The sequence below is a fragment of the Equus przewalskii genome, chromosome 30, assembly GCF_037783145.1.
Source record: "Equus przewalskii isolate Varuska chromosome 30, EquPr2, whole genome shotgun sequence".
In the NCBI taxonomy this organism is placed as follows: Eukaryota; Metazoa; Chordata; class Mammalia; order Perissodactyla; family Equidae; genus Equus; species Equus przewalskii.
This window is the reverse complement of record NC_091860.1, coordinates 27,900,855-27,972,943: the sequence shown is the minus strand read 5'-3', so window position 1 is coordinate 27,972,943 and position 72,089 is coordinate 27,900,855. Positions and strand designations below refer to the sequence as shown.

Genomic DNA, 72,089 nt, shown 5'->3' with positions numbered 1-72,089 from the left:
AAAACATCTCCACCATCCTCTACAACCTAGTGCTATGGAACCATGTTCTGAATTGATAAGATTTGACCTCTTCTCAACTAATTCTTCCTTCCTATGGTTATTCAGAGCCTAATACTAAGAATGCAATGTGAACTGGACAAAGGTTAGAACAAGGAATGGTCTGACAACAGCCCACTGTAACAGGGAATTTTAAAATGAGAAGCAGGGAGTGCCTTATAAAACGTGCCTAGTAGGTATTATTGAACATTTCCAAAGGAAAACCACAAACTACTCAAAGTCTTTAAAAAGGACTTCCGAAATATCAGTCTACAAAATAGCTACAGTCGGCCCACCTCTGAAGCTCTCATAAAAGTTTTGATTCCTGTGCCCACCTAGGATTTTGGGGAAATAACCAGGGAGTTGATCCCGGCTACCGGTAGGTAACAAGATCTGTGTGTGGATATGGCTCCAGTATGGGCTAGGACTGTACAAGCTACAGGTTTAGGAAGATACCAGGAGAACCAGGTTCACCACCACTGAGGACAGCTTGAGCAAGACAGGAGCTGGTCTGGAGCCACAGCCTCTGGTTTGTCTCCAATATGGAAGATTTCGTTGCAAACAATATGACTGTGGCTGTCAGGCACTAATGTCACCCCCTCCACATTGGGCTGATCCTACTTGTTCAGACAAAGAACATGCAGGGACTGCTAAGACTTTGAGAAGTTGCATGGGTTCTGTGAAGGACAAGTATCTTCTGGAGACTGGAAGCAGGAGGAAAAGCCTGGGTCATTTAGTTAGTTCTGCCTTCACCAGACCCAGACACTAGGATGGAGGGTTGAAAAGGGCCTGAGCCCTGAGGTGCTGCTCCCCTGGGGACATTAGGGCAGGCTTTGACTTGTAAGATAGACTTTGTATCGCAGAGGGCCCATGCTGGACATTCTCCTATTCATCCAATGACATGTTAGAGTCCTCCAGCCTCCCAAGGTTCACTGGAGAAATTGACTGGTCCAATGGGGATTGTGCTTGACCAGTCTGGGTTAATGGACTTGGTGGGGATTCAAACATTCCCAAGTTTATAAAATCAAATTAAACAAGAAAACTGTATGTCAAGAGACCTCAGGATTTCTCAGTTATGTAACAGAGGGAGAAGAAGAGAGCATCCAGTAATTATAAATAAGCAATGCTCATGTTCACCAGTCAATAATCATTTTATTTTCTCCTCACTCAATCTACACAAGAGAACTGTCAGTGTTCAGAGAACAGGAAATATTTGCTCAGCAAAGGATATACTGATATGGTTGAAACCTCAAATAAAACTATGTTCCAGCAGTACTTATCCCTAGGAAGTGAACAGTTTTATTTAATGATTTCTTATGTGGGGAGATCGGGGTCATGTGCTGTCTTGTTTGAACAAAAATAGAGCTCACTTGAGCTTGACAGAGGCTTATGGGTGTGGGGTGGTGGACTGAGGTGCTATGCAGGACAAATGTGAAACCATATCACTTTGGAAAAGGTAGGAGAGAGTAGAGGCTGTTTGGGAGGAGAGATGAAAGAGAGGGAAGGTGGAGAGAGTACATGAGGCTCAGTTGTTGCCCTCAAGGAATTTTGGGGAAAAAACAGAGATATTTAAGGAGACATTTATGAAATTTAAAGAATGGTGTTTGATGAAATTCATGACCTATGGTATTTGAAGTAAAATACACTTCACTCACTATTGTGTCTGAAGACTTCTGTCTGAATAAATAAATGAGCCTCAAATGTGGCCTCAAGATGAGTGAAGGAAAAGCTGAGACTCTTTGGAAATCACTCCCTCTCCTGCATCATTTATTTTAAAATCACCTGATTCTATTGTCAAACTTTTAGTATCACGTGAGGCTCCTGGTCTCAGAGGAATGACTCAGTAATTTCCACAGATTGTGAAACTCTTGCCTAGATGCGTAGTGCAGGGAGTTGTAAAGAGAAAATTATTAACTTATATGGCTGATTTGTTTAGGATACACCCTATTGCAAATTGGGTGAAGTCTCACAGAAATGTATTACCCATAACAAAAAGTCAAGAGGAAGGACCAGCTCTGGGTCCATCATGGGAGGTCCAGATCTTCTCCAATATTCTCTCGGCTCTCCCTTCTTCTGTACGGGCATCGTCCTTGGGTTGGGTGAAGACAGTGCAACAATTTCAGACATCACATACACCACATCTCAAAAGGACACATTCAGTAAGGGAGAGGGGCCACTAGTTTTGAAAAAGTGAAGGGAACTCTCTTAGAAGCCCCCCAGCACAGTTATTCTCATGTGTCACTGGCCAGGACTGGTTCACGGTTTTTTTCCTAAGCTGATTACATGTCAATGGCGATGGAGTTAACATGAGTGACCTAATAAAACCATTTGGAGTACAGTGGACACTGGGTAGGCAAAATCCTTGACCTCCAAAATCATAGTGAGAAACTGATGGTCTTTAGATTAGATTTTTCAGATTTTGGCTATGCTTAGAATTGCTTGGCGAGCCTTTAAAACATAGGGATATCTAGGCTTTACTATAGTCAAACAAATAAGAATCTCCAATGGGTGTAGGTCTCAGCTTCTGATAAGAGGTTCCACATTAGTAAAAGCAGTGCCATTGGGTTTGTTTTAGAAACATTTGCCCTGCATGATTGGTACAAGGACAGACTAAGAGGTGTAAACTCCAGGTTGCCTCACCCAGCAGCATATCTGTTTAAAGGAGAAATGTAGAGAGAATGAGTGGTTTCTGAATTAATTTAAATTTAATTTGTTACTTAACCTAATTTGTATATGTGAATTTATATGGGAACTGAAAGGATGAAAAGGGGAATGTAGACTCAGTGACCACATTTCATGATGAACCAACAAATGATGTATTGAGGTGTAGTAGAAAACACAGAGTAAGAGAAGAGATGGGAGTGGAATATGTTAAAGTTAAGATTTCAGAGATGAAGCAGTTCTAAGAAGTAAACATGGGGGTACTTACCTCGTGTAGTGTAGGTAAAAGTAGAAACTCTCAGGAGTTGAGGACATCAAAACACTGAGAAGCTTGAGCTTCCTGTGAGAACAAGGACAATGTCAACATATTCTGGGAAGGAATTATAAACAAAGTCCATGCAGAGAGTGTACTGAGAAGTGGGTAAGATAATAGGGTCAAGATGGTATCAGCCTTAAAAGAACAATTACCTACTTCTTTCGTTCGAAGAAATTTAACATTCCCAATGCAAAGGGCTGTTCTCTAACCATTCCCTGTTCTAAACTTTGCTCTAGTCACTTTGCATTCTGAGTATTAGATTTTGATCCAATGATCAAATTTTTGTCCTCATATTTGTTGTCCTGTTAGTAGCATTTAACTCTTTGAAACAACTCCTTCAAGTGCCTTCCAAGACAAAACCATCGCCTGCTTTCTCTCTTACCTCACTACTAATACTTCTCAGCCTCCTATGCTGGTTCCTCTACTTTTTTAACATCTTAATGAGGAGATCCCTCATGACTGTTCTCTTCTTTCTCCACACTCACACATCTAATCTAATCTCAGATCATCCACCTGTGTGGCTTTAAAATGATAACTATATTCTGACAAATCCCACATATGTATCTTTGGTCTAAACCTCTTGTCTATCTCTAGACTTGTATGCCTCACTGTTTTCACAGCATCTTAACCAGGATACCTAACAGGCATCTCAAATGTACATGTCTAAAGTTAAACTCATCTTTTTCCCACAAGAATTTACTTCTGCACATCATCTCCATCTCAGCAAATGACAACTCCTTCATTCTAGTTTCTTATCTCTAAAAGTCTGGAGACAACTTTGAGTCCTTTGTTTTCCTTTTACCTTATAGCCAATATTTTGGAAAGGCTTCTTGACTCTTCTTTTAAAATAAATCCATATTCAACAACTTCTGACCAGCTTGACCTCTCATACCATTGTCCATCCAACGACACCTCTCATCTGAACTTTTGTAAAGAGGCCTAACACATGAGTCCTTTTCATTTTATCTTCTCAGTCGGGCATCCAGAGTGATCCGTTTAAAACATATCAGCCCATCTAGCTACTCTGCAATCATTCTCCTTTTTTCTCAGATAAAAAGGTAAAGCCCTTTTGAAAGCCTACATGACATAAACTCCTATTGCAGCTCTGGACCTTATCTTCTACTACCATCTAACTAGCTCACTAAATGTCACCTTTAGCCTGCTTGCTGTCACTTACATATTGTAGGAACACTTTTTCTTCTTGGCTTAGCATTTTCAGTTCCATGTCCAAGAGTACTCTCCCACACATCCAAATAGCTCACTCTCTTGTCTCATTCAAATTTTTGCTCAAGAGCTATCTTCTCAGAGAAGTCTTTTGTGACCATCCTATTTAAAATAGTACCTAACACTCCCAATGCCCAATACTACTGCTTTACCTGCCTGCTTAATTTTTCTCGTATCTCCGCCAAGCCTGCACCAACTAAGCAATAAGCAATGCATCCCCGCCTACCTCCTATGGCACAATGCTACAGACCATGTTCTAAATGAGTAAGATTCAGAATTCATCCCAACCTGTTCTCTTCCCATGTTTATTCAGAACCTAATACACAGGTTGGAATGCGACTGAGGCAAAGTTTAGAAGAGGGAATGGTTAGACAATAGCGCGCTGCATCAGGGAAGTTAAATTCCTTAGAAAGAGAGAAGCACGTGACTGTTCTTTTAATGCTGACCTCATCTTGATCCTACTATCTCATCCACTTCTCCATACACTCACTTCATTGTCTTTATAGTTTTTATATGTTTATAAAGTTTACAGTTCCATCCCAAGTTAGCTTGACATCATCTTTGTTCATGCAGGCAATTCTAGCTTCTCAGTGTTCTGAAGTACTCCACTCCTGAGAGTGTATATTGGTACCTGCACTATATGCGGTAACTACTCCCATATTTACTTCTTAGAACTCCTTCATCTATAAAATCTTAAATATGACACATTCACTCAGATCTGTTCTCTTACTCTGTGATCTCTACTATACCTCAATCCATCAGGATTGTGGTATGGAAAAAGGTGTATTAGCTAAAGATAAACAGATGAGGAAATGGGAGATAAAACTCAAAATCTCCTCCTCAAAGGCAAAAAAATATAGAGGATTTAAACCCGGAGTTTTAGGTAAAGGATAGAGAGCATGTGTTCTTGCTGATTGGTGCCTTCCCAACAGCATGTGTTTGGCCTTGAATTACTGAATTACTTTTCCCTTGACCTTCTGGATTTTTCTGGTTGGTTCTCATCTTCAGACTGTGTTTGGCTTGTGATGCTAAATCTTGACATTTGGGCCTTGACCTCCTGGAACAAACAGCTTGCTAATATGCCAAAGAGAGACAGAAGTACCTTGTTAGTTTTAAACAACACTTGAGTATACTGAGTATGCCCAGCTGCATTTAGCAAAGCTTCTTTCAAAGTTTACTCTAGAGAAGATTTTTACTCCTTCATTCTTTGTTTCAATCTCCATTGTCTTATGATTATTCCTCAATCTTGGAGACTGGGGGCAAAGACCACTCTAGATACTTCCTGCTGTAAAAGGGCAAAGATCAGGGTCAGAGGAATGAAACTACTTTACCTTTATTTTAAAATATTTTTGTGGGGCTGGCCACGTGGCCTAGTGTTTAAGTTCAATGCACTCCACTTTGGTGGCACAGGTTCTGTTTCCAGATATGGACCTACACCACTCATTAGCGGCCATGCTGTGGTGATAACTCACATTCAAAACAGAGGAAGATTGGCACAAACGTTAGCTCAGGGTGAATCTTCCTCAAACAGAAAGAGGTTTATTGGCAACAGATGTTAACTCATTGTGAAACTTCCTCAGCAAAAAAATAAATAAAAATATTTTTGCATACCAGGTGGGGAGAGTGAGATATACTTTGCCTGACTAACATTTTAGTAGTCTGATCAGTGACTTTGGAACAATAATTAAGACTGCATTTTATCCTTATATAGACGACCACACAGATTAGCAATACAGACAGCCCAAATTTTAATATCCCCTCCACAGCAAAACTCAGTCTTTGGGGAATCTAGGAGAAGAGGCCTGTAAATCAAAAAGGTTATTGCCTAGAACCTCAGGTGAAATCTAATGTAGTCAGTAAGTCTGCTGTCTCATAGTCCAACGAGTAAGGTGAGAACCTAGGAGTCAGTCATTACTTATCTTTAGGAGACCATCTTCTGAACAGAAATGTGTGGTCTGTTAGGGGTTCATTTGTCTATTTGGAGTTCCCAGAAGGCCTTTTGGATCATTGTTAGAACATAGGAAGGGTCTCCTAAAGTTAGATCTATATTGTGTAAGCCAGTAACTGGGTATCTAATGAGAAGCATTTACAGCAACAGGCGTGAAGATTGTCCAAACACGGGTTATCATGATGCTATCTCTTCAGTTTATACTGAGATGTCCAGCTTCAGTTTGCAGAGCTTCAGGAAAAACGGTGGTCCCACTTGTCAATGACTACAAATGAAGAGTATGGAGAATTTTTAAAACATTGGTTTAGATAGATATTTGAAGAAAATAGGGGAATTTAAGATCCAGTCCAGTCTATAGATAGAAAACAATAACATCAAAGACAATTAACAGAACCAGCCTCCAACATCCACAAATGTGCATTATAGTTTCTATTGAAACATAATTTTTCTCTCTAAAATCACCCTCATTTTTGCCAAAGATAGTCAAATTAAGACTAATTAGTTTGCAAAGTGTCTAGCTTCAAAAAACTTGGCCCAATTATGTACATAAGTACAGCAAGAATAGCAATTGATTATAGTTAGTCCTCTCTTAGTGAGATTTCTAGTCCTTTTGACAAAATCAAGATATGCCCCCCAACCATACTCCAGGAACCTGGAGCAAAACCCCTGAAACAGAGGCAAACAAATTACACATTCAGAAACTATACACATAAGTATCAAAACAAATGAAGCCTGGAGTTAGTCCTCTCTGAGTGAGGTCTCCAGTCCTTTCAACAAAATACCAGCCTAACCCAATTCCAGCAACCCAGAACAAAACCCCTAGAGCAGAGGCAAACGAATGAAAAGAAAAATAACTCTCTGTCAGTTCTAATGAAGAAACTCACCAAAAGTACATCCATTCCACACTAGAAGCAAAGACAAACAAAAATCTAAAGCCCGTTTCCTTGCCAGAAGAAAAATGCTCTTAGGGCCAGTGGTGCTGAGTCAGATGGAAAGTACCAGGCACAGTCCCCAAACCAAATTATCTAGGCAGCCTGTTGCACTGCTTCCCAGGAAATCACCGTAAGCTCTGGGCTGCAGAGCCACAGGCAAAGAATCTCCAGCCTGGCCCGCCAAATTTTTACCAAATACGGACACAGGTTTGTTTACCCAACACACAGGTGGGCCAATAACTGGAACCCCAGGCTTGTGGCAAGGGAAGAGGTTTATTAATAAAAGGGAGCCAAATGAAAGGTAAAGGTCTTTATTTGGGATTTTGCATAAGGGATGGGGTGCATGTGGCCTTGCTGGTTGGTGCCTTCTCACAAGTCCACATTTGGCCTTGAAGATTGAATTTCTTTTCCCTTGACTCTCTGCACTTTTCTGGTTATTTTTCATCTTCAGCCTGTGTTTGGCCTTGTGTTGCTGAATCTTGATGTCTGGACTTTGATTTCCTGAGAAAGACAGCTCACTCATAGAGTAAGGAGGGACAGAATGACCTGGTTAGTTTTAAACAACAGTTTATTATGCTGGGCATGCATAGCTGAAGTTAGCAAAGCTTATCTCAAAGTTTTGACTCTGCAGAAGATCTTAAGGACTTTGTTCTCAGTTTCAATAGTGTCACTCCTGCTGTCCAAAGCGCTCCTCATTTTGCCAAAGGGGCAGGCAGACAGGGCACCTCCACCTCCCCCATGGTCGCAGGTGAGGGGTGAGCTTGGGGGAAGTCATCCTCCTGGAGTTTGGCCCTGTCCTGAAGGAGCTATTGCCATTTAACCAAGGAAGTTCCATGTCTGGACCCAGCTTCTCATGTGAAGGGTCTCTTCCCCGTGGCAGAGAGGAATTGAAGTCTTCAGGCCACTGATTGGAGCCTAGGACTTCAGTTTCCAAGACAGACCAGTAGGCTCAAGTATCTGTTTTTCTAAGGTGTCTCCTGCAATGTGCCTTGTGTCAGCCATTTGACCCAAACTCCATTGGTGACATGAGGACCATACTTTGTCCATAAACTCCAAGAGGCATACTGTTTGATAGCCAGGACCTCACTGGATATTCGGAACTTGGAACCAAGAACCAGGCTTACCAGACAGTGCGTGTTAATCCTAAGACCCACTGCTGAAATCCCCTACTAGAAGGAAGCAGTCTCTCTAATAATTTGAGAAATTGGTGTGGTAAATCGACAAGAGGGATATGTGCTGTCTGTGAATGTGAACAAGCCCTAGTGTCTGTTTTCAGGTTATAGGTGGCTAAGCAACAAATGTTTCTTGCTGGTTTCAGGAACTGTTTGCCATTTGGAGGAGAATATAATGTTAACCAAGGAATCTGGCCAATTTGGTAAGCCCATGAATCTTCTGAGGGGCTGAGACTATTTTTTTGTAAATGACTTGTAAGAGACTTAAGATCTTGGGTCACCTGTTCTAAAGCAGGGTCACATATAAATATATCATCCATGTATATGCCAAAATGTGGCATATCTAATTGTTTCAGTCCTCATTGCAGAGGTTGTGTAACATGGTAGAGCTACTGAGATACGCACAGGATGCTGGGAGAACATCAATGGAGTTCCCTCAAATATGAGGGCAAACCAGATGTAGATATCGAGAAAACATCATAGGCAAATTGATACCAGCAGGGCAGTCACCTGGAGTCCTTTGGATGTCCCAGATGACTTTAATAATATTTGGCATAACAACTACATTTAACTTAACGATAGTCAGCTGAGACACCACTCAATTTTGTCTGCCTTTAAAACTGGCAATAGGGAGCTTATAAATGGAGAATTATTGTTTGAATTTTAAAATTTCCAGCAAGATCTTTAATAATGGAATATTCTTCCTCCATAACTTGGCTCAGATCTCAATGGAGTGGATTAACAATTTTTCTAATGGGTGAAATCCCACAGGCCTCCATTTTGAGTGTCCTATCAACAGTGTTAGGGATTTGATCTTATTCCAGCTGAGAACATGACATGTGAAAGTCACCACGGGTTCCGAGGGGAACACATAAGTGATCTGTGAGAAAAAAACAGAACCTGTGGACTGCCATTAAATTCTGGTCAGAACAAGAGAGCCAGCAAAAGAAGGAGTGAGGGAGTATGAAGTTGACCCCAAATATATTTGTTAATGGGAAGTTCCTGAAAGACAAATTTCAAGCCTGAAGTGACTGACTTTGCTGATTAAGTCTCTCTTGGCCTGATTCAGTTTTCCACTATGGAGCAGAAGTGGAGGCTCATGAAAGAGAGTCAGGAAGAAGAGGGATCTAAAATTGGTAGCCATGGGTAAAAGACATGGAATCGAAGCTTTAAAGTAGTTAGGTAAAGATTGAAGCCTAAATATTTGTAAATAGGGTGTAACAATTGAATATAAACACCCAAAAACATTAGGGGAAAAATGTTTTCTACTGGAAAACAAGTGCTGATTAATCTCTTTTACATGGAAGTCATCTGAATATACTCATCAGTGGCTTTGGTAGATGAAGAAAATCAAGTAGGTTTTAAAAGCAATCACTAATTTGTAAAAATTCATAACTTTTGTGCCTAGTCTCCTGTTTTCTGCATCTGTTGAGGTTTTCCTTCTGTATGCAAATAGTTTATTTTTCATAAGATCACATTTCCCAGTTAGCTCTTTCTCCCATCCGCCTTTTCTTACTTAGTTTCCCTTTCCTTTCATAAATGTTTGTCCCTTCTTAATTCTTTTGAGTATGCCAAACCCAACTATTTTCACTTAGTGATTTTTTCCCTATTTGTTTGGTCTACTGGTTCTTTTTCATGATGATAGATTCCCTTGTTTGTTTAATTATTTTTGATTTGACAACCAGTCTTGTTCCTGTGCATCATGGGGCTGTGTGTCAACTCTCGTGGTTCTAGTTCTTAGGTTAGGATTCATGATGATGGCACTCTTCTTTCTGAATGTGAAATTTCCTGACGTTGTTTCAAAATCATCCAATATTAGTATAACTCTTTGGACTTTTACTTGGAGCATGTTTGCTGAATCTCTGTAAGGAATTCCATGATTTCTCAGCCCCTTGATATTTGAGACTGCAGTTTCCATGGGCTTTTATTGGCAAGGACTATTTTTGACAGCTTTGATACCACACAGTGTAATGCAGAATTTATTAATGAGCTGGAGATTTTGTCCAGTTGGCTCAGTTCTACAAATACAAGGCTTTTCTTGCAGTCTACTTTGGGCATAGGTTACTTCACAGACCGTGCCATCTCAGGCTTCATCTGTGAACTTTCATATGGGCCCAGGGGATATCTGCTCTTTACCTTTGTGGCACTGCAAACCAGTATGGAATGGAATCATTACTTTGCTTGGCAGATTATGAGAGAATTTTTGTATCTCTAAATGTTGTGCAGGCAAAAAATGTCTCACCTGGGAGAGCTTCCACAAACCTGCAGAGATAAGCAGGTCAACCCACAGAGGTGGATGGTCCCTTGAAATCTGATTCCAGTTTCCTTACAAAGGAACTACCCCATTGGAAACGAGTTTCCCCAAAATGACTCCGCATGATTGCATGTGATTATGCTTGGCAACCTGCTCAGCTGGTTTACCAAGAGGTATGTGATGACCAGAGAATGACCTCATCTCCTGCTCCAGTTCACCTTCACAGTCCTCAGAATTATCAGAAACAATGACATCTTGACTAGCTTCGTATCAGATCCTTTAATAGTTTTGTCATGAGACCGTCACAATATCTGACTCTAAGCAGGTGCTCAAAAACTTTTTTCATTAATGAGAATAACTGTTGGAAGGAATAAAAATTAGACCATACATTTTTTACTTTTATTGATGACTACTTTTTAGAGTAATTTTGGATTTACAAAAAATTTGTGCATAAAGTACAGAGAGTTCCCATACATTCTCTCCCCACACACCATCCCCCTGTTTTCCCTGTTATTAGCATCTTGTTTTACTGTGAGACATTTGTGACAACGGATGAGCAGATATTGACACATTATAATTAACCAAAACCTATGGTTTACATTATTGTTCCTCTGTGTTGTACAGCTCTATGAATATTGAAAAATACATAGCACACGCATCCAACATTACTGTCTATGTACAGAATAGTTTCATCATCTCTGAAATCCTCTGTGCTCCTCTTATCGTTCTTTCCCTTTGTCTCTTCCTCTAAACTCCTGGCAACCTTGCTCTTTTCACTGTCTCCATAGTTTTGCTTTTTCCATAATGTCCTACAGTTGAAATCATACAGTATGCAGCCTTTTAAGACTGGTTTTCTTCACTTAGTAATATGCATTTAAGTTTCCTCCACATATTTGAATGGATAAATAGTACATATTTTATTATAGGTAAATAATATTCTACTGTATGGATCCAATTATGTGTCTATATCCAAGGAACCTCTATACACAATTTGACAATTAATAAGAGCTATTGTAAATATTTGTGTAAAGGTTTTTGTGTGGACACAAGTCATTAATTCCTTTGGGTAAATACCAAAGAGCACAACTGATGGGTCGTGTAGTAAAATTAGGTTTCATTTTGTAAAACCTACCAAACTATCTTCCAAAGGGGCTATACCATTTTTCATTCCTACTCGCAATGCAGGAAATTTCCTGTTGCTCCACATCCTCATCAGCATTTGATGTTGTCACTGTTATGGATTTTTGCCATTCTAATAGATGTGTAATGGTATCTCTTTTTTTTTTAACTTGAAATTTCATAAAAACAAATGATGTTGAGCAACTTTTCATATGCTTATTTCACATCTATATATATTCTTTGGTTAAGTGTTTATTCAGGTCTTTTGCACATTTTTAAATTGAGTTATTTGTTTTCTTATTTTGGAGTTTTAAGAGTTCTTTGTATGTTTCGGCTACTGATCCTTTATTTGATAGAGTTTTGCAAGTATTTTCACATAGTCTGTGGCTTGTCTTTCGCTTCTCTTTGCAATGCCTTTGACAGAACACTTATTTTTGTTTTTAAAGTCTAGCAATATTTTCCTTACATGGATTGTGCTTATGGTGTTACGTTTAAAAAGTCGTAACTGTGTCCACGGTCATGTACATTTTCACCTATGTTGTCTTGTAGTTTTAGTTTTGCATTTTACACTTAGTTTATAATTCATTTTGAGTTGAGTTTTGTGAAAGTTGTGAGGTCTGAGTCTAGATTCATTTTTTGCCTGTGGATGTCTAGTTGTTCTAATATCATTTGTTGAAAAGACTATTCTTTCTCCATTGGATTTCTTTTGCTCTTTTGTCAAACATCACAACTCTATTTGTGTGGAGCTATTTCTAGGCACTGTATTTTGTCCCATTGATTGATTTGTCTGTACTTTCACAAATACCACACTGTCTAGATTGCTGTAGCTTTCTAATAAGCCTTGAAATTGAGTAATGTGAGTCAACTAACTTTGTTTTTCTCCTGTTCCCAGTAAGTCATGATTCTCTGGATCTACCTGTCTCTCTAATTTTTGGATATGCAATTTGCTGTGTGAGTTCAATTCTCTGATGGATCTAAGGAGAGATGTTGATTTTCAGTTTGTCTTTTTTCTTGTCATGAGGATGGAAATGTTGAATTCCAAGTTCTTTACCGGTAACAACTAACTAGAAAGAGAAAGAATCCTCCTCAAGATAGGCAAGTCAATATATGCAAAATTCACAAGTAAAATCATACTTGATGGTGAAAGACTGAAAGTATTTCCCATTAAGATCAATAATATGAAAAATTTGCCTGCTTTTGCCATTCATAGTAAGCATAGCATTGGAAGTTCCAGTTATAGTAATTAGACAATAAAAATAAGAAATACACATCCAAGATGGTAAGGAAGAAGTAAAATTATCTCTGTTCCAAGATTACATTGTCTGATATGTAGAAAACCCTAAAGGTAAAGCAGAAAACTGTTAGAACTAACAAATCATTTCAGCAAAGGTGTAAGATACAAAATCAACACAGAAAAATCAATTACTTTTATTTTTTTTTTAGGAAGATTAGCCCTGAGCTAACTGCTGCAAATTCTCTTCTTTTTGCTGAGGAAGACTGGTCCTGAGCTAGCATCCATGCCCATATTCCTCTACTTTATATGTGGGATGCCTACCACAGCATGGCATGCCAAGCAGTGCCATGTCTGCACCTGGGATCTGAATCAGCAAACCCCAAGTCGCTGAAGTGGAATGTGCGCACTTAACTGCTGCGCCACTGGGCCGGCCCCTCAATTACTTTTCTATACACTAGCAATGAACCATCTGAGGAGGAAACAAAGAATCCTAAAATTCATGTGGGGCAACAAAGGCCCCAAATCGCTAAAGCAATCCTGAGAAAAAAGAACAAAGCTGGAGGCACCACAATCCCTGACTTCAAAACATACTACAAAACTACAGTAATCAAAACAGCATGGTACTGGTACAAAAACAGGAGCACAGAACAATGGAACAGAACTGAAACCCAGAAATAAAACCACACATCTACAGACAGCTAATCTTTGACAAAGGAGATGAGAGCATACAATGGAGAAAAGAAAGTCTCTTCAACAAATGGTGCTGGGAAAACTGGACAACCACACGTAAAAGAATGAAAATTGACCATTCTTTTTCACCATTCACAAAAATAAACTCTAAATGGATCAAAGACCTAAAGGTAAGACCTGAAACATAAGGTTTCTAGAAGAAAGTATAGGCAGTACACTCTTTGGCATCAGTCTTAAAAGAATCTTTTTGGACACCATATCTTCTTAGACAACGGAAACAATAAAAGAATAAACAAATGGCACTTCATCAGATTAAAGAGCTTCTTCAAGACAAGGGAAAATGGGATTGAAACAAAAAAACAACACGCTAATTGGGAAAAAATATTTACAAGTCATATATCCAACAAAGGGTTAATCTCCATAATATATAAAGAACTCACACAACTCAAGAACAAAAAATCAAGTAACCCAATCAAAAAATCGGCAGGAGACATGAACAGACATTTCTCCAAAGAAGATAAACGGCACATGAAAAGATGTTCGTCATCACTGATCATCAGGGAAATGCAAATCTACACTACACTAAGATGTCACCTTACACCCATTAGAATGGCAAAATTAACCAAAACAAAATGTAACAAATGTTGCAGACGTTGTAGAGAAAAAGGAACCCTCATACACTGCTGGTAGGAATGCAAACTGGTGTAGCCACTATGGAAAACACTATGGAGATTTCTCAAAAAATTAAAAATAGAAATACTATATGACCCAGCCATCCCACTACTGGATATCTACCCAAAGAACTTGAAATCAGCAATTCCAAAAGTCCCATGCACCCCTATGTTCATTTCAACATTATGCACAATAGCCAAGATGTGGAAGCAACCTAAGCGCCCATCAACCAATGATTGGATAAAGAAGATGTGCTGTGTATATACACAATGGAATACTACTCAGCCATAAAAAAGGATAAAAGCATCCCATTCACAACAACATGGATGGACCTTGAGGGTATTATGTTAAGTGAAATAAGCCAGACAGAGAAAGACAACCTCTGTATGACTCTACTCATATGTGGAAGTTAAACATGTACACAAAGAGAACAGATTAGTGGCTACCAGGGGAAAAGGGGTTTGGGGGATGAGCACAAAGGGTGAAGAGCTGCACCTACAACACGACTGACAAACAATAATGTACAACTGAAATTTCACAAGATTGTAAACTATCATAATCTCAATAAAAAGTTTTAAAAAATAAATAAAAGGTCCTGAGCTTATACTACCAAAAAAAATTATTTATAGTACCTTGAAAACGAATAAAATACTTAGGCATAACTTAACTAAGAAAGCAAAAGTCTTGTACAACCAAAATTATAAAAAATTGTTTCAAGAAATTAAAGAAGACACAAAAGCATGGAAAGATAATCACGTTCATAAACCAAATATTAGGATTACAACACTAACCAAAGTGATTTACACATTCAATGGATTCCTCATATACTCCAACACCTGTGTGTAGATTGACTCCTCCCAGTGGATCTCCTGCACCCACATGTAAAGACCCTATGAGAGCCTTCAGTTTAAAAATTCCAAGGGTCATTCACCACCAGTGAAGAGGTTGTTCCAAAGTGGGGTGACCCAGTGACCACCTCAAATTGGGGATGTTCAAGATTTGCCCCATGGTCTCACTTATACAGACCACAAACTGATGAACCTGAGATCAAGAACATAGTAGTTGATAGTCCACAGCCTGTCCTGCCCTTGTGCCCGCTCTGATTGTGGATGTTATATGAATTTCACCTGCTGAGTTTTCTTCCTTAGTCAGCCCTCTGATGATTCGACTCCCCTTCCATCTGTCCCACTGAAGTCACTCATTAAAATGGCAGGTGTCTTGCCAGAATGCTGTTAGATTTTAATACCCAGACACGCTCAAGAGTAATTATAGTGCTGCTGGTAGCAGTTTGGGGTTACCTCTTTGTTATTTTTAGGGAATTCAACATTCCTCTGATGCGAAAGGCTTTTGTATGACCATAAAGCTCTTCCGACCTTTGCTCTGGTCACACTGCATTCTGAGTATAAGCTTCTGAATAAACATAGGAAGAAGGCACTGATTGGGATCATGTCCTAATTTGATGAATACTACACTTATTATAGTGTTGAAATATTTATTTTGAGTGTGCCTGGATTAATATTAAAATTATTTCTCTTTCTCCCTACTCCTCCACAGACCTGAGTCATGGTCCGTTTTCCAGGCTTTTGGAAGAGCTGATGATTGTTCTCTTAATTAATTTATGAAAAGAAAGAAGGATCAAAGTTCTTATGCTCTTTATTTTCTGTGGAATTATACTGTTGGTAGAGCAGATATGCTCCTAGTCAGTAATATCGATAAATGGAATGGGGTTGAAGCTTGAAAACTATATAACAAATTATATAAAGATTGAAGCCTAAATATTTGTAAATATGGCTTAAAATTGAAAGCAAACACCAAGACACATTAGAGGCAAAATGATTTTTACTGGGAAAATAGCAACGACCAACTTCTTTTACAAGGAGGACATTGGAATACACTGTTGTCATTAGCTTTGGTAGATAAAGGGAAATCAACTAAGTTGTAAAAGCAATCACTAATTTAAAAAAAATTCTTTGTGTTGTGTCTACTCTCCTCTTTATTGAATCCATTGAGGTTTCCCTTTTTGCATTCAAATAATTTATTTTTCTATATGACTTCCAATTAGTTCTTTATCCCATCTGTATTTTCTTACTTACCTTCTTTGTCCTTTCAAAATATTTTTTCCCTTCTTAATTCCTTTGAAAGTGCTAAGCCAATTATTTTCATGTCTTGTTCAAATGACTCTACTATTATATTTCTTGTGGGTTTTTTTCCTATTTGTTGGGTCTCTTGGTTCTTTTTCATGGCAGTCAATTTTATTGTTTGCTTCATTATTTTTGATTTGAGAAGCAGTCTTGTAACTGTGTGACTTGGGGTCTTGCGGTAACTCTTGTGGTTACAGTTCTTAGGATAGGATTCAGGATTATTGCACCCTTCCTTCTGAAAGTCAGATATCCTGACATTGATTCCAATAGACTAATATTAGTATAACTCTTTGGCCTTTGCTTGGAGTATCTTAGCTGAACCTATGTAATGGATCCCGTGAGTTTTCCACTCCCTTCGCGATTGAACCAGCAATTTTCCTGGGTTCTTACTGGCAGGGAAGATTTTTCACAGCTTCACTTCTACACAATGCAGAAATTATTAGTGAGCTTGGAATTTTGCCCAATTGGTTCAGTTCTACAACTACAGCTCTGTCTTGCAAGACTTGCAAGACTGTCTTGCAATCTCCCCTTGGTATATGTGACATTCGCAGAACATGCCCTCTCCAGTTTCATGTCTGAACTGGCCTACAATCCCAGAGAATATCTGCTCTTTACCTTTGTGCTACTGCAAGCCCGCATGAAATGAAATCTTTACTTTCTGGGAAGACTATGAAAGAATTTTGGCATCTCTAAATGTGGTGCAGGCAGAAAATGTCTAGCCTAGGAGAGTTGCCACTAATCTGCAGAGATAAGCAGGTCAACTCACAGAGGTGGAAGGTCCCTTGAGGTCTGATTCCACTTTCCTTATAAAGGAAATATGCCTCTGAAAACCAGTTCCCCAAAAATGTCTCCACACAATCTCATGTGATTAAGTCTGGAAATCTGCTAAGCTAGTTCATTAAGATGTAGGTGGTTATCAGAAAAGGAACTCATCTCTTGTCCAAGTTCACCTTCAAAGACCTCAGAACTATCAGAATTACCAACATTATGACTATGTGAGTATCAGATCCTTTAACAGTGGTATCATAAGACAGTTACAAAATCTGACATTTAGGTGCTCCAAAAAATTAGTTAAATTAACCGGAATAAACTAAAACTTACACCTAAAGTGCAGAGAGTTTCCCCACTGTTGCCCAAACCCCAGTTATCCCTATCATTAACATGATGCCTTTACTGTAAGACATTTATGACAACCAATGAGCCAATACTGATATATTATAATAAAATGATGGCCATGGATTACATTAGGGTGCACTCTGTGCTGTTAAGCTCCATGAAAATTGAAAAACACATATTGACTTGTATCCACCATTACTGTCTGCATTCAGAATAGTTTGATTACCTTAAAAGTCCTCTGTGCTCCATTTTTCCCTTTCTTCCTCCAAAACCCTGGAACCTTGATCTTTTTACTGTCTCCATAGTTTTCCTTTTCCAGAATGTCATACAGTTGGAATCATACACTCTTTTATGGCTGGCTTTTGCCACTGTGTAATATGCATTGAAATTTCCTCCATGTCTTTTCATGGCTAGCTAGTTCATTTCTTCTTACCGCTGAATAAGATTCTACTCTTTGGATACAGTATAGTATCTGCATCAAATGAACCACCCTACACAACTGGGCAATTATTAAAATCTCTTACAAACTCTGTGTGAAGTTTTTTGGTGGCCATAAATTTTCAACTTATTTAGGTATATGCCAAGGACTGCAATGGCTGGACTATATGGTAAAAGTACAACTCAATTGGAAAGAAACAGCCAAACTATCTTCCAATGTGGCTGTAACATTTTGCATTCCCAAAGGTAATGAGAGTTCCTATTGCTGCACATCCTCGCCAGCATTTGTGATTGTCACTGTTTTGGATTTCGGACATTCTAATACATATGTAGTGGCATCTCATTTTATTTTTGAGTTCATAATAGTCTACATCATTGTGAAATTTCAATTGTACATTTTTCTTGTCTTTCACCACATAGGTGCTACCCTTCACCCCCTGTGCCGCCCCCAACCCCCCTTTCCCTGGTAACCACTGAACTATTTTCTTTGTCCATGTGCTTGTTTATATTCCACATATGAGTGAAATCATCTGATGTTTGTCTTTCTCAGTCTGGCCAACTGCAATAAGCATAATTCCCTCCAGGACTTGCCATGTTGTTGCAAATGGGATGAATTTGCCTTTTTTCTGACTGAGTAGTATTCCATTGTATATATATATATACCACATCTTCTTTATCCAATCATCAGTCAATGGGCACTCGGGTAGTTTCCATGTCTTGGCTATTCTGATTAGAGCTGCAATGAACATAGTGGTACATATGTTACTTCAGATTGTTGATTTCAAGTTGTTTGGGTAGATACCCAGTAGTGGGATAGCTAAGTCGTATGGTAGTTCCATTTTTCATTTGTCAAGGAATCTCAATACTATTTTCCATAGTGGATGCACCAGTTTGAATTCTCACCAGCAGTGTATGAGGGTTACCTTCTCTCCATGCCCTTCACTCCAACATTTGTTATTTTTAGCCTTAGTGATTATAGCCATTTTAAGAGGCATAGGGTGATGTCTTAGTGTAGTTTTGATGTGCATTTCCCTGATGATTAGTGATGTTGAACATCTTTTCACGTGTTTCCTGGCCATATGTATGCTTTCTTTGGAAAAATGTCTGTTCATATCCTATGTCGATTTTTTGATCAGGCCGTTTGTTTTTGTGTTGTTCAGTTGTGTGAGTTCCTTATATATTATGGAGATTAACCCCTTATCAGATATGTGATTTGCAAAACTTGTCTCCCAGTTGGTGGGTTCACTTTTGGTTTTGATCTTAGTTTCTTTTGTCTTGCAGAAGCTCTTTAGTCTAATGAAATACCACTACTTTATTTTTTCTTTTCTTTCCCTTGTCTGAGAAGACATGATATTTGAAAAGATACTTTTAAGTTCAATGTCAAAGAGTGTACTATCTATGTTATCTTTCAGGACTTTTATGGTTTCAGGACTTATCTTCAAGTCTTTGATCCATTTTGAGTTTATTTTTGAGTATGACACGAGATAATGGTCTACTTTCATTATTTGTCATGTGGCTGTCCAGTTTTCCCAGCCCCATTTGTTGAAGAGACTTTTCTCCATTGTGTGGTCTTGGCAACTTTGTCAAAGATTAGCTGGCCGTAGATGTGTGTTTTTATTTCTTGGCCTTAAATTATGTTCCATTGATCTGTGTGCCTGTTTTTGTACCAGTACCATGCTCTTTTGATCACTATGGCTTTCTCATACATTTAGAAGTCAGGGATTGTGATGCCTCCAGCTTTCTTCTTTTTTCTCAGGATCAGCTTAGCAATTTGGGGTCTTTGGTTGCCCCATGTGAATTTTAGGATTCTTTGCTCTATTTCTGTGAAGACTGTCATTGGGAAACTGATTGGGATTGCAATAAAACTGCAGACTGCTTTGGGTAGTATGGATATTTTAACTGTTCATTTTTCCCATCCATATGCATGGAGGATCTTTCCATCTTTTTCTGTCATTATCTCTTTCCATAATGTCTTACAGTTTTCATCGTAGAAGTCCTTTGTCTCCTTAGTTAAATTCCTAGGTATTTTATGCTTTTTTTTTGCCATTCTAAATGGAATTGTATTCCTGAGTTGTCCTTCTGTAAGCTCATTATTGGAGTACAGAAATGCAACTGATTTTTGTACCTTGATTTTGTACCCCACAACTTTACTGTAGTTGTTAACTATTTCTAATAGTTTTCCAGCAGATTCTTTAAGGGTTTCAGTATATCAGACCATGTCGTCTGCAAACAATGAGAGTTTCACTTCACTCCATATTTGGATTCATTTATTCCTTTCTCTTGCCTAATTGCTCTGGCCAAAACCTCCAGTACTATGGTGAATAAGAGTGGTGATAGTGAGCATCCTTGTCTTGTGCCTGTTCTCAGAAGGATGGAGTTCAGTTTTTCCCCATTGAGTATGATGTTAGCTGTGGGTTTTTCATATGCGGTCTTTATTATGTTGAGGTAATTTTCTTCTATCCTGATTTCGTTAAGAGTTTTTATTATAAATGGTTATTGGATCTTGTCAAATGCTTTCTCTGCCTCTTGAAATGATTCTACGGTTTTTATTCCTCATTTTGTTAATGTGGTGTATCACATTGATTGATTTGCAGATGTTGAATCATCTCTGTGTCCGTGGAATAAATCCCACTTGGTCATGATGTATGATCTTTTTGATGTATTTCTGTATTCTGGTTTCAAAATTTTGTTGATGATATTTACATCTATGTTCATGAGTGATATTGGCCTGTAGCTTTCCTTTTTGTGTTTTCCTTGTCAGGTTTTGGTATCAGAGTAATGTTGGGCTCGTAGAATGTGATAGGAAGCATTCCATCTTCCCTACTTTTGGGGAATAGCTTGAGAAGGATAGGTATTACATCCTCTCTGAAAGTTTAGTAGAATTCCTGAAGGAAGACATCTGGTCCTGAGATTTTATTCTCTGTGATGATTTTGATTACTGTTTCAATCTCTTTACTTGTGATTGGGCTATTCAGATTCTCTATTTCTTCTTGATTCAGCTGTGGGAGGTTTTAAGAGTCTAAGAATTTATCCATTTCCTCTAGATGGTCCATTTTGTTGGCATATAGCTTTTCATAGCATTATGGTATAATGCATTGTATTTCTGTGGTATCAGTTATTTCCCCTCTTTCATTTCTAATTTTATTTATCTGAGCCTTCTCTCTTTCTTTCTTTGGAAGACTGGCTAGGGGTCTGTCAATTTTCTTTATCTTCTCAAAGAGCCAGCTCTTGGTTTCATTGACTTTTCTACTGCCTTTTTTTTTTAAGTAGTGTTAATTTCTGCTCTGATTTTTTATTATTTCTCTCCTACTGGTGGCTTTGGGTTTCCTTTGTTCTTCTGTTTCTAATTCACTTAGGTGTACTTTCAGATTTCTGTTTTTTTCTTTTCTGTTAAGGTGAGCTTGTATTGTGATGAATTACCCTCTTAATGTGGCTTTTGCTGCATCCCAAATAGATATTTATGTGTTATTTCTTCTTGATGGAATGTCCCTTGATCATTATATACTGCCCCTCTTTGTTTTTACCTGTCTTATCTTGAACTCTGCTTTAATATAAGCATATAAGTCTGATATAAGTATTTGCAACACAGTATTTCTTTTGTTTGCCATGAACTTGGAGTATCCTCTTCCATCCCTTCACTCTGAACCTGTGTTTGTCATGCAAGCTGAGATGTGTTGCCTGGAGGCAGCATATTGTTGGGTCTTCTTCTTTAACCCATCTCACCAGTTTGTGTCTTTTTATTGGAGAATTCAATCCATTTTCATTGAGTGTGATTATGGATTTTTGAGGGCTTAGTGCTGCCATTTTATCCCTCATTGTCTGGTTCTCCTGCATTTCCATTTTTTCTCGGCCTGTGCATTTTGGTCCACCAATCGAGTTAAGTAGTTTTTATGTTGTGTTTCTTTGTTGTCTCCTTACTTATTACTTGTGTGTCTGTTCTGCTTTTTTGTTTAGTAGTTACCCTGAGGTTTGTATTCAAGATGTCGGGATAAGATAGTCCTTTTCTGATGGCTTCTAATTTCCATAGACTAAATCGATTCACTGCCTTTCCTCTTCCCCTCCTAAGTTGTTTTTTTCACATCTTATTTCATCTTGTGGTATGAGTTTGTGGTTGAAATGAGATGATTACCTCTGTTTTTTGTGTTTTCCTTCCCTTTGTTTTTAATGGTATACTTCATTGATTGCTATCCTGCTCTACTTCTGTCTACTTATTTAACTCATTACTCCATGCTTTTTAACCCCTCTCTCCCCCTTTTTTATCAGGTATGAGGGCTTTCTGGAGGATTTCTTGTGAGGGGGTTCATGACAACAAACTCTCTTAGCTTATGTTTGTCTGGGACAAGTTTTATTTCTCCATCGTATCAGAAGGATATTTTCACTGGATGGCATATTCTTGGCTGAACGATTTTGTCCTTCAATGACTTGAATATGTCACTCCAGTCTCTCCTAGCCTGTAAGGTTTCTGCAGAGACATCTGCTGAAAGTCTGATGGGGGTTCCTTCGTAGGTTATTTTCTTCTGCCTTGCTACCCTTAGTATTCTTTGTTTGTCTTTCAGTTTTGCCAGTTTCTCTATTATATGCCTTGCAATAGGTCTTTTTACATTGACATATTTAGGAGATCTGGCAGCCTCTTCCACACAGATTTCCTTCTCTAGGTTTGGGAAGTTCTCTGCTATTATTTTTGTTCAACAAGCTTTCTATTCCATTCTCCTTCTCTTCTCCTTCTTGAATACCTATAATACTTATGTTGCATTTCCTAATTGAGTCTGATATTTCTCAGACTTTCAAGGTTTCTTTTTAGTCTTAGTTCTCTCTCCTCCTCTATCTGGAGAATTTCAACATGTCTATCTTCCGTTATGCTGATACATTCCTCTATGGTCTCCACTTGAGCATTTGGGGAATCCAGATTTTCTTTTATTTCTCCCACTGTATCTTTCATCTGTAATATTTATGATTATCCTGCATAATCTCAGAGTTTTCTCCTGCTGCTCTCCTGAGGTGTTGGCTTGATAAAGTCACCTGCCATGAAAACTTTTGCCCCAGTTGAGGGATTACCTCTAGGCTGCAAGGGCCCTGGGGATTCTTTGATTTTCCCACAAAGAAACGTCCCCTCCCCTGCTTCTTCCTTCTTGGAGGCCTCCCATTCTCCCCGATTGCAGTCTTTACGGGGAAGGAGTGAAGATTTCTCTCACCCCATTCCAATTTTTCTAGGGGGTCTCCAACCACTCTGCCCTCCATCATATGGCTGCATGGGTTTTTCCAACTTTTTTTATGTTGTGTTTGGATGACCTCTGTTGGATTATGGATGTTTACTTTGTTCTGTATTGGAGGGGAAAGATTTCTGAGAGACTTCACTCTGCCATGATGGTGACATCCAATCCTTGGTATCTCATTTTGGTTTTTATATGCAATGCCTTAATGACAAATAATGTTGAGCAAATTTTCATATGTTTAATTGTCATCTATATATCTTCTTTGGTGAAGTGTCTGTTCAGTTATTTTGCTAATTTTTAAGTTGTTTGTTTTCTTACTACATAGCTTTAGGAGCCCTTTTTATATTTTGGATACTGATCTATTATAAATATGTTTTGCAAACATTTTTGACCAGTATAAAGCTTGTCTTTTCATTCTCTGCATAGTATATTTCACAGAGAAGATTTTTTTCATTATAAAGAAGTCTAACATATTTTTTTCTTTCATAGATCATGCCTTTAATACTGTTTCCCTTGAATGTGTCGATTTAGTTTCAGGAAATCTTTATGACCTAATATACAAAGCTATTTTGGAGGAAACTAAAGCAAAAGATTCAAGCCCACCAATATCTGATAATTTCCCTGAAGTGTGGTGTATTGAAATAATATCTACTAAAAGGAGCAATGATGAGGCAATTGACTAAACTATGTTAGTTCCCAAGATGAAAGAGGCAAATGATGTATCAAAAAATCAATAATGTCAGCAATGTAAAATAGATGGCACACAATACTGTTGAAACTGTTGAGGGTTCCCATACTGCTTGGTATTTCAAACTTATAAAGGTGATTATGACAATATTTTATTAATAAAGTAACTTGGCAATTCAATTTGAAAAAAATTAAATAAAAAGTCATCACCATGCCCAAGATCATCTAGATTTCCACCTGTGTTGTCTTGTAAAGTCTTATACTTTTCCATTTTGCACTCAGGTCGATAAATCATTTTGAGTTTTCTGAAATGTATAAAGTCTGAATCTAGATTCACTTTTTGCATGTGGATATCTAGTGGTTAAAGAGATTGTTCTTTCTCCATTGCATTGCCTTTGTTCTCTTCTCGAAGATGTTTCGACTCCATTTGTCTGGCTCTATTCTGTGCTCCCTCTTCTGCTCCATTGATCGGCATGTCTGTGTGTCCCCTGCACCAAACTGTCTTGATTGCTGCAGCCTTCTAGTAAGCCCTGAAATTGAGTAACGTCAGCCAAGTAACTTTGTTGTTGTCTTGCTCTCATGGAGTTGTGCTATTCTGTAACCACCTGTCTCTCCAATTTTAGATCTGCAGTTTGCCCTGTGACTTCAATTTTCTGGTGGACCTAAGGAGAGTTCATTCTTAGGTTGTTTATCTTTTTTCTTGATATGAGGAAGGAAGTGCTGACTTTCAAGTCCTTTATCTATGCAACCAGAAATCAAAACTCTAGCTTTTTCAATGTTTTTAAAGTTTGGCCCTCTTTTTTGAACAGTTCTGAATTCATTAGACCGTATAGTTTCTTGAGGCTTGGCATCTTCTCATTTTCTTTTTCCTGCCTGAAATAGGCTTAGGGAGATTGCTTGGCCACTTTTATCATGTACACTGATTTTCCCAGGGGAGGAACACTTTAGGATGAATTTTAACGAAATGACTAAAAAGATATCTAAGGAGGCATTATAAATAGAAAAGGGTACAATTACAGCCTGCCAATAAGATTCAACCCCAATAATTATTAAGTGGGTCTTAATGAAATAAGGTTATGCAAATGTGAACAAAAATCTGGGAACATATATGACCTTTTCTAATTTAAATGATAAATTATTTTAGGAAATACTGTGGGTTTTTGATTTTGTCCCAGCTGAAGAGCATGGCTTCAGAAAGCCTAGTGGTTATGACACAAGAATGTGGCCATGAGAGGAAGAAACAATTGCAGGTATAGGTATTAGAAAGTGTACCCAGGTTTTGAACAACTTTTAGTCTCAAAATTCTTTATCATTGTTTGGTCCACGATTGTCTCAAATTTTAACAATGTAGTTTCAGTTCAAAATATAGTTCCTTACAATTACGTGATTGACTATGTACCCACAAAACTTATGGAAGATAGATGTATATGTTTAAAAAAAGTTTTTCCTAAAAGTTAATGAATGTTGTAAACATTGTGTGATTTTTCATTGCAGTATTTTGAAATGGTATTTGAAAATTTAGAAGAGTTGGAATTACTAAGTGTTTTTGTCACATTCACAATGGCTATACCAAAAATATTTAAAGGCCTAGGAATGTTTTGTGTTTTCTATCTGTAAGTGTGCCTTGCTTTGTGTATGAGACACTTAAAAGGATCCAGTATATCAAATTAATATGTTTTTGAACCTAAGAAATTATGATAAACATGGAGCTAATGTTCAAGGTGATTTGATCAGTCGTTTCTTGCCAAATTAGTGCCAAAATACAAGCCTACAAGCTCATTACTGTTTCCAGGGCACATGCAACCGTCTAGCTCTGACTCTCAGCTCTGGTTCTGAGGTAAAATATTGTGAAAAGTTTCTTTTTGTCTACAGCAGAGAAGTAGCAAAGCAGCATGTCCCAAAGTTTCCCAAACATATATGTGCTCAACTCCCCACTCATAAAACTACAATATATCTGACTCCTAGTCATCCTTCCAGTCTGGCTCCCCTCCCACCTCCTGGGCCAACCCTGACACGGGGTTACCTCGTTCTGGGATTTCCTGGTCTAATGATCCCCTGAGCTGCTGAAAGGGAGCCTATGCATTGCTGATCATCCTTTCAATATGTTTCTCACCATCCAGACTGTATGGAATGTGTCCTCTTGGTCTTTGAATTCCTAAAGGATCACTGACTCATAAATGACTGCTAACTACTACTTCCCTAGGGAATGAAAACTCTATCCAGTCCTCTCCAGAAGTATCTATAAAATTACTGTTATTGTATCCCATTCCACCTCCACACACACACAGAAATTCTAGGTAAATCAATTTTTTGCTCTAATGAGTCAGGAGGAAAGAAAATATCAAGACTGGAATAGGAAAGAGATTTGTGGGGAAAATTTTTAATTGTTACAGGATGTGACAAATATTGAGTGCCTTTCTTTCCTGACCTATGGACTTAAATCTTGCTGAGTATGTGTTTCTAAACAACATGGATGAAATTCATGCTGATGTATGCAATTCCCAACATCTGAGACATTTCTTGCCTCACTATCCACACACAGGGCTTCTAGTGGAGATCAGGACAAAGGCCTCCAAGTTAATAATCATCAGAAAATGGATACTCAGGGTGGCCAGCAAACCTAAAATGAAAAAATATAATACATGAATGGATTCAATGACTCTGTTTCTAGGGTGGTACAGAAGTGATTTCTATGAAGCTGTCATTAGGGTAAAGTTAAACATTTTATTTCCTAACTGGGCATGAAGTCTGCCTTTCTTTCTTTCACAAACATGACTTCATAATATTAAATAATGATATAAATAATTAAATTATTTAAATGGTATTCCCTGCCCAGATATTAATACACAGAAGAAGTAGTGTCAAAACTTCAAAGACCTCCTTTTCACAGCTACATCTGTCAAGAAAACAACCAGGTCACCTCTCCTTTCTTTTGGAAATCCTCAGTGGGAGAAAAGAGTGGCTGTGCCGTGTTTTGAAGAAGACATGTCCAGCCACATGCTCAGAAATGAGAAATAATTTAAGCTAACACAGGTTACTGAGTAGAATTTCACTTCAATTTTTAAAGTTTATTAATTATTTACTAACTCCCCACCACAGAAAACATACTAAGTTATAATCATAAATCTAAAGAATTGCACATAAAAATTGGGTCCCATCTCCAAGGAGCTTACTGTACAGTAGAAAGCTGTCTATTCGCTAACAGGCCAAAAGAGAAAGTGATAGAATATAATGGCTTCTTATTAAAATATCTAATTTATTGGAAGTATGACTTATTGATTACCTTTCTCTCTTTATTTTTGCATAATTTCCCTATCTTATTCTTCAATTGAATCTATACTGATAAATATATTAGCAAGGATAAAAATATATTTACCAAGTTTTCAATATGCACAACTTGCCATTATGCCTTTTCCATACATTATCACATTTATTACAATTATGAATTAAAATTCTCACAGGCAGAAAAAATGTGCACTCTCTTTCGCTCATTAATACTGAAGTCCTTTTCTCAAAATTCCAGAAGCTTAGAGCATGAAGTAATCATAAAGACGTTTTATTGGCTAAAAATTCTCTCCAACAGTGGTACTTTTGCCTCCACATACTTCCAATGGTTTAAATCTCTCTTCTTAAAAGCTTTGTCTTCTTCACTGAGATCTTAGTTTTTCAGAAAATCTAAACCAAGAATTCTAATTGATCCCACAAGGCTAGCCTTTCTAGAGGGAAATGCATTATTTGGGTTCTGAACAAACATGCATTGAAAAAGAAGGAAGAAATTTGGAAACTTGTGAAGGACATAAACTTAGCAGGATCTCATGAAGATACCATATGGGACTGATGGGCATTTCTGGCATGGACCACAAACTTTATGGAGAATCTTTTAATCTGATAAAGAATTGAGAAGTTGGGAGAAGAAGATGAAAAACACAGTTTTGTAAACATTGAATTAGGCTACACTGGTGATATCCACAGTGTATGTCCACTGGATTGTTGTAGAAATGGTAGGCATACATGGAAGATGTAGATTCAGCAATATCTAGCTTCTTGGAAAGTTCCTTGGAGTGATGAGGGCAGGACATATGTGTGAAAGTTCAAGCTTACCCTGATCCATTCACCCTGCTGTTGTGACAGTGAACAAAGCTCTGGAGTGAATCTGGGATGACATTCTAGAAAGTACCTGTCCCATCTCTGTCTCAAACTGGCCTCTGTCCTCCTGGTATTGAGGTAAATTTTAACATCATACACTCATTATCAGAAAATGAATTGAGCCCAACATGTTGACCAAAGTCACTTACATTTCTAAAGTAACATATCGCAGATTTCGGTTTAGGCCATCTAGGACTTTCATGTCCTCTGAAGTCAACTGGAACCCAAAAGCCTATCACAGAAATAGAAAGATTTTCACAAATTTTAGATTGCGTAAATACCAATCCAGAAAATTCAGGCAAATCGGATTGAATGGTACAGAGGCAACACTCAAAATGTCTCACAAGTTTCCAAACAAGTTTTTAAACACATCAGCAAAATACTCAAGTGGTAATAAATATAAGGCAAAAATTAAATAGAAATCCATCCCTAGGTAGAGTATATTAAAACTGCACAAGACAACAGACAAAAGGAGATTTTTTTAAAAGCTGAAGTATCAAAGTTGACATTATTCAAAGAGATAGGGTAATGAGCTCAGCAAATCCAGAAAAATCTAGAAATAAATTTTGAAAATAAAACATATAATTTGGTAATTTTTAATAATACATGTGGATTTCTAAAGCCCACCAATAAAGAGTTAGAATGTGGAGAAACTTTTTCCAAGGTCATTTAAAGCAATAATTTTTGAAAAACTAATGATGTCATATTCAAAGGACACAGTAACTGGCTTGAAGGGGATGTCACTATCTAAATGGAGGACACTTTAAGCACCAAAAAGAGTGTTGATAATGGCTAATATGTTGAAACAAGTAAATCCATCAATCCATAATAATGTTCTAACATAGCAATACATACAGTAGTTGGAAGGATAGATTCAGAGATGGACAATTTGATTGATAGATAGATAGATAGTAGGAAAAATGTCAACGATATAACAACTGATGTATTTAAGTCATGCATTTATTGCAATTGCTCTTTCAACTTTCCTGCACATTTGAAAATCCTCAAAATAAAAGATTAGGAAAAATTTATCAAAAGGGTATCTAATTTATCACTTATCTATGAATAAAGCTAACAAAAGAATTATGTAAATGCCATTGTCGAAAAAGTTATGAAATTTATTAAACATATATAATGAATACCAAAGTGATTAAAATTAATGTTATGATCATGGTTTAGAGATATTAATATTGTAGAGAAGACATTTTTCTTCAAAGTTATCTATAGTTTGAATGCAATATGAATGGAAGATTTATGCTTTTATTTTTGTGAAAATTGATAAGTGACATTATTTTAACATTAAATAACAACTAGTCAAGTGATGTCAGCATCATGGCACAGTGAGGTCTCTCAGAAATCTTTCACTTCCAATATACAATGAAAATAAATCCATGCTCCAACAGATGACATCCACATACAACATAAAAAACGTCACAGTGACTATGCAGCTATGTGATGGAGGGCAGAGAGGCTGAATCCCCCTTGGAGGAGGAGGATGAGGTAAGAGAAATCTTTGTTCCCTCCCTTAAAGACTGCAATTGGGACCATGTGAGGCCTCCTAGATGGAAGGAAGTGGGAAGGAGATGTTTATTCACAGGAAATTCAAGGACTCCAAAGGACTCTTGCAACCTAGAGAGAAGCCCTATACAGGGGTGAAAGAAAGTTTTCACTAGGAGGGACCTTACCAAGCCAACACCCCAAGAGAGGAGAGGGAGAAAACCCCGAGAGCACACAGGAGAAAGCACACCTCCCCCCAACTGCTCAATGCCAGCTCTAGTCCCTGGGATTTTACCTGAAGGCAGAAGACTCAGAATATGTGGCTTTTGACACCAACCAATTGACAATAGGTGGAAACTGTAACTGAATAACACCAGGATGCATAAGAACTGAGCCACCTCCTCTAGCAATAGGAAACACTATATTATAACTCCAGACCAGAGAGAAAATAACAAGTACCCAGAAATAAGGCTTGAGAACACAGAAATATGTAATCTAAATGACAAAAGGATTCAAAACAGCTATCATTAAAAAACTCAATGAAGTAAAAGAGAATGTAGAGAAACAATTCAACAAGTTCAGGAGATCCTTCACAAAAGAAATAGAAACTATAAAGAAGAACCAGTCAGAAATGTAAGACATGAAAGATACAATGAAATAAATAAAAGAAAATATGGATTCTCTGAATGCTCAAACAGACACCACAGAGGAGCATATCAGCAAAATCGAAGATAAACATCTTGAAATGCTCCAGATAGAAGAGGAGAGAGAAAAGCAAGAGTAAAAAGAAATGAAGAAAGTCTCCAAGAACTATCCAACTCAATTAGGAAAAGAAACATAAGAATTACAGGTATTCCAGAAGGAGAAGAGAAGCAGAATGAAGTAGAAAGTTGTTGAAAGAAATAACAGCAGAGAATTTCCCAAACCTAGGGAAGGAAATTCATGTAGAAGAAGCTGCCAGATCTCCTAACTACGTCAATGTAAAAAGACCTACTGCAAGGCATATAGTAGTGAAAGTGGCAAAACTGAATGACAAGGAAGAATACTAAGGGTAGCAAGGCAGAAGAAAATAATCTACAAAAGGAACCCCCAACAGACTTTCAGCAGATGTCTCTGCAAAAACCTTACACGCTAGGAGAGACTGGAATGACATATTCAAGTCATTGAAGGACAAAAACTTTCATCCAAGGATATGCTATCCAGGGAAAATATCCTTCAGATATGATGGAGAAATAAAACCTTTCCCAGACAAACATAAGCTAAGAGAGCTCATAGCCACAAGACACCCCCTACAAGAAATCCTCAAGAAAGTCCTCATATCTGAAAAGAAAAGGGGGGGGGGGCGGAGGAAGGGGTTACAAAGCACAGAGTAAGGAGTTAAATAGGTAGACAGAATCAGAGCCTGATAGAAAATACTCAAGTATAGCTTTAAAAACAAAGGGAAGAAAACAAAGAAAATCTTGTCATTTTAACCACAAAATCATAACACAAGATGAAGTACGATGTGGGAAAAACAATTTAGGAGGGGAAGAGGAAAGGGACTGAATCGGTTTAGTTTAAGGAAATTAGAAGCCATCAGAAAAGGGCTATCTTATCCATGAGAACTTGAATGCAAACCTCAGGATAACCACTAAACAAAAAGCAGAACAGAGACACAAATAATAAAGAAGCAGAAAACACAGAAACAAAACATAAAAAACTGCATAACTCAATTGGTAGACCAAAATACACAGGATGAGAAAATAAGGAAATGCAGGAGAACCAGAAAACCAGGGATAAAATGGCAGCATTAAGATCTCACATATCCAAAATAACCCTAAATGTAAATGGATTGAGTTCTCCAATAAAAAAACACATAGTGACAAGATGGATTAAAGCACAAGACCCAACACTATGCTGCCTCCAGGAAACACATCTCAGCTCCAATGTCAAACACAGCCTCAGAATGAAGGGAAGAAAGATGATACTCCAAGCTAATGGCAAACAAAAGAAAGCAGGTGTGGTAATATGTATATCAGACAAAGTAGAATTCAAGATAAGAAAAGTAAAGCCAGACAAAGAGGGGCAGTATATAATGATCAAAGGGACATTCCATCAAGAAGAAATAACAAAAATATCCATGCACCCAACACAGGAGCACCAAAGTACATGAAGCAATTATTAACAAACCTTAGAGAAGACATTAACAATAACACAATAATAGTAGGGGACCTCAGCACTCTACTCACATCAATGGATAAATCATCCAGACAGAAATTCAGTAAGGAAAAAGTGGAGCTAAAGGAAAAGCTAGACCAGATGGACTTAATAGACATATATAGAATACTCCATTCAAAAACAGCAGTATACACATCCTTCCCAAATGTGCATGGAACATTCTCAAGGATAGACCATATGTTGGGAAACAAGGCAACCCTCAATAAATCTAAGAAGACTGAAATAATAACAAGCATCTTTTCTGATCAAAATGCTATGAAGCTAGAAATTAATTACAAGAAAAAAACTGAGTAAAGGATAAAGATGTGGAAACTAAACAACATGCTATGGAACAACCAATGAATGATTGAAGAAATTACAGAAGAAATCAAAAGATATCTGGAGACAAATGAAAATGAAAATGTAATTACCAATCATATGGGATGCAGCAAAAGCCATATTAAGAGGGAAATTCATCACAATACCGGCTCAAGTTTACAAACAAAAAACCCTCAAATAAGCAATCTCAAGCTACATCTAATTGAATTAGCAAAAAAAGAACAAAGAAAGCCCAAAGTCAGCAGAAGCAGTGAAATAATAAAAATCAGAGCAGCAATTAATGCTATTAAAACAAAAAAGGCAGTAGAAAGGGTAAATAAAACAAAGATCCAGCTCTTTGAGAACATAAATAAAATTGACAGACCCCTAGCCAGTGTTATAAAAAAAGAGAGAAAGTTGAGATAAATAAAATTAGAAATGAAGGAGGAGAAATAACAGCACAGAAATACAATGGATTATAAGAGAAAACTACAAAAAAGAACACATCAACAAAATGGACCATCTAGAGGAAATGGATAAATTCTTAGACTCTTACAACCTCCCAAAGCTGAATCAAGAAGGAATAGAGAACCTGAATAGACCAATCACAAGTAAAGAGATTGATACAGTAATCAAAAGAATCCAAGAGAATAAAAGCCCAGGACCAGATGGCTTCCCTGTGGAATTCTAACAAACTTTCAGAGAGGATTTAATACCTATCCTCCTCAAGCTATTTCAAAAAATTAGGGAAGATGGAACGCTTCCTAACACATTCTACCAGGCAAACATCACTCGGATACCAACCCGTAACAAGGGCAACACAAAAAGGGAAAACTACAGGCCAATATCGCTGACGAACATATATGCAAAAATTCTAAACAAAATAATGGCAACCTGAATACAGCAATACATCAAAGACATCGTATATCACGATCAAGTGGGATTTATTCCAGGGACACAGGGATGGTTCAACAACCACAAATCAATCAATGTCATGCACTGTATTAACAAAATGAGGAAGAAAAACCACATGATCATCTCAATAGATGCAGAGAAAGCATTTAACAAGATCCAACAGCCATTTATGATAAAAAAAAAAACTCTTAACAAAATGGAGATAGAAGGAAATTACCTCAACATAATAAAGGCCATGTATGACAAACCCAAAGCCAACATCATACTCAATGGGAAAAAGCTGAATGCCACCCCCCTGAGAACAGGAAGAAGACAAGGATGCCCACTCTCACCACTCTTATTCACCATAGTATTCAAGGTTTTGGCCAGAGCAACTAGGCAAGAGAAAGGAATAAAAGGAATCCAGATAGTAATTGAAGAAGTGAAGCTCTCGTTGTTTGCAGACGACATGATGTCATACGTAGAAAACCCTAAAGAATCCACCAGAAAAGTATTAGAAATAATTAACAATTACAGTAAAGTTGTGGGATACAAAATCAACATGGAAAGATCAGTTGCATTTCTGCAGTCCAATAGCGAACTTGCAGAAAGAGAACTAAGGAATTCAATTCAATTTAGTATGGCATAAAATGAATAAAGCTCCTAGGAATAAATTTAACTAAGGAGGAAAAGGGTTTATACATTAAAAATATAAGACGTTATTGAAAGAAATAGATAATGACGTAAAGAGATGGAAAGAGATTTCATGCACATGGATTGGAAGAACAAACATAGTTACAATGTCCACACTACCTAATGCAATCTACAGATTCAATGCAATCCCAATCAGAATCCCAATGACATTCTTCACAGAAATAGAGCAAAGAATCCTAAAATTCATATGGTGCACCCAAGGATCCCAAATTGACAAAGAAATCCTGAGAAAAAAGAACAAAGCCTTAGGCATCACAATCCCTGACTTGTAAATGTATGAGAAAGCCATAGTGATCAAAACAGCATTGTATTTGTACAAAAACAGGCACACAGATTAATGGAACGGAACTGAAATCCCAGACACAAAAACACACATCTAGAGACAACTAATCTTTGGCAAATGTGCCAAGAACATACAATGGAGAAAAGACAGTCTCTTCAATAACTGGTCTTGGGGAAACTGGACAGCCAAATGAAAAAGAATGAAAGTGGACCATTATCTCATGCAATATTCAAAAATAAACTCAAAATGAGTCAAAGACTTGAAGATACGTACTGAAACCATAAAAGTCCTGGAAGATAATATAGGTAGTAGAATCTTTGACATTGAACTTAAAAGGACATTTTCGAATACCGTGTCTTCACAGACTAAGGAAACAATAGAAAACACAAACAAGTGGGAGTTCATCAGGATAAAGAGCTTCTGCAAGGCAAAAGAAACTAGGATCAAAACCAAAAGACAACTGACCAATTGGGAGAAAATTTTTCCAAATCATATATTCAATAAGGGGTTAATCTCCATAACATAAAAGGAACTCACATAACTGAACAACAAAAAAGCAAACAGCCCAATCAAAAAATGGGCAGAGGATATGAACAAACGTTTTTCCTAAGAAGATATAGAGATGGCCAACAAACACATGAAAAGATGTTCAATGCCAGTAATCATCAGGGAAATGCTAATCAAAAGTACACGAAGATACCACCATATGCCTGTTAAGATGGCTACAATCACTGCAGCTAAAAATAACAAATGTTGGAGAGAAGAGTGTGGAGAGAAGGGAACCCTCATACACTGCTAGTGGGAATGACAACTGGTGCAGCCACTATGAGAAACAGTATGGAGATTCCTCAAAAATCAAAAAGAGAGCTACCATATGACCCAGCTATCCCACTGCTAGGTATCTACCCAAAGAACTTGAAATTAACAATCTGAAGTAAGCTATGTACCCCTTTGGTCATCGCAGCACTAATCACAATAGCCAAGACATGGAAACTATCAACTGCCCATTGAATGATGATTGGATAAAGAAGATATGGTATAAAAATAATGGAATACTACTCAGCCAGAAAAAAGACAAATTCATCTCATTTGAAACAACATGGAAAGACCTGGAGGGAATTATTCTTTGTGAAATAAGCCAGACTGAGAAAGACAAACACCAGATGATTTCACTCATGTGTGGAATATAAACAAGCACATGGAAAAAGAAAAAAGTTCAGTGGTTACCAGGGGAATGGGAGTGTGTGGGGGGGGGTGGACACAGGGGGTGGAGGGGAGCACCTTCTTGGTGACAGACAAGAAATAATGTACAACTGAAATTTCACAATGATGTAAACTATTATGAACTGAAGAAAAAAAATAAAAATAGGACAACTAGTCAAGAATAGCCAAGACATTCTGAACTAAGAAAAAGGAATAAAGAAAAAATTTTAAAATTCTGAAAAACAAGACTTACTTTCCATGATAATGTGACAGTAGAGAAAATTAAGTAGTTGTATAAAATAAAGAGGCAGGAAATAGACTGAGGGACATTGGATATATGACAGAGAAGACAACACAAATCTGTGGGAAAATATGGACATTTGGATTTCCATTTAAACATATACATATTTGAGTCCATTTTCACATCATATTAAAAAATTAATTCGGTGTATTAGAGACCCAAATTTGAATGAGAAGACAAAAGCACTTTTGCAAGATTCTCTAATCCTTGAATCTGCCCTGGCCTGTAAGTTGTACTGGACAATAAAATTTGCCAGAAGCAGGAGTGAGTCCATTCTGAGACTACATATGAAAAGACGCTGCAAGTATCTTCTCACTTCCTTGAGATCCTGCCACTGTGATGTGATGAAGTACAGGCTAGTTGTCTCCAGTCTAGCCCATCGTGTGAAAGGTTATAAGGAACAGAGTTTAACCACCACTGACAACAGCCAAAATAACTTTGTAAAGCTGAGCTGCAGAGTTATTTGTCATTTAACTGCAAATACATGACAAACCTCAGCTAAGAAAACTGCTTAGTTGAGCCCAGGCTAATTGTCAAACCACAGAATCATGAGCCAAATAAACAGCTTTTGTAGTAAAATTCTAAATTGGGGATCATTTGTTATGCAGCTATAGCTAATGCTCTCCCTACACATAAATAAAATGAATAACATCTTAATAAAAATGGACAAAGACTTGATCGGGGACTCCACAAATGTGGAAACTCAGAGAGAATAAATACATGAAGATGAAAGTACATTATTATTCAAGGAAATGCAAACTAAATCACAGTGATTTGGAGATTGAAGATCACTGCTACATTCTGAAGTTTGCATGCCTCCAAAATCATATGTTGGAAACCTAACCCCCATTGTGGTAGCATTAGAAAGTATGTCCTTTGAGGGTTAACTAGGTCATGACAGGGGAGCCCTCTTGAATGAGATCAATGCCTCCATAAAAGAGACCAGAAAGAGATCCATTACCACTTCTACCATGTTAAGATACAATGAGAAATGTGAGTCCCAGAAGGAAGCTATCATCCAACCACATTGGCACCTTGATCTCAGACTTCCAGCAACTGGAACTGTGAGAAATAAATTTCTGTTGTTCACAAGACCTCCAGTCTATTGTGTTTTCTTATAGCAGCCTAAATAGATAAAGAAAATCCCCTAATCCATTTCCCTCATTTTAGAATCAAGAAATGAGATTTACTTTCATAGGGTTAAAGAGTACATTGAAGACTTCATGCTAGAAATGAAATCTCTCTTTTCTGTCCAATCTCTTACTGTGGCAACAGCAGGAGAAAACCGGTGGCAATAAACATAAGGTATACATGCATGGGAAATAACAGATAACTCATCTGAGCCCAAAGATGAATTGAGAGCCTTACAAAGAAGAACACACATGAAGGATATTATGCAGAAGACCTATGCCCACAGCCTCACTCATCACCTGCACATTCTCTTTGATCCGCTTCTCATTGTAACTCTTGGCCAGGACCACCACCCCACGCTGTAGCTGGTAGCGAAGGGCAATCAGTGCTGGAGTTCGCTTGTACTTTTTTGCCATGGCACAAAGAACTGGATCCTCCAAGAGGACTGGGGAGCTCTGGTCTATCCTGGAGGGAAATGCAGTAATGTTGAAGACCTGAGACTCAGTACTCAGTTTGTTGGGAGACTTCCAAAACAGACTCAGTAAGTCCACTCTGGACCAGTGCTTCTCAAAATGTAGTCCTGGGACCAGAAGCATCACTATCATCTGGGAACTTGTCAGGAAGGCAAATTCCATCACTTCCTCCAAGACCACCTGATTCAGAAATTAAGATGTAGCACCTAACATTCTGTGTTTTCAAATCCCTCCATGTCATTTAGATGCAGGCTTGAGTTCAGACTGATGTTTCCAAATCATGAATTTTTTCTTACTCCTTCTCAGTGGCTGTCTTTCTTCTCTGATCCTAGTCCTCAAAGTAAGAACAAAGGTATGAAAGGAGAAAGAGGAAGGGAAAGTATAGGATAGTTTTTATTTTCCTTTTCTAAGATATTGATAAAAGTTGAGTAGTCCCAAAATGATGATAACTACTTCTTTTATCGTTACTCATAGTGTGCAATATTTCTATAGAAGTTTGCAAAAATGTTTCAGATTATAATTTTTTCTCTCATGATAAACCTGGGTGCTATATATACATATACATATATGCATATATTGTATACATATATATGTATATTGTGTGTGTGTGAGGAAGATTGGTCCTTAGCTGACACCCATTGCCAATATTCCTCTTTTTGCTTGAGGAAGACTGTCCCCGGGCTAACATCTCTGCCAATCTTCCTCTGTTTTTTACATGTGGGATGCCATCCAGCACAGCATGGCTTGATGAGTGTCATGTAGGTCTGTACCTGGGATCCGAACCTGAGGGCCCTGAGCCAAAAAGTGGAATGTGTGAAATTAACCAGAATGTCACCAGGCCAGCCCCTGGGAGTTATATGTTACCATTCTGATTTTAGACATAAATTAAGTGAAGCTTAGAGAGTATATTACTGAAAATGGCTTAATTAGTTAGTAAATAAATAAATCATGACTTAAACTTATGTCTTTTGTCTGAATTTTTGGATCATATACAGATGTTAATGCAGGCAATTGCTATTGATTAAGCAGTTACATACAATAGTAAAGAATTGGCAGGGTGATGGGGTGATAACGGACAAGGATTTTTTTCCATCCCTCCTCTTTCTCCACCAAATTGATTGAGAGTTCATTCCGGAAAACTGAGTGGGGTATCATTAAAACTATTTCATCAAAAATAGTGTTTTAGGGAATCTCCCTGTTGTCTTCATTACCAATGTTCACGTTGGCTTCCCAAAGCACTGTAGGCAACCAGGACAATATCCTTTGACTTGCAGAAATCCAACAGTTTGCTCTGGTTGAGATAAGGGTGACATTCCACCTGCAGAATACCAAGATAGAAGAGTGTCAGATTATGTGAAATGACAATATTAAAATAAAACAGGTTAAAAGCAAAAAATAAGCTGAATAAAAATCTGTGTATTATCAAATTTAAACTGGAAATATGAAGATAAGTAATTATTTTTTAAAAATAAATATTATATCTCTGTTCTCTAAAAGCATAAAAAAAAAAAACTCGAAAAAGGATGACATTCCTGAGAACAAGTGACTCCATGGATCAGATCTTGATTACTCGATACCATGGTATAATGCAAGAAGACATGGCTAATTCTAGATCTTGGATAGGAAAAGAGCTGTTTGAGCCTTCGACATCAAATAGTGCCAGAAAGCAAGAAATTATTCAGACTTGTGAAAAGATATCTAAAGGACAAAAGAACCATTTTGATGGGGATTAAAATGGTGACATATGGTAGATTTGAGCAACAAAGGGAATAATGACTAAAAGCAATTATAACACATACAGTAAGTAAAAACCATGAGTGCACAGTGATGAGAGAAAGAGAGAGAGAGAGAGTAAGATGAGGGAATTTTCTGTTTATGATAAAATTCCAGGTAAAAAAAATTATAAAATAATGCTTAAAATGGAAAATAACTATTTACAAATCCCAATGAAATAACTAATTGAAGGTAAAATAATTGATGGCTACTCAACCACTATGTGAAAACTTGAGTGCATTATGACTTTCACTGATATAATTATCACTGGACAGATTGCTAGATAATTTCAAAGCGGAAAATATACATTTACAAAGAGAATGCCTGACTACAACTACCTTAACCAAGACAAACAAACTAACACCCTTCACATTGGGACAATTTGTCATGACAGGCTGCCTACCAGAGTGCAATTTCAGGGACACAGCATGCAAAGGACATTTTCTTGCCATAAATATTTAACATTAGTGCAATAAGGCATTCAGATCTAACTTCTAGTTTTATAGAAACTGGGACTAGAGAAACAAGTTAGTTAATATCACAAGACAACAATTGGAAAAATTCAGAATATCCAACAAAAATCTGTCTGGAAGTCATGGTACAAAAGAGGTTGAGTGACCATTTTTGCTTAAGAAAGCTTATTAAACATGAATGAAAGTAAAATATGGTCCACAATTGGCTCCTGATTAGAAAAGGCCTACAAAAGCCATTGGGAAAACCATAGGAAAGTTTGAATATGGATTGAATGCTAGATCGTATGCTTTCTGAGGTTTGTAAGGGGAATTGTCATATCTACAACTTACTTTGAAGAGGGTCTGCGAAAAATTACACATATATATATATTTACAGAGTTATATTTGGCAATGTGGTAAAATGTTAAAAATTTTGAATGTAGGAGGGAAAACATGGATGTTCTCTATCATACTCGACTTCTCTTACTATCTGAATATTCATAATAATATTCATAATTTTATTCATTCATTTTATTCAATTCATAATAAAAATTGAGAGTAAAACTAATGCTAGTATCACATGAAAGTTTTAACATTTATAATTGAAAATCAGAAGTGCTATATCACTATATGTCAAATTATTGAATTTTATGTCACATTTTCCAACAGAAGATGCTTTCTTCTTGACTCCAAGTTATACTTTGAGGACATTATGGTAAATGAAATAAGACATTCATATAAGGACAAGTACTGCATGATACCACGTATGTGAGGAATCTTAGTTAGTCATACTCATAGAATCAGAGAGAAGAAATGTGGTTGCCAGAAGTGGAGAGGAGGGAGAAGCCTGGAGTTGTTCGCTGTGGCCTTGGAGTCTCAGTTACGCAAGATGAATAAGTTATGCAGATCTGCTCTGTAAGTCCCCATAGTTAACAATATTGTATTGTATTGTGTTGCATCCTTCAAAATTCTATAAGAAGGTAGATCCCATGTTGTGTTCTTATGCTAGCAAAATAAAAATAGACAAAAAATGTAACAGTACAGAACCAGATACAGAATCATGTGTATGAACAGTTCATTTAAGCGTAAAAATCAATGAGGAGGACCAGACTAAGACTGATTAAATAATAAGATCTGCTCTATATTCCTGAAAATGTTACAGAATGTTGAATTTGTCCACCATTAATATCACCAGAAACCATCCCTCTAGCCTGTATGAGTTTCATAGACTCCAATTAAGTTTTCTTGTATCCATGCTTCCTATTCAAAGACCCCTGAAAGCAGAAATACCAAGACAAAAGACTCAGACATACAAACCCCATACAAACCCCTAACTACCTCACCTTATTTTCACTCTTTCCTTATTTACTGCCAATTCCATGTGTTCACGATCTTCCTTCCTGCACACAATTCCCTTCAAATCACTTTCACTCCACCAAACTCTGACCATCACTTACAGCTCAGCGAAATGTCACCTTCCCTCTAAGGTCTGGGTAAATATTCTAGCTCTCCAGTAATTCTTTTACTTTCCCTGAATTCCTATAGAAAACTTAGAACTAAAGTCTCAATAATTTTTTCACTAAGACTTTGCAAAAAGAGATACATTATCACTTCTATCCATGTCCATCAACACTGAGGCTCTGCTTTCTGGAATCGTCTGCGCCGTAAAGGTAGGGTGAATAGGAGGGGAAGCAAATAGACATCTGGCAGAGTGCAAGAAGAAAGAGATGGAGAACAGAAGGGAGAGTAATCCAAGGGTGCTCACCTGGTTGCACACAGGCTTGTGCTTGAGCCCTGGCTTGTTTAGGATCATCTCCAGCTGCCTGCGGTTAAAGTTGGACACTCCGATGGACTTGGTCAATCCTGCATCTTTACACTTCTCTATGGCCTGGAGAGGAAGTGTTGGTGAGGAGTCATTTGTGCAATCACTTATAGATCAAGAATAAATGCAAGAAAAATCTGTTGAAAGGAACAACTGTCAAGAAATGACAATGAAGCCAATTGGCTTGATTAATGAGAAGAGAAAAAAGTAGTAAATTAAACAGGGAAAGAATATAGTGACAACAAGGATAAGAATTATTGTCTTCTTCTGAGAAAAATGTGAAAGATTATTGCACATAGAAGGAAAGAGATGCCTATCATTCCTGTCCCAAATTATTCTGCCCTATTTCTCTCAATACACATTTCAGTAACGATTTCCTCCACACCACTAAAGCATACCCCTTCTTTTAAAGTTTATGAGTTGTTGAATACAAAGGTACATAGCCCATTCTCAAAAGTGGAGAGGGAAAAAAGACTGCCCCTCTCTTGATTTCCCCTGTGGCCTCTCCTCCAAGCACTCACCTCCCACGTGGCACAGAGATCCACTGTGTCAAATATCATTCTTCCTTGTTCATCTTGTGGAAGATGTTCCTCCCCTGGCTGGAATAGAAGCAGCCGTGTTAGTGATGTCACAAAATAATTTCTCCACGTTTAGCAATGCTGCCAGGTACATCTAGGGCCAGAACACTAAACCTCTGTGAGTTAGGTGGTGTAACATTTTAGATACTAATATTTGCAACATGGTTTGCATATGGAGTTGTAAGAAATGCATTTAGGTCACAGGTTTCGACTAATTTCTTATGCTGATTACATTTTAATAAATGTCATTTTCCTAGATCCTAAAGGGGAGTCAGAGTAACTTATGCTACCATTGTCTGCCCTATACCTTACTCTAGCAAAAAGCCTCCCTTACACTGAAAATGACAGTAAATTACATGATTTTATTTACAGAAAAAAAATTAGAATCTTGACCCTGGCTAGATAATCAGACTTCCTTATCCGTCTGAACATTCAATGGTCCAAGGGCAGGCACACGAACCAAACAGGGTCACTTAAGGTTCTCTTAAGGATTAATATGAATGTTAGAGGATGAGAGATACTCTCAAGTGTTAATGACTGTGAGCCTTGAACATGCCCCAGGGCTATATTTGCCACCAATGGAAAATGTTGCAACAAAAATAAAGCAAACCAATAATAATGAAAAGGTAAGGGATAGGGAAAATGAGACTTTTCCGAAGACTATTCCAAATCCTTAAAACTATCAATGGCTTGGATTTTCCATTACATAGTCCAATAAACTCTTCTGCAAAGGATATCTTTAGTATCTTTCTATAGCTTAAAATCAAGAATCTTGCATAAGACAATCCATAATGGCTAAAGGCAATCTACAAAATTCCATCCTGAAGATAGCCAGTGGTGTAGGCTAGGTCTCCCAAGTTCCCATGACAGCTACTAGTGTTAGACCCACCCAAAGAGAGTACCATCGTATCTACTTTCCACTAGAAATGACGAATGAGGAGAACAACTCATATGCAAAAGCATAAGGCAATTTCATTGATCATTACATCTGTGTGAATCTCTCTGTTTGTGACATCCCTAAGAGACTCTGGAGTCATAAACAGGACTGCACATTGAGCTTTCCTATTTTTATTTCCTCAAGTTTTTGAGGCAGTGGTGTTGAGATTGCTGAACTCTTTTATCTTGGAGGCATGGAAAAGTAATTAAGGATTCAAAAAAAGTACACAAAAAGCTGATCAGGAATTATTATTTTGGGGATTCTTCTCTAGTGTAATAATCCCTACATCCTTCTAAGCAAAATATTGATTCAGACATGCATGCAAGCTGAAAAACATTCTGACACGAGAAGTAAAATAGATGTGATCATGCAAATGGCCAACCTTGACAGCCACAGGAAAATGAATAATATAGAGGTCAACATAGTCCAGTTGAAGATTTTTCAGAGACTTTTCCAAGGCAGGCCGGACCAATTGCAGTCGAAGAGAAGTAGCCCAAAGCTGCAGAGGTTAAAGAATGGAAGTTGCATTGGATTAATACTTCAGTCCGTTTTGTTTTTCTTGTTTCACCTAATAAATAGACATTTTTCTACAGTTGAAAACTGATGACTACAGAGGAAAAATACATTTTTCTTGCTTTCATTGTCTTTTGATCTGACTTACTCTTAGATACTCTGTTATTCATTTGGGTTTATCATTAGTACCTCTACTAACAATGGAAGGGAATGAACCAAAAGATAAAAAGTGTTATCAAATAATAACCATGTCCATTATCTGAATTCTGTTTGATGGACGTTACAAAGCAGTTCACAAACAGCCTAATTCTGTAAGATATTCATTCCTCTGGAGAATAAATAGCATTACATTTTTAGATAAAAAGTGCTTCAAACATATTAACATGTGCTGGGGTCAATTCCATCTATATCTTTATCTGTATCTATAGAAATAGGCATATCTTGTTTGATACACCAAGTGCTCATGCCTGCGAAGCATGGGCTGCCAAAGCAGAACGTGCACACTTAACCACTGCACCACCTGGCTGGCCCCTGACACTAGTCTTAATACATGAATATGTGTGAACAAAGTTGTACCAATAAGGAAAATTCTCCACACAACTGGTCCCAACATACAATTGTCATCTCCACACAATCACGGTCACATCTGTGCACAAACACACACCAAATAAACAGCACCTTTGAAGTGCAGAATATGTCTTCTCTCTTCACAGTGCCATCTTGAATTTTGCTTCGGATAGCCAATCCAACCTCCTTTTCATTGTCGTACAAATGAGCACAATCGATATGGCGGAAGCCGGCATCTATAGCTGATTTGGTGGCCTCCACAGCTTTGCTCTTAGGAACCTAGATGAGCAACCAAAGGTAGTAGTTGGATATCCACGTGATTGACAGATAGCTATGGCACAACTTTGACCTTCCTAAGAATTAATTTTTCCTTGTTTTTTGGGTCATTTCTGCATGTGTATTGATGAACCCGTGGCAGTTTGCCTGGGTCTTTTCTGGTAATTAACTAAAGTGGGAATCCCAACAACTCCTTCAATCTCAGGCATTCACTGGTTGATTGGTAGAATTGAACATGCCCAAGACCAGCCCCAGGTTCAGTGATTTGCTGAAAGAAATCACAGGACTCAGCATATAGTTATAGTCATGGGTACTATTCATATTGTGAGAGGTTACTGAGCAAAATCAACAAAGGGAAAAGCTATATGGAATAAAACTTCCAAAAGTAAAGTGATCACTTCTAAGTGCCCTCTTTCAGTGTTGTCACACAGGAAATGCCAAATAAATATTGTATGTGAATTTAAAAACTATATATTTAAGTTGTACAGTCTGATGTTTTGACATACTTATGCATCATGAAATGATTACCACAATTAAGCTGTTAAAATACTTCTCACATCACTTAGTTAACTGCTTTGTGTGAATGTGTGTTGAGAACACTGAAGATATTCCTTCTTACCAAATCTGAAGAATGTAATATAGTATTATTAACCATGGTCACCGTGCTGAACATTATTTCCCCAGAACTTCTTCATCATATAACTGACAGTTTGTGCCCTTTGACCAATATCTCCCCATTTTTACAACTGCTGTCTCTCCAAGCCCCATGCAACTACCCCTCTATTCTCTGCTTCTGTGAGTTTGACTTTTTTAAATTCCATATGTAAGTGGAATCATGCAGTATTTGTCTTTCTGTATCTGTCTTATATCACTTAGCATAATGTTCTCCAGGTTCATCCATCTGGTTGCAAATGGCAAAATTTCCACCTGTTTTATGGGTGAGTATTATTCCATTGCTTTTTAAGTATTTCATAAGCTTTCTTTATTCAATGATGTTACTAGGAACTAGATATTTGTTCTAACTGCTCTCTGCTGGTTGTGCTCAGTCCTTAGATGTAGAGGACATTCAGAGAGTGACCAAAGTTGAATATTCAGTGGCATCCTTGACTCTTCCATCCCCTTCACCCCACTTTCCGTTACAAAGTAAACAACGACTGTCTTCTGTCTCCAAAACATCTCTTTGAACATTTCCTTTTGTTTTCTAGATGAGAATGTGATACTCAACTTTTAAGTACTAATCCCTGGTCATAGAACTAAATAGTCTAAAGCCAACTTTAGAAGGTAAACTTCTGGCTTCCAGTTTAGCAACTCATCCACTTTGCTCCCTCTTCTGTGCAAGGTCCAACTCTACCTATTTCCTTCAATTAAATTGATGCCAAAGATGAAGAATTGAAATTTTGGCCTGGAAGACTGTAGCTAATTCCCTCAAATGATGCTAAATTTTTCCATTCAGGATAAATTCCCAAGCAGTAGGAGAAGTACATAGGAAACTACAGGTGGATTATTTAATTCCTGGCACTCAGCAGGTTACCCCACAACAGAACAGCAATTCTCTCCCATCAGTTATTATTCAACTCATATCTAGGGCCTTTTACCACAAGTATTTCTCTGGATAATGTCTTCTTGGTCAGAGGAAAGATTTTTTTGAATTCTAGAAATACACAGAGAAACCACTCCCATGTAATAACCTTTAAAGCAAGGCAGCCTACAGTCAGTGTTCTTGACTGAGGTCTCATCTCTTTTGACAACCTGGGAAATAGATGGAAACTGGAGGAAAACCCAGAATAATCTGTGGGTGGCCACACACTCAGACTCTGATGCAGAATGAACACTGACTACTTTGTCTATTGTATAAGGAACGGTTCTAGCCTAGCCTCAAGAACCAGGTGAGCCTCCCAGAGTCAGAAAGGAACTCAAGGACTTGATAATGCAAGTAGTCTTCCACTCATGTTAGATCTACTTTCTTTCAAGTCCTCAACCCAAAGACCACTATTTTTACCTCATTAGGGGCATAAGTGCCAAATCCCAGTGCATGAATGAAGTGGCCATCATTTAGTTCCACACGCCAACCTTTGGGATCCATTGTTTGTTGCTTCTTTAAGTAGAATCTGTTAATCTTCTGCTCTCACAGGTTATATGGATAAGAGAAGGGTGCCACGCAAGTACACAGTCCAACTGTTATAAAATAGAATGTAAATTTAGTAAGATTAAAGCAGTAACCCATGGAATGAGAAGAGAATTGGAACCAGTTAACTTGTTGGTTTGATTTTATCAAAGAGGAATCTTAATGAACTATTACATAATGACAAGTAAATTTTACCTTCAGGACCTAAGTACATTAGTAAATTATTATAAGAGATTAGCTGAACAACTATTGAACATATTTTAGACCATCAACCTCTATATACTAATCTCTCTCTTTTGTTTTTGCCATGATGAAGCCTCTTCTGGATCATACATAATTTGAAACAATTAAGTATCTTATGCCATATACACACAAACACACACACACACACACAATTTAGAGGAATCACTAACGAGCATTTTTTAAAAAGTTTATCATCAATGTAAAATTAAAACTTCAAATTGAGACCAAATTTGTCTTTTTACTTTCCTCATCAGCAAAATTTGTTTTTTCTTTGCTTTATCAAAAGAATATCCCATCTGAACAAGGGTGAAATCCTGAAAAGTGTGCCCCAAAAAGACATTTTGGAAAGAAGATTATCAGACCATTAAACAGAATAATAGTGTGTTTGTAAAGTTTACCCAGTTATATAACTTTTTAGAAAACTATCATAATTTAACTGCCAGAAAACTGATGAATATTTTCTATAATTTATTATCTTGCTCAACAGGATTAATGAAAGAAAAAACTGGAAACAACTTAAATTACAACAACCTTAGGACGACGTAGGAGAATTATGCAGCATTGATACAATGGAATATTATGAAGCCATTTAAAATTTAATACAAAGAGTGATGTCAACTTAATTGTGCACTTGGAAGCTCTGAGTTCCCTCATGGGAACATAAGGAAACAACCAGAAACTAGCTGAAATAACCTTATAGGAAATCTGGAAAAGAGTTAAACAAAGTAAACACCCATTTAGGAAAAAGCCAGGTTCAAAGTGATAGGAAATTACATCATGTTTTACTCACTCTTGCCCTTTCCCCTGCCTGGACCAGTAAAGGCTTTGTCTGTAAGAGGCATCATCCTAGTTACCAGTTACCTGTCTCAGACCAAAGTGATCACAGAAGTTCTTATTTTCAATGTTCTAACGTTTGTGGGGGCTGCCTGAAAGACAGCTGTCTGTTTTGCTTAACCCTAAGCTTGACCTGAAAAGTATCTGGAATGGCTCGTTATAGATGCAGGGGGACTACAGATGTGCAGATGCCAGAAGTAAGAGACTAAGAATGAAGGCATAGAATAGACTACATAAAGTTCTCAGGAGGATCTGGGGTATGTCTTTTGGGGCTATTAAGACATTCAAAAAGCAGCCATGTATTCAGAGGAATTAAAATTTCACACACATGCTAGGCAAGAAGCATGCTCAGAAAAGAACGGAATAGATTTTCAGGTTTCATGTTGGGCAGCTCCCAAGACTAGCAGTATGACATGCTGATAAGTGAAGAATTTTTAGGGCACAGACCAAATCTGAGAAGAGTAGGAGATGTGGCTCTTTTTTCTAATGCCCCACTAAGTACCATCACAAGCATACAGAAAAAAACAAAACCATTATCCTCTAGAAAGGAAAAAAATTGGTCAAAACCATTCCTGAAGAAACATAAGCATTGGGAAAAGATAGAGAGTTATAAAACAACTCTCTCATATATGCTGAAGTTGCTAAAGGAAAAATTTGACAGGAAGTAAAGGAAATCAGGTGAATCATATATGAATAAAATGATAATATCAAAAAAGTCATAGAATTTATGAAGCCTAAGAAAAAGAAAGTTAAAAAAATGAAGAAATATGAACAGATCTTAAAGGACTTAGAGGACACCAGCATGTGAACTGATATACATTTTGTCATAGTCCCATATGGAGAAGAAAGTGAAAGTGGGACCGAGAGATTATCTGAAGAAATAATGAACAAAACTACCCAAGCTGAATGTAAGACATAAATAATCAATAAATCTGAGAATCTCAAAGAATTACAGGTAGGAAACACTCAAAAATGTCCACATCTACAAACAATATATTCAAATTGTTGAAAAACAAAGACAAGAGACTATCTTGAAGTAGCAAAGGAAACATGACCCATCAGTTACAATAGATCCTGGATAAAACTGTCAACAGATTTCTCATCAGACACCTTGAGGAGGCAAGGAAGTGCGATGATGTATTTAAAAGGCTAAAAGAAAAAAACAACGTGAACCAAAGAATTCTATATCAGGTAAAAATATCCTTCCAGAATGATGGTGTCATTAAGACAATCTCAGACAAATCAAAGCTAAAAGTGTTCATTGACAGTAGAACTGCTCTACAGAAAATGTAAAAGAAGTGCTTCAGGTTCAGATGAATGGGCACTAGACAGTAACTTAAAGCTATATGAAGATATAATGACCTACAGAAAAGGTAAATACGGGACAAGTATAAAATTAGGTACTTTTTCAATTTTGGTTTATACCTCTAACTTCTCGTTTCTACAATATTTAAAAGATTAATGTATAAAAATATCTATGCATCTATGTTAACATGTCAACAATGTATAAAAAAATCAGTGATATCAGTAACATCAATTGCAAGAGGGGAATTGAGCTGTATAAAAGTAGACTTTTTATATGGCACTACAGTTAAATTGTTGTCACTTGAAAAAAGTATTATAACTTTACAATATTGCCTGTAATCCTCCTGGAACCACAAAGACAATAACAATAGAATATACACAATTTAAAATGAGAAGGGAAATACAATGTGACACAGCCAAAAATCCTCTAATCACAAAGGAACATGTTAATGGAGGAAATAAGGAATTTATTCATAGAAAAAGAAATAAAAAGGCAAGTCTTTCCCTACTAGTAATTACTTTACATGCAAATAAACAGCCTCAAACAAATGATATAGATTGGCAGAATGGATTTAAAAAACAAAAAGCTTCAAGTATATGTCCCCTATAAGAGATCCAATTTGGATCTAAGGATACAAATAGTTGAAAGGGAAAGATAGTAAAAGAAATTTCATGTATATTAACCTGAAGAGAGTGTGGCTGTTGTGGCTATACCAGTAACAGCCAAAAAAATTTAAGACAAAAATTGTCATGAGAGAAAAAATGGTTACTATGTATTGATAAAAGAGTCAATCCACCAAGAATATAGAATTCCTATAAACATATATGTACCAAACATCAGACCTCCAAAATATAAAAAAAAAAAATCACATTGACAGAATTGAAAGGAGGGATAGACACCACTACAAAACTAGTTGGAAACTTCAACACTGCACTTTCAATAGTGGATAATACAATGAGACAGAAGATCAATAAGAAAATAGAAAAGAGAGTACTATGAAAAACTGTATATGAACAATTGGAAAAATCAGGATGAAATGAAAAATTCCTAGAAAAACATAACCTACAAAGACTGAATCATGAAGGAATGAAACCTGAGTAGTCGCTTTAACCATTAAAGTGATTGAATCAGTAATCAAAAACTTCCCATAGGGGCTAGCCTCACAGCCAAGTGGTTAAGTTCACATTCCGCTTCAGCAGCCCAGTGTATCACTGATTCAGATCCTGAGCACAGACCTAACACCGCCCATCAAGCCATGCTGTGGCAGCTTCCCACATAGAGGCACTAGAAGGACCTACAACTGGAATACACCACTATGTACTAGGAGGCTTTGGGGAGAAGAAGAAGAAAAACTTCTCAATAAAGACTAGACCTGTACCAGATTGTTTCACTAGTTAATTACAGCAAGCATTTAAAGCAGAATTAACAATAATTCTTAACTCTTGCAAAAAATTAAAGAAGAGGGAATACTTCCTCACTCACTATATGAAGACAGTATTACCTTGATACAAAGCCAAAGGTAGTATGAGAAAATAAACTGAAGACAAGTATTCCATATGATTTAAGAGTTAAAAATTCTAAAAAAAAAAAAAAAAAAAACACCTCGAAAACTGAATTCAGCATCATACTAAAAATTTTACACCATGACCAAGTGGGATTCATTTCTGGAATGAAAGGATTGTTCAAGAAAAATGCCTGGTAAATGCAATACACCACATTAACAGGATGAAAGAAAAACAACATGATGGTCTCAGTTGATGTGGTAAAAGCCCTTGACAAAATTCAACACCCTTTTATGATAAAAAACACTGAATCAGCTACAAAGAGAAAGAGTCTTCCTGAATATAATGAAGGCCATATATGAAAAACTTACAACTAACATCATACTGGATGGTGAAAGCCTGAAAGTATTTCTGTTTAAGAGCAATAATGTGAAAAATCTGTCTTCTTTTGTCGCTTAGAGTCAGTATAGTGTTGGAAGTTTCAGTTACAGTAATGACAAGAAAAATAAATAAGATTCATCCAAAACAGGAAGGAAAATGTCAAATTATCTCTGTTCCAAGATGACATGATCTTACATGTAGAAAACCCTAAAGATCAAACAACAAACTTTTTAAACTAATAATCTCAGAAATAGTGTGGGATACGTATTCAACACAGAAGGATCAATTACATTTTTCTACACTAACAATGAACAATCTGAGGAGATTTATGAAAAGAATTCAATTTATAATATAATGAAAAGCAATAAAATATCTAAGAGTAATAAGTAAGGAGGCAAAAGACGGGCATTTAAAATTAATAAAAGTTTTTTAAGGAAATTAAAGAAGACACAAACATGTGCAAATACAATCATGTTCATAAGGGAAAGACTTAATATTAAGATGACAATACTAACCAAAGTTATTTAGACATCCAATGGATTCTGTGTATAACCCATTAGCCAGTTATAGATTCTTTCTTCTCACAGTGGATCTCCTGTACTCACATGCAATGACGCGACTGAGAGCCATCAGGTTCAATGTTTCAGGGTCTTTCATGATCAGTGAAGAGGTTGTCCAGAATTGGGCGACCTTAGTGACTACCTCAAATTTCGGGTGTTCAACATTTGCCCCACGATCTCCATTTTAGGCACCAAAAATTGATGACACTGAGATCAAGAATATAGTGGTTGGAGTTCCACAGTCTGACCTACCCTTGTGCCCTCTCTGACTGTGGATGGTATCTGAATTTCACCTGCTGAATTTTCTTCCTTAGTCAACCCTCTGATTATTCAACTCCCCTGTCATCTGTCACTGAAAGTCACTCATCAAAATGGCAGGAATCCTGTCAGAATGTTGTTTGATTTTAATATCGAGACACACTCAATAGGAATTACGTTTCTAGTAGCAATTTAAGGTTACCTGTTTCTCCTTTTTTAAGGAATTCAACATCCTCTGATGCAATGGCCTAGGGTCTAACCATAACCCTGTTCTAACCTTTGCTCCATTCTCACTGGATTCTGAGAATTAGCTTCTGAATAAATATAGGAAGGAAGCACTGGTTGAGATGAGGTCCTAATGTGACGAACACTATACTTGTTATGGTGTTGAAATATATATATTGAGTGTGTCTGGATTAATATTAAAATTATTTCTCTCTTTCTCTACTCCTTCAAACTGCTGAATCATGGTCCACTTTCTATGCTTTGGGAAGGGATGGCTGTTGCTATTTTAATTAATTTCTGAAAAGAAGGAAAGATCGAAGTTTTTAATCTCTTTATTTTCTGTTGAATTATTGGGTTCATAGAGCATATTTGCTCCTAGTTAGCAGTATTGATAAGTAGGTTTCCAACAGTAAACACAGACAAGAGGATACTTTAGAACTGACGTAGGAAAAATGAATATCAGTTGACTATGTGCAAGAGTTGGAGTAGAGAGTATTATATATAATTTCTAATAGTATAGAATAGAGAGAATTTCTGGTTACAACTATAACGAAGGTGAAGAAATCAGTTCAGTTTCCTGAACAGCAACCTCTGAAATACAACATATGTGGAGCCTAGTGCGCAGCTGCTCTGCCATTCTCATTGTCAGTGCCAATGTCAGAGACACAGCCTGCACCAACTTAGCAAATCCCCCCACCCACTCTCTACACCCTAGTGCTATAGATACTTGTTCTGAATTGGTATGTTTTTACCTCATCCCAACCACTGCTTCCTTCTTAAGGTTATTCAGAAACTAGTGAAGAATGCAGTGTGAACTGGACAAATGTTAGAAAAGGGAAGAGTCAGCCAACAGCCCATTGCTTCAGGAATATTAAAAAGGAGACAGGGAATGTCTTATAAAACATGCCTGGTATGAATTATTGGATGTTTCCAAAGAAAAAACATAAAACACTCAAAGTCTTTAAAAAGAAATTTGCAAACATCAGTCTACAAAATAGCCTCATTCAACCCAACTCTGAACTTCTATAAAAGTTTAGAGTCTTGTGTGTGTCTAGCTGCTGATTTAGGAGAAAATAACCAGGGAGTTGACCCTAGCTATGTGTAGGTAACAAGAACTGTGTGTGGATTTGGCTCCTATGTGGGCTTGGACTGGATGGGGTGCAGGTTTAGGGAGATACCAGGAGAACCAAGTTCCTCACCAATGAGGACTCCTTGAGCAAGCCAGGACATTGGCCAGGAGCTACATACTCTAGTTTGTTTCAAATCCTGAAAATTTCATTACAAACAATACAACCATGTCTATCAGGCACTAATGTCACCCCTTCCATAACATGCTGGTCCCACTTGTGCAGAAAAAGAACAAGCAGGGACTGCTGGAAGCTTGAGAAATTACATAGGTTGTGGGAAGCAAAGGCATCTGGTGGAGACTGGATGCCGATGGGGAAAGCCTGGGACATTAAAGAACTTCTGCCTTCACCAGATCCAGAAACTGGGAGGGAAGGTCAAAAGGGGCCTGAGCCCTGGTGTGCTGCTCCACTGGAGACTTGTGCATAAGCTCAGACTTGTAGAATAGACTATACATCACATGGGGCCAAGGGTGGACATTTCCCGATTAATTCAACGAACAGTTAGAATTCTCAAGCATCCCAACTTCCACTGGAGAAACTGGATGGTTTATTGTGGCTTGTGCTTGACCAGGCTGGCTTACTGGAATTGATAGGGATTCAAAAATTCCCCAGTCTACACAATCAGACTGAAGAAGTAGCTTGCATGTCAAGAGACCTCAGGATTTCCCAGTCCTGTAAGAGAGGGAGAGGAGGAAGGAATCCTTGAATTATAAATATGCAGTGTTTGTGTTCACCAGTGAATAATTGCCAGATTTTTCTCCTCATTTATTCCCTACGAGAGGACTAACAGTGTACAGAGAACAGCAAATATTTTCTTGGCAAAGGGTATATTGATATGGTTTAAAAAAAAAAAAAAGATTATGTTGACAGTAGAAATAACCCCAAGAGTGTGTCCTGTTTTGTTAATGAATTCTCTGGGGAGGAGGAGTCGGGTAACGCGATGTTCTTTTGGAAAAAAATAGAGTAAGTTTGAACTTCACAGAGGCCTTTGGGTTTAAGGTGGGGGCCTGAGGGGCTGCACAGGCCAAACATCAGACTTCCTTGCCTTGGAAAAAAAGGGTAGAGGCTGTGTGGGAAGAGGGATGGAAGGGAGGGAGGATGCAGAGAGAATATGGAGCACAGTTGTTGCCCTGGGAGAAAGTTTGGGTAAAAATAGAGATGTTTAAGGAGATATTTATGAAGTTTGAAATATGATATATGATGAAATTCATAACTCATGGAATTCGAAGTACAATCTACTTTGCTCACTGTTATTTCATGGACTGGGCTCTGTCTAAAGAACAAAATGTGCCACGAATGTGGCCTCAAGATGAGAGAAGGAGAAGCTGAGGCTCGTTTGGAGATCATGGCCTCTACTGCATTTTTATTTTGATATCACCCAACACTATCATTAAAGCTTTAGAATGCACTGAGGCTCTCTCTCTCAGAGAATGACTCAACAGTTTTCACAGATTGTGAAATTCTAGGCTCGTGTATGGTGCAGGAAACTGTAAAAAGAAAAACATTAACTTCAATCGTTATTGTGCTTACAGTACAACCGGGTCAAGAAAACTTATCTCAAATTGGCTTAAGCCCCACAAAAATGTGTTACCCCTATAAGAAGAAGCCCAGAAGGTTAGCCAAATCTGAATTGGCCACAGGAGGTCCAGATCTTCTCTTATATTTTTTTGGCTCTTCCTTCTTCTGTGTATAATCATCTTTGGCTTGGGTGAAGACAGTGCAGCAATTTCAGATACCACATCTCAAAAGGTCATATCCAGTTGAAGGAGATGGGCCACCTGTTTTAAGACTGAGGGTATGTCTCTTAGAAGCTCCCGAGGACAGTTGCACTCATGTGTCATTGACCAGGATTGGGTCATCATCTTCTTCCCAAGGTTATTACATGTCAAAGGCAATGGATTTTACATAAGTGATCTAAACAAATCATTTGGAGTACAGTAGGTGTTTGCAAGGTCAACACCTTGACCACTGAAATCATAGTGAGATCCTGATGGTCTTTATATTAGATGTTTCATATATTGGCAGCAATTAGAAGTGCTTCATTAGCTCTGAAACATAGGGATACCTAGGCATTACTACAGTGAAATGAATGAGAATCTGCAGTGAGTTTGAGTCTCAGCTTAAGATAAAAGGGTCCACATAAAAGCAGAGCAATTGTCTTGGTTTTAAAGACACTTGTCCTATATGGCTGGTACAAGGACAGACTAAGAGGAATAGAGAAAGAAGAGAATTCCTCTACCCTCTCTGGGTCCTTTTGGCTGGCCTAAGAGTTAAATTGACATGAGACAGAATAACAAGAGAAAAATCAAACAAAACTTTATAACATTTATACATGGGGCAAACCAAAGGAGGGTATTGAGGATAGTGGTTTGGGACATTGAGGGGAAGAAGGAGATTTAAATGGAAATAGAAGTGTAAATGGACCATCTATGGGCAATGTGACCTTAGAGAAATATGTTACCATGCATTACAGTTATTTTATGCTATTAGCTCCTTCCTGGAACAGGTCATTCTATTTTAAGTTATTTTAGGCATTTGGAGGGGGTGTCAAATTTTCTTTCAATCTTTTGTTCTTTAAATAGTCAAGCCAAAGAGACACATTTTGGGCTGGCCTATCTGATCCCCCACAGTCCCACCTTTGAAACCTAAGAGGTTTCACAGCCCTCTGAATCTTAATTTTCATACTCCAGAAGCCGTGTTGGGAGAATGCTCCATTTCATTGAGCACATTTTATAGTTGATGATAGATTAGTCTGGGTAAATTCATTTCAGGAGGTGGTGATGCAGGCATGCTCCCAAAATTAGGCTTGTATTATGGAAGCAAGCAATCAGGTATTTAATAAGAAGTATTTTTATGAAAAAAAATAAGGTTAGTAGAGCAAATTATAAAAAAGTCTCTGAGCTCAAGGGACTGTCAGTCAAGAAGACTTTTAGATGTAAGTGTTGAGGCATCTTTTACAGCTTGAATTGCCTCTGATGATGTCTCAGGTTGTTCAGGTATCATTTTGAGTGGCTTAAAAGACAATAAGCATGCTATTATGGTGATCTCTCTTAAGTTTATATCAATTTGCCCAACATCAGTTTGCAGAGTTTTGGGAACAAGGCTGGTTTCAATTCTCAATGATTTAAAAATGATAGGAAAAAAGTTGAAAATGTTACTTTGGATATTTGATGCCAGATATTTAAGGAGACTCAAAGAATTCAAGTTCTAGTCACGTTTATAGGTAGAAAACAAAAACCTCAAAGACAAGTGAACAAGGATCTAATATCCAGAAGCATGTACTATAGTTTTTATTGAAATAAAATTTTTGTCTCTAAAATCACTCTCATTTTTACCAAGATCACCTCATTAAGACTAATTGGTTTGTAAAGTAAGTCTGGTTTCAATAAATTTGGCCCAATTATTTACATAAGTACAGCAAGAATAACAATTGATCATATAGGCTCTTCTAAATCTGGTTTGCTGGAACTTTTTATAAAGAATCTCTGATTGAACTTTATAGGCCTCTTGAAGTCAGGGAAACCAAGTCAAGGACTTGTCAGACTTCTCTTGCAAGAGATATAGATTTGGGTGAATTTATGCCTTCTCTTGAGGTTTCCCAAAATATTTTGAAGTTTCTTGTGCCTTCCATAAAAGCGACCTTCTTTACTCACGTGTTAAGGTTGCTGGCAACCCTGTAAACAAGGTACTGGGCCAATACTTCCAAGAGGCTTTATTTCATAAAATCCAATCTTTGTTCCTCAAAAGCTGTCTTATCATATCTAGACTATCAATGCTTCTCTCAAATATGACCTTCCAGTCAAAGCTTTGATAATATACACAATGATGCCAATTGTGTCCTATTATAGAGAGAACAGATTCTTATTGAACTTATGCAAATAACTGTATTGCCATGAAAATAACAATATTCATTCACTAAAAGATTTCAAATTCTGCAGAGATAAGGTAGGGAGAGGAAGGTAAATGTTTCAATTTTGCTTACAAACGTATAATTTACTAAATTGTTATGTCATAGTTTGCTTCAGAGGAAAGATAGTTGATCTTTCATTAGCAATTTCATGAAGTCATCAGTTTCCCTATTAGAGTTCTGTAATTTCTTACCCATTTCAGTTTTATGATCTGAAAGTTTATCAGAAACCTGCATTTTAGAGTAAGTGTCAGAGTTCTTTCCATGAATCTCTCTATAGATGAAAATATTTGCAAAATCATCTCTCTAAAATAACTGTCTGTAAATGACAAAATATTTAAAAATAAGAATTGATGAAGAAAGTTGGTTATTTCTGTGACATGCAACATCAATATAATAACTAAAATTATGACTGATAACCAGGACAGATCAGAATTTTAGGAATGTTCTACAATTTTTTTAAAAAAATTGAATCAATAACATTTACCCACATGATATCCTAAGTCCATATGAAATAATGCCTAGTTATCCATGTAACCATGATGACAATTAAAGATTTTAAGGCAAATGCACAAGATTAAACAACTGTAAGAAAAACCTTAGCACCTGTGATTAAAGGCCTAATAGAAACAACACAGGAAATTTGTTTTGATAGAACATGAAATCCCTTCCCTTCTGGTAGACCACTCAGAGAAAAACCCTTCCATAGTCTCTTCATTAAGTGCAGACTAAAACTTTATGAAAATTACCCTTCTAGGAGAGGGAAAAAATAGATTCTAATTTTGCATCATGTTATACTTGATATCAAAATATATTTACTTAATTGAATTTATTTCCCTCTTAGCCAACTTGACCATGCACAACTCTTTTCTCAGGGTTCTTCCTCCACAAATATTTTATAACCTTTTTTTCATTCAGAATTTGTGCCATGTCTTTTTTTTTTCCTCCTAGTACTTTAGGACAAATTTATCTTTATTAACCAAAAATATTTCCATTCTTTATACCTTCTTTACTGAACACATATATCTTGCTATCATTGAATACAAACATATTTTCCTTAACATTTAGTAGCTTTAATCACATATTAGAATTTTTAAACTTTATAAACCTTAATTTCTATGTAAAAACTTAGTAAGCAATCATAAACATTCCTTTACCTTATCATTCTGTAGCTTGGCAAATTTATAAACACTTTTCATAATCTTTAGAAACATTACTTCATGGTACAATCTTTTAATATAAAAGAAAACATGTTTACTAATAGATCCAAACATTTTTTGTTTCTCTGTAATAAGACAAAAGTAGGTAAACTTAGACTTGTTTAGCAATTAATGTTTCGGTATTTTATCTTATTTGGAATTTATCTAGATAATGAATTTTTAGCACTTAGTTTAACCTAGCAACATTCTAAAGTTTTGAGTAACCAAAAAGAATTTGGAAGCTATTTCTTTTCATGTATGCAGAACATAAAACAATTATTGAACTCAAAACCTCTTACTCATTTTCATCTAGCTAAATCATTTGTTTGAAACAATGTGTTTTGATTACACCTTAAAATGTCGTGAAAAACTGGACAAAATTAGCTAGCATTTAAAACTGTTATTTTTGCTGACAAACTTGTAACAGATAACATAAACTTATTTCACTAGTAACCCGATACTGCATGTTTGCATCAGATCCAGTGCTGATAACTCTGATAACATGTCTATTTCAATCAAACCAACAAATTTAAATAATCTTTTATTCATCAAAGATTATTTCTTATCATGTGAATTTGAAAGACATTTGGGTTGTTTCTATTATATTTTCAATTAATTTATGTAAGCACTTAGTTTAAGCCAGTTAAAAAAAGCTCTTAATTCTGGCCATACCATCTGGAGGTAAAATATCACACATATATAACATCTATAGACACACATCAGTACACAGTTAGACATGGGCAGGACAATATAGCTTCCATTAAATTTTTGTTATGAATCAGTTGCATTACAAAACTCACTGGTTTATGAGAAAAATTTGGATTTCAAATAATGGTTTTTAAATCCTAGGGAAGATGGGAATAGAGAATCTACATCATAAAGGAATAGAGAAAGCCATCAAGTTTTCTTCAAGATGGAGTTTCTGGGGCATATTTATATATGTGTAGAACATATATAACACAGAAATTATCAATTTCTAATGTTTCAATCAATATCTAGGAGCATTTTTAGAGGAACATGGGAGGGCAAGTGAACTTTCAACTCCTTTCTAGAGCCATACTCCCTCCACACGCCTTGCAGAGATTTGCAAGCCAAAGACCCAAAGATGTTTACTGGAACTGGATTACAGTTTAAATGACAAAAGAGGATAACACCCACTCCAACTAGATTTTTACAATTCCTTCTTTGCATCAGGGAAAATTTTAATTTAAGAGGTGACTCAAAAGATGCTCATGTTATAAAACTTTAGGACAATGTATCAGAATTTTAAAAGTCTGCACAAAGCATTTAACAAAGGCTTTTTTCCTAAGTGTACAGTTCAACACTAGACCAATTTACCTGGGAGAGATTTTATTATCTCTTTTATTAGCACTTGATATTAGCCTCTAGTCTTCATCTCATAAGGTCTAGGCCCAGGAAACCCTATTGACTTCTGTTTGTTATGTTTAATTAACATTGTCTGAAGAGCATATTTATATGTTGGATTATGATCAGGTAGGGGAAACATCTCCCAGTGAGAGAAAATGCCTATCCTTACAATACAATTTATAATACAATCAGGCAAAAAGAGATGTGATCACTTCACATAGAACCTGTGAATATATCAATTTTCCTACAAAATTGCATTGGATTCCATCAACTCTTATACCTCTAATCATACATTTCATTAGGACTTTATCAACTGTTTTCGGTCTTATACTATTGGGCAGGGGAAGCTGTCCCAGTCAGATATTTTCAAACATACTGAGGAGAAGTTGATATAACATCTTGATATAAAATTAGCTGAGACATTCCAACCTTCATAATCATAGCAACACTTATACTTTTACATTTTATCAATTTAATTGTAACCTGAATCAAGGTCTTAAGGCTAGTCATTCTTTTTCTTTTTTGTATTTCTTTTTTAATTTGGCTTTTTCATAGGTACCAATAAAGTGATTAGGTTCAGAGCTCTCAAAAAAATTCTTTTCCATATTTAGAAATTTTTCTAATTTAGTGATCCATCATCTGGCCACAATGATGAGTAGATCTTAAAAATGACTCATACTGATAAACTTAACGATGGACACATGACACATCCCCAAAAGATATCCAGAAAGTTCACTTCCCAAAAATAGTGTAAGAAAGCCAAGGTCATCATTGCACTAAAAGAAACAAAAGTTGAGATGACAAAGTCCCCTTATGAAAACAACTGGGACCCTTTATGACAAATTTCCCTGAGAGCTGACACAGTAAACAAAGAAAGAGCCTCAGAACCTCAGTGTATTTGACTGGCTACCAAGATTTACGTCAGTTGGTGCATCCTCCTGATGGCAGAAACCAGAAAGATTCACAAAGCCAAACTCAAAACATAGAACAAGACAAAGAAAAAGAAACTCATTTTATATGCACACTAACAGTTTTAGCTAAGCCTTGGGTCTCTTGGAGCCAAATTAATAACTAGAAGAGAGGTGCCATGGGGCTGTGTGTGATTTTAGAAAGTACCTTATCACACAGACATTTTGAAGTTGACAGGGTCTGTCATCTACCTCATTCCATGATCCAACTTATCCTGTCATTGGAGACTTCTTGAGCTGACAAGTTCCCTAACACTCTTAACTCCTTGACCTTTGCCTACCAATTGTGCGTCCTTTCTAGCTTCCAAGATGCCCTTAGCAACAGCTTTCACCTCATGCACATATTCCCAGACAACCGGCTTGTAGAGACGCCTGTGTCTTATAACAAATGACAAAAAAGACAGAAACAAGAAAAGATAGTGACTATCTCTGGGAGAAAAAGGATCAATGGCCAATGAGTACTCAAACCAAATCCTAGAGTCACTGAGTCCAAGAAGCTAGATTCACCAATATTTTCTCCTGATATTTAGAAAGGAAAAAAACACGTACCACTCTCATGTCCATTGTACCCTGCAGGCAGACATCTGGGAGACTGACATGATTAGAACTCTTACCTCCTGCTGGCTCTTGGCAGAGGTCCAGGATCTCTCCTGCAGTAGTCCAGGAGTGAACAATGTACGGCAAGTGAAATGTGATGCTGACTAAGTCCCCAAGCTGTAGGGCAGGAAGAGAATTCCTCTATGCTTTCTAGGTCCTTCTGGCAGGCCTAAGAATTAAATTGACATGAGACAGAATAACAGGAGAAAATTAAACAAAGCTTTATAACGTGCTTCCATGGGAGAAACTCGGGAAGACAGCAACTCACCAAAATGGCTGAGGTTGCCACCTTAAAAACTATTCTTAGCTAAAGAAAAAGTAGGGTGTTGGGGGTAGAAGTTAGAGTTGAAGGAGAAGGAAGGCAATTTATATGGAGAAGGAAATGCAAATGGGCCAACTATGGACAATGTGACCTTAGAGACACATTTTAAATTACAGCACTGTTATCTTATTGTATTAACTCCTCCCTGGAACAGGCCATTCTATTTTAAATTACTTTAGGCAGTTGAGGAGGGCATCAAAGTTTCCTTCAGAATCTTTTTTCTGAAAAATAATAAAGCCAAAGAGACAAGTTTCAGGATGGCCAACTCTGATTGCCCACAGAAGTGAAAAAGCCAGCAGGTTTGAGCACCAATCTGTTTAAAAGAGAAATGTACACATGAGTGGAGTCTGATTTAACTTCTGTTTAATTTATTACTTAATTTGAATATGCAAACTTCTATGGAAACTTAAAGGATGAAAAAGAAAAATACTCAGTGATTACAATTCTGGATGAATCAATAACTTATTGGATTGAGGTGTGGTAAAAAAAACATAGAATAGGAGAATTGGTGGGTCTGTAAAGTGTTAATGTTTCACAGATGAAGCAGTTCTAAGAAGTAAACATGGGGAATAGTTATCTCCTTTAGTGTGGGTACAAGTTGAAAGACTCAGGTGTTGAGGTCATCAAAACACTGAGAAGCTTGAGACATCTGCATGAACAAGGATGATGTGAACATATCCTGGGAAGGAATTATAAACTATAACTACGAATGGACGTACAAGTACCTACTCCTTTTAGGATCTACTACTTGTAGATGGTAGGATCAAACTGATACCAGATTAAAAGGAAAATTATTTATTTATGTATTAGTTGCTCTGATCTAACATCAGCTGCCAATATTCTTCTTTTTGCTGAGACTTGGGCTAACACCTGGGCCCATGTCCATAGGTCCATGCTTGTGGTTCCCAACCAATGAACCCCAGGCTGCCAAAGCAGAGCACATGAACTTAATTGCCATGCCACCAGGCCAGCCCCTAAAAGGACAGATTTTTACTAATATGACTTTCCACTTGATTTCTGAGATGAAAATCTAGAGTTTCAGTACTTATCATCTGGTGATATAATTATTCTTAGTAGAGGGATAAGGAAACTGAGTCTTAGTTGCCCAAAATTAACCACAGAGCTAGTGTAGTATGCTGAATGAGGAACCAAAGATGCCTACACCCTAATCCCTGAAACCTCTGAATATGTCAGCTTGTATGGCAGCAAGGAATTTGTCGATGTGATTAAGGATCAAGTGATGGGAGGATTTCCCTGGATTAACTGAGAAGGCCTAATGGAATCACAAAATGCTTATAAGTAGGACCTCAGAGGGTTTCAGTCAAAGAGGAGATGCTGGGATAGAAGCACAGATAAGAGATTGGAAGATGCTATGTGGCTGGCTTGGAGATGGAGGAAGAGTCTATGAGACATGGAATGAAGCTGTCCTCTAGAAGCTGGAAAAGACAAGCAAATGGATTCTTCTCTAGAGGTTCGAGGAATGCAGGCCCACAGACACTTTGATTATAGCCCATGGAACCTGATTTGAACTTCTGGCCTCCAGAGATATAAGATAATAAATTTGTGTTGTTTCAAGCCACAAAGTTTCTGGTAACCTGTTATAATAGCAGCAGGAAATTAATACAGACATGACTCCAATACTTCTCCCCTCCATTTCCTTCATCATCAATTATCCTCTCTCAATTAGAAAGCTCTAAGAGCATAGGGGCATGCTATTATTTCTCCCATCACAGACAATCCTCACTTGACTTCATTTTCTTCTTCAGCAACTGCCCAATTCTGTTGTCTTCTTTATAGAAAATTTTTGAAAACTGTCTATGTTCTCTCTCTGATTGCTCTCCTCTCACACTTTCCTGAACCCAGTCTATTCAAGATTTTATCTCCACCCTTCTGTCAAAACTGCTCTTGACATTGTTTAGGTCAATTGCCAAATACAATGATCCATTTCAGTCCTCATCTTAATTTTTCCATTAGTAGCATTTGACTCTTCTCCTTGAAACAGTTCCTTCATTTGCCTTCCAAGACAGAACCATCTCCTGCTCTCCCCTGGACCTCATTAGCCCCTCCTTCTTAGCTTCATCTTCTGGTTCCTCCACTTTTCTAATAAATTCTTAATGTTGGAAACCCTCATGGCTCTTCTGTTCTCATCCACACTCACTCATGTAATCTCTGATTATCCATCTCTATGGCTTTAGAGTGACAACTATAGTATGACAAATATCAAATACATATTTGGTCTAGACCCCTCCTCTACCTCTAGATTTGCATGCCCATGGTCTACAGAACATCTTCACCTGGATACCTAACAGACATCTCAAACATACATGCCTAAAATTAAACTCATCCTCTTCCCACATTTGCTCTCCTACATTTTCTGCATCTCAGCAAACTGTAACTCCTTCCTTCCAGTTCCTTATCTCAAAGCATCTTGAATCAAATTTGGCTCCTTTTTTCCTGTTACCAAATATCCAGTATGTAAGAAAGCCTTGTTGAGTCTATTTTTATTTTTCTTACTATATTTTTTTATTTATTTATTGCTTATTTTTATGAGAAAGATGGTTCTGAGCTAACATCTATTGCCAAACTCCCTCTTTTTGCTTGAGGAAGATTGACATGTAGCTAACATCAGTGCAAATCTTCCTCTATTTTATGTGAGATACTGCCACAATGTGGATTGACAAGCACTGCTGGGCACATGTTCAGGGTACGAACCTGCAAAGCATGCAAACTTAACCACCACACTGGCGGGCCAGCAAGCATATTTAAATTTTGGAATATGGGTATATTCTAAGAACTTCTGACCACCTTTACTGCTCATACCTTGGTCTTAGTCAACATCATCTCTCAATGGAATTTTTCTAAAGAGCGGTATCAGAGGGGTCTTTTCCCTTTATCTTCTCAATGTAACACCCACAATGATCCTTTTAAAATAAGTCCACAGATGTAGCTACTGTGCAGTCATTCTCCATTTCATTAGAGAAAATGTCAAAGCTCTCTTGATAGCCTACATGCCAGAGGCCCCCTTCGTAGATCTGGAACTTATCTTCCACTACTTCCTCCCTGGCTCACTAAGCATCACATAACCTGCATTAGCCACCTGCCATCACATACATATTATAGGAACACACTTTTTTCTTTGCCTTCACATTTTCTGTTCAATATCCAGGAATACTCTCCCACACACGTTAATAGCTCAAACTCTTGTCTCATTCAAATTTATGCTCAAGTCGCCTTCCTGGTGATGTCTTTTCTGACCATTCTATTTGAAATTCCACATAACAATCCCACGGCCCACCGCTGCTTCTTTTTCTGCCTGCTTAATTTTTCTCCATATCCCTGTCAATCCTCATGAAGGATTTAAGATTTTAACCTGAATTTCAAGCTAGCAAGTTAACTTGCCGTGCTTTCATGGATGTTGGTAGAAGTCATGAAACTTGTGGCTCACAGAAGAAGAAATGTTTATTTATTACTCATAACAATAGCTGTATACAAAGTGAGAGCATTTTTCCACTTTTATTGAAATATAGTTGATATATAACATTGTGTAAGTTTAAGATTTACAATGCGGTAATTTGATACACAGTTATACCATGAAAATGTTTCCCACAAGAAAGTTTGCTGCGCTAGGTCCTTGATCCCCATTTCTACAGGGTGAATTGAAGGGGCCCACATGACATCTGAAATTTCAGGTTGACTTGCAGGAGGAATACCTGAGTTTAGGGAACTTGGATGCCTTCTAGCAGGCACTGAGCATCCCTGTCCTTTATCTGGAGGGAAACATTTTCTTTCTGTTACTGGAAAGCAGGCATGCCTTTCATTTCTTTGGAAAGAGCCACTATCTCTACATCCCAAAGCTGTTTACTGGGCAAACAACTTGAAAAACTACTGTAGAATGCAGGGGAGACAGTGCCTCTGCCTATCAGGGGTACTGAAGTATCAGATTCTAGAAAATTATCTCCCAACACACACATACCCATTTCGAACAGCTAAGTACCTATTTCCTTCATGGTTGTTTCTCCCACTAGCCTGTAAACCCAAGACATGTCTCAACTTAATTTAATTCTTGTCTAGTTTATTTATTGATAAAACAATGTCTGGCTTCTAAAGAATGTACAATAAAGATTTTGCTGGATTAATAAATGAATCAATAGGAAAATAAATGAGAACAAATAAAAATGCCAAAACATAGGCAGATGATTAAGAATTAAATTAATAAGATACACTGCTGTTGTCTGCAGCCGCAAAAGGCAAGGAATGACAGGTACCGCCAAGGCTACTTGGTTGTTTAAGTAATCGAAGTTTATCGATAAAGGGAAACAGAACGAGGAGCAGGGACAAAGGGGAACAATAAATCGGTACTTACAACATCCACACCACAATCAGCTGGGGAAGTCCCAATAGTTTGTAGGGCTGGTGGGAGTGTCGATTGTCCGGGTCTGAGGCAAAGCGTCCTTTCCTCAGTGAGACTTCCAATTGTTCTATGCTTGTGACTCCCTTTTATACTAAGCTTTCTCTAGTTTCTGACTCAGGGTTTCAGACGTTTGGATACTTTGAGTCATTTCTTCTTGTCCCATGGATGGGGTACTTCTATCTCTTTTCCTCCCACAGATGGGATGTTTCTAAAGACCAGTCAGGTGGCCATCAGGGTGGCCAGCCCAGACAAGGAACATGACGCAGGACATATTCTTTGTAACTCATGCCTTAGAATCAGGGCCAAAGTGGCCATCTTTGGCCCCAAGCCCAGACACAGTCTTTGGTGTGTGTGGCCCAGGCCCAGTGTCCTTGGAAGATGGGGAGGTCAAAGAACTCTGTACAACTGATTTTAACAAACAAAATACAATACTGGAATTTTTTATAATATTTGATAGCTTTGCAAAATATGGTAAATAAACAAAAATTATGCAATCTGTAAATATTGAGCATTATTTCAATTTATAAATAAACACAAAGCTCCACATTTCTATAGGAAAATCATGAAGGAAAATGCACCAAAAGTTCAGGAATTTTTAAATGAGCTAATTATAAGTTACTGTTACACTCTATCCTCTCCATTTTATTTTCGTGTTTTCTCTAATTTTTATGTATTATTTTAATAATCGGGAAAAGCAATCATCCTTACTTTGTAGTCTTTACTATTTCTTAAAATGAAAAACAAGTAATGAACCTGAAAAAAAGGAGAGGCTGGCAGTCTGAAACTAGAGATGCTGCTTTGAATCACCTCCACCAACTACAGAAATACTCTCCACACTCTTAGACAGATAATTCTGGTAGAGCTCATGGTGCATAGCTCACATTCAATATTCTTCAGAATATGGATAATAGCAGTTATGTCAACAGCACTGAAAGAGCAGAGGGATATTAATGCATTAATTCTGTCTTCACGTCGTCAAAGAGGGAATTTCTCTGAGGATCTAGTCAGGATGGGCTGAAAACTAAATTTACAACCGTGTCCCTCGTTCTACATTAATACACATACTTGCAGGCTCCCTGCTCATGTGCAAACAACACCTACATGCCCAAATCTCATATTGCTGTGTAATATCAACACAAAAGTGAAAGGTAGTTTGATTAAGATTAAAATTTATATTTATGTATAAGTAAGAACTATGGCTAAAATGCTGTGGTCATTTCAGCCACAAGTGTAACTTTTGTCCGTAGCCAATAAGAATGATCATGATAAAGATTTTGCTGCTCTATTTGACACATTCACTCAACAAATATGTGCTGAGCACCCTCAACAATCAAGGGCCCTTCTGTTAAGGAACATCTAATCTGCTGAGGAGACAACATGAACACTTACATAACCACACCTACAAAAGGAGATTACTGTTTCCAGTATTAGTAATTTATAAGACTAGTTGTTATTCAATGATTAGCATTAGTGTCATTTTTCTTTTTTCCATGTTCTTATTTTCCTTTTTAAATTTGTCCTTTTCAATTCAATTTCATTGAAAACTGCATTGTGAGCAATTCTATGGGCCAGGAGCTGTGCTGTAGACATAAGACCACAAAAATAGTGAGACCAGGCTTTCACAGCCTAATGAAGGAGATCATACACTTACACATAAAAGCCTTTGGGAATAGGAAAGTTACTTTCGCAGAATCATGATATAGTTTTGAAAACAAGAAGGAGAATTTTAAGATCATTGTCTTGGAACTAAATCTTTATTCTATAACTAAAATTTTATCCCCCTTATTTCTAACCTCCCTTCCACACTTTTCAGTTTGATAAGTCTTCTTTCTCTTCATCCTGAGATGCTCCTGCAGTAATTGAACAACCAAATGTTATACTTGTGAACAAGTAAAGGCAAAGATGTAGAGGCTCCCAGGTGATAGTCTCCTAAAAGACAAAGCCCACTTTGTTCAAAGGAGTAAGACTTCATTCAAGAAACAGAGCAATCCAGAGGACCTCATCTTGGTGTGTGCCACTGGAGACATATCATTCACTAATATTAGTGTCAACTAATTTCATTATCCATTTATAATTCAGTTTGTGAGAGCACATGGCTGAGGAAATGAGAGTTGTGATGGGGAAAGAGGCCAAGGGAGAGATAAATTTGGAAGAAATGGATGGTGTCTTAAAAAAGCAATATCCATTAAGGAGAAATGCCACTGGACACTTAGGAGAGGAAGTGGAAGCAGAGCCATGGTACGACTTTTGCAGCACGTATGCACATTTGCCTGTCTGGGTCCTCCCTCCCTGCAAAATATTAACAATACATTGTATTATTATTTTAGGGAAAAAATGAATAGAATCCAGGCTGAATTAGTAAGTATGTAGGCTTTATTGCTATAAACATTTTTTCTCCTGATTTTAAAAAGTATTAAAGATGAAACATTTTATAGGCTCCCAAAAGTATAGTGGGCCTTGGGCACTGTATCTTCCATGTGGTCAACGGGTAAGTCAACACTTTGTGGAAGCTCACTAAACACAGAAATTAAGGCCCTGAAATTGGTGAATTCTCCACGATGAAAACGGATGATTTTACTTATGGTCTGTCCTGGGCCCTGCTCACAATTCTGTTGGGTCAGAGACTGAATCTTGGAGTGACCTCTGGTCTGAGGTGTACAGGAAGCACCTGTTTAGTCCTACACCAGAAATCAGGCCTGTCTTTCAGATTTAATGAAGCTTAGTTCATCTGACAACCTGCATGCTACGAAAAACAACTTGTGAAAAACAACCTATAGGTCACTTACAAGAGTAAGTGAGCATAACGGAAATTTTTGGTGAGGCCATCAATTGCTTTCAAGTCTCCTGAAGTCAATTTAATTCAAAGTCAAAAACCTGAAATGAAGGAGACAACCACTGTAAACTTTCTTCCATGCAGCTGGCTTCTACCTGGGAACTTGAGGACCATCCAGCTGTACGGAGGTAAGGAGAGCATCCAGGGAAGCCTTTCCTGTCATCAGCTTCCAGAGGTAGTGGCCTGAGACCTCTTCTTCCTGGGTTCTCCACATCTTCCACGCTCCCTATCCTCCTTTCTCCTCTTCACAAAAGAAAGATTCATAACTCATCAATCCCAATTCTTTCCAAGGGAATTGCTTGTGACAGAAAAGAAAATCATACCCTTTTTACAAACAAGAGCAGAGTTGGACATTCTGGATAGAGTACCTGCTGATTTGACACAACATTTGCCAGATTTTTCCTTCCCCATAACTCTCTAATATTTGATAGACTAGCTTAAGCAAGTGTTGGAAGGAAAAGCAACCCCCCATGAAGACTTCTCAAAGAATCTGTAACTCTCCAGAAAAAGCATTCCTTGATCAATTGTGGAATGAGACCACCTGCTCATCACAACTCCCAAACACCATTCTCTTCCCAGGAGAGTATACTCCTTCTTATAAAAGAAAACTGTTTCTAATTGATCTTTCAGACACTTATAGATCTTACATTCAGAGAGTTCTCCCTTTTGAAAAAAGTCTCTCTTAAGTTGAGATATATTTCTATTTGACAAAGCATAGCCCCTAATGGAGAGTCCACTAATAGCAAAGGAGACAGATCTTTGGCAAGAAATATGAAACTGTGAAGCTCATAATTTCATCCTGGGGGCAACTTCATGAAAAACTCAGTACCTTATCTTCCTAGCAAACTATCTATCTATCTATCTATCTATGTATCTATCTATCTATGTATGTGTCATCTACCTATGCACATATCATTATCTTAAAAATATACTCCAGAAGTGGTTTGGTTGTCATGCATGGGAATATGCATTAACATGTTGAATTGAATTGCAAAATAAAATTTGATTTTTTTCTGATTTGTTTAGCAATGATATTTAGATTTCTGTATTCAATATTTACATAAATTGAATGAACTAAATCTGTAGCTTCAAGATTTTAGAGTAAAAAATAATTATAAATACTATGCTCCATGTCATCTTTTGCAAATATTAAAGTCGTGATGGAATTTTCAGCATCACCTAAAAAGGAGAGAGAGCTTAAGTAATTTTTCACAATTCTCATGAGGTGCACAGCAAAATAAGTTGAAGACCACTGATTAAGATAAGGGACCAAGAGATGTATGAGGGAGAATTTGGGCAACAACTTTATTCATTTGTTTGTTAATTTGATCTGTCTACAAACTTATATGTAGTTTTTGACCTGTCATGAGCTCTGCTGGGGAAAAAATCCTAAAAGAGAACCTAGAGGTAGTCACTATATTTCAGGTCTTGTGGTCTAGAGAGCACAGGGTCATATATACAAACAATTTTAGTTTAATGGGAAAACTAACAGAGCCAACGCTAGGTCTATGGTTGTCAACAACTGTGCTGGTGTGTCTTGATTTATTAAACAAAGCACTAATCCCACTGGGGATCATCATGTAGAGTAGCCAGAGAAGAGGAACCAGGCTTTTACAAGTTCTTTAGTGCATGAAAAGACTGCTACAACTGATGAAAAAGTAGAGGTGACATTTTCTCAGTGTCACACAACTGTAAATGTGGAAAAGTGGCCTGGAAGCCATAAAATGTAAGACTCTGAGGTCAGTGTTTTCTCTTTCCTCCTTTCCAAGAGGCACCATAACACATAGGGAGAGATGCATGGGGATGAATAAACATGGGTGTTTCCTGAAATGAAAGGGAGATGTCCCCCAACACAGCACCTGTTACTCGCTGTGGAGAGACTCTCCACCCTGTACCAGGAAGTTCTTTTTGATTCTCTTCTCACTAAAGCTCTTGGCCAGAAACACCACTCCCAGGTGCAGCTCATAGTGTGGGGCAACCTGGCCAGTGTTTCAACTGTGTTTCTTGGTAATGGCATTCAAGATTGGATCCTCTGAGAGATATGGTCTATCCCTTTCCACTTTGAAAAAAGAAATCAGGAAACACATATTTAAAAGTTGTACAATGGAAAATATAGTGTCCTTCTCCTCAAATTCCTCAGATAATTGAGAGAAGTAAGTCACAATACAGTATGATTAAAAAAGAGTTTCATTAATACGTGTACAGATTTGTTCATAATTGTACCAAAATGGGAAGAGCTAATATTTCCATTGACAAGTGAATGGAGAAGCAACTTTGGTATTTATAGCCATACAGTGGGAAATTACTCAGCAGTAAAAAGGAATGAACTAGATACCAGCAACAAGGTAAATAAATCTCACAGATGTTATGCTGAGACAAAGAGGTGGGACACACATAAATATACACTCTATCATTTCTTTTATATGTGAAGCACTAGAACATAATAAGCTAATCACAGTTGAAAAAAATCAGAAAGATTATTGTGATGGAGTGAGGAAGAATTTTCTGGAAAGGAACACAAAAGAACTTTGCTGGGAGATGGAAAGTCTTTGTATCATACTAGGTGTCAGGTAATACCGTAAATCCTTTTGTCAAAATTGGACAGCTAAGATTTTGCATGAGAAGCTTTGTAAATTTTACCATTAAATCACTTTAAAACGTAATATTTAGAGTGGGGTTTGGAGTAGGTGCACATGTAGAGGTAACAAGAATGGAAGAATTTTGGTGATGATTGGAGCTTAGGGATGGTACTTGGGAATTCATTACACTATTTTTTTCTTAATTTAGAGAACATTCTTTTATAAAATTATATAAATTTCAATTGTACATCATTATATTTTAATTTCTGTGTAGATTACATCATGTTCTACATCCGAAGTCTAATTACCATCCGTTTCAGTATACATGTGCCCTGTGACACCTGTCTCCATCCTGCCCTCCTTTTCTCCTCTGGTAGCCAGCAACCTAATCTCTGTATCCATTTTTGTTGCTGTTGTTGTTGTTTTTATCTTTCACTTGTGAGTGAAAGCATATAGTGTTTGACATTTTCTGGCTTACTTATTACTCTTAGCACAATGCCCTCAAGGTCAATCCATGTTTTCACAAATGGTTGAGCAGTATTCAATTGTGTATATACACCACCTCATCTTTATCAATTAATCCTTTGATCATTACACAATTGTGTTCACTTTTTTATGATTGAAATTTTAGATAATAAAATGTAAAACAATTTTCAAAAAGGATTTCTTCAATAGAGTTGCTTACATAGGTTCACTCTGATATTCTTATTACCAGTTTGGGTCTCTTTGGGAACCCAGAGCACTGTAAACAACTGCAACAATGTCATTGGACTAGCAGAACGCTAGCAGTTTTTTCTGGTTGAGGTAAGGGTGACATTCCATCTGTAAATTGCTAAGACCAAAAGGTACCACAATACATGAGCCATAGCATGTAATTTGAACAGCCCTTTGAAGAACTATCTAATAGTACAGTAACATATATACTATGTTTCAGGTTGATACTTTTACCCATGGACCTCTGAAATACCTTCAAATACTGTTGGTTTTCAACAGTGATACAATGATTCTCTTCTTATATTTTTATCCATGTTTAAAATGACTAATGACATTCAAAACCAGGCTGTGGCCTCTAAATGACATTTCCTACTGAAAGAAACCAAGATTCCTTGGAAAAGTTATTGATTCCATGTCTGGGAAAAAATGCTACAAAGTGAGCCTAGAACATCTTACTCTCCAGAAAGTAAAGAAGGTATGAAGGACAATAAGTCATGTTAAAGCACTAAGGAGCTCAGTGGAAGAGGCCATAAAATGGTGACAATTTGATCATCAACAAGACTAGTAACTACTTTGGATAGGAAAACATTATATTTATTAAAATTTGTGAATTCACAATGACGTATATTTGGGATCCAGTCTTTAGATGGAACCTCCAATTTACAGGGATGCAAAAGACAGAATGAGGTCAAACTGTAGCTGT

General features: G+C 37.3%; 1 protein-coding gene across 2 annotated transcripts; it reads right to left on the bottom strand.

Annotated features, from left to right (window-relative positions):
• Window positions 1-26,217: 26,217 nt before the first annotated feature.
• LOC139080562 (aldo-keto reductase family 1 member C23) lies at window positions 26,218-65,447 on the bottom strand. Of its 2 annotated transcripts, XM_070601966.1 has the most exons (11): window positions 65,213-65,447; window positions 60,545-60,696; window positions 45,927-46,102; window positions 43,763-43,930; window positions 42,954-43,070; window positions 41,578-41,655; window positions 41,000-41,122; window positions 38,221-38,327; window positions 36,836-37,001; window positions 28,149-28,231; window positions 26,218-26,473 (listed from the first exon to the last, which is right to left on the bottom strand). In XM_070601966.1, the coding sequence occupies exons 3-11, from the start codon at window positions 46,008-46,010 to the stop codon at window positions 26,431-26,433; spliced, it is 969 nt and encodes a 322-aa protein (XP_070458067.1). In that variant the 5' UTR covers window positions 46,011-46,102; window positions 60,545-60,696; window positions 65,213-65,447; the 3' UTR covers window positions 26,218-26,430. The 2 variants fall into 2 exon arrangements, with proteins under 2 accessions (XP_070458067.1, XP_070458068.1); XM_070601967.1 differs by lacking the exon at window positions 60,545-60,696 and having other exon boundaries at window positions 65,213-65,401.
• Window positions 65,448-72,089: the final 6,642 nt, after the last annotated feature.

Coding starts and splice junctions, on each gene's coding strand:
- LOC139080562 (XM_070601966.1), bottom strand. CDS start 46,010: ATGGATCCCAAAGGTTGGCGTGTGGAACTAAATGATGGCCACTTCATT. Junction 43,931..45,926: donor GCACTTATGCCCCTAATGAG/GTAAAAATAGTG, acceptor TTGCTCATCTAG/GTTCCTAAGAGCAAAGCTGT. Junction 38,328..40,999: donor ACAAGCCTGTGTGCAACCAG/GTGAGCACCCTT, acceptor GGTATTCTGCAG/GTGGAATGTCACCCTTATCT.